At 40.8% G+C, this 72,089-nt stretch overlaps 1 protein-coding gene and 1 long non-coding RNA gene across 2 annotated transcripts; one reads left to right on the forward strand and one right to left on the reverse strand.

The window, feature by feature from the left end:
* Positions 1-7,667: 7,667 nt before the first annotated feature.
* On the reverse strand, positions 7,668-9,497 carry LOC307018866 (zinc finger MYM-type protein 1-like; the record flags this gene model as incomplete). Its single annotated transcript, XM_079649353.1, has 1 exon — positions 7,668-9,497. One exon carries the CDS (start codon positions 9,495-9,497, stop codon positions 7,668-7,670), a length of 1,830 nt encoding a protein of 609 aa, XP_079505479.1.
* A 31,367-nt stretch (positions 9,498-40,864) lies between these two features.
* Positions 40,865-41,974, forward strand: LOC307018186. The gene is made up of 2 exons (XR_013802361.1): positions 40,865-41,062; positions 41,912-41,974. It is a non-coding gene; the product is annotated as an uncharacterized lncRNA (long non-coding RNA).
* Positions 41,975-72,089: the final 30,115 nt, after the last annotated feature.

Genomic DNA, 72,089 nt, shown 5'->3' on the forward strand with positions numbered 1-72,089 from the left:
TTGAAACCTTTCCCACAGTAGCATTTTTAAGTCTAGGTAGAAGTTCACTTTATAGTAGGCGAGTGATTATTTGCACTATTTGGACTCTTCTAGTGTTTAAGTTATTGCAAATTGTTTGGGTTGAAAAAGGCCTGATGAGAGGCATGTTGCTTTTTGTCCTTGTGGAAAATGTGGGGGTGCCATGTTCCAGCTCGTTTAGTTCATTACTAGCTTGATCTGTAATGGCTGGGAGGTCCTACCTCGAGAGCATGGTGCTAGGTCGGTATCTGTCTTGCTATGTGAAAACATGCTGACTGACATCCTGCATAGTGCTGAAGCTTCCTGCTCAAACCCATAACGCAACCTCTCATCCTGTCTGTCTCTCTATACTCTGCATCTGCTCTCTTTTTTACAATACATCTTTCTATTTTATTTCCAATAGACAATCATCTTGTTCTCTCTCTCGACAGTCTATTTGACACAAATATAGTTCTTAATGCAGGCAGACGCACATGTACGTACAAAAACACATACAACCTGTGTTTTCTGATGCCAGATCGTCTCTGGCAGAAAAGATTCTCTGTCCAGGTACAAAATAGCATTAGTGACCAATGCTTTTCTAAATCCAGGTGAAAAATTGTGACAGGCAAAATGTAAGTGTGTGTGTGTGTGTGTGTGTGTGTGTGTGTGTGTGTGTGTGTGTGTGTGTGTGTGTGTGTGTGTGTGTGTGTGTGTGTGTGTGTGTGTGTGTGTGTAGCACTAGCAGCAGCAGTAGTAGTATTTCTTTCTCGTCACTGCATCATTAAAATGTCTTTGTTTTTATCAGCGGCCCCCATTATCCCGCCATTTCACAGTCCACAAAGTGCAATAATCTAGATGCACGCCCGCACGCCTGCACGCACGCACGCACACACGCACGCACACAAACACACACACCTACCTGAATATTATCTTTCCCTCTGGATGTTGTCATAATAACTCATTACATCTGATTAAAGTTATTAAAGATCAGATGTCCGATGTCAGATAGCCTCCAGGACATAGTGGGCAATATCTAAATGTGTGTTTATACGCATTTGACTTTTCGGCCAGGCATACATGAGCGCACTTTGTGTAAGAGCACATGTGCATATGTGGCTACGAGGCTCATTACATCTCTCACATGTATGTAGCAGGTGAGCACACCATGAGCAGCCATCAGAGGTCATAAACATAGTAATTTACTCCAAGCTGAATTTCTCTTCTTTCTCTCTTTATTTAGTGGTTTTCCTAAATATATTCTTAAAAATTCCCACTTACCTGCCAGTGACATATTATATTTCCCCTAGGGGACAAGTATTGTGTTTAACCATGACATTCCTGCTTGTGTAAGGGTAGACAGTCAAATGAAAATGTTTACAAGAGTTTTTCAACGCTATTGAACATGGAATAAGTCTGCATTGAAGTCTAGTTCTTTGAGAGATGGGGAGTTATGGTTAACTCTAATACTTTTATTTTTGCAGATTACTTGGTTATGTTCAGTTCAGAGCTGTTCCTGGTTGTCTGACATCAAATCTAAGGCTTCAAATAAAATAAAATAAAATGACTGTTTCCCCGTCGTAAGGCCGAACAAAATTGTCTTTTTAATTGCTCAATTTCTCGGAACACTAAACACAATTCAAAAAACCACACACCCAAAGTTTATGCCACAATAGGAGAGCAACAAGTTGTCAAGATAGTCAGATTATCTTTGGTTGCTGTTGCATAACTGTGGTCAACCCAGCGAGGGACGTGCACAGACATTTTGGGGGGCGGGTGCTCAAGTGAGAAAAAGGGCACTTCCCATAATCATTTATAAAACAAAGTTTTAAAACAAAAAGTTAAATATAGTTGCACATCTCTGACTTACTGACCCATTTATTTTAATACCCTCACACTCACGCAATTGTTTAATACTCAACAGAAAGAGACAATGGTATTTTTTAGTATTCACTAAGCACAAGAGCAGATAACAAACTAGAACAATTAATAGTTATTAAATGAGCAGCCAACAATCAAAATTATGAAGTCACTGTTTAAGGACATTACAGGAAAAAATATGGTTTTTTCATGTACTTGTTATTTTGGTCTATTTTGCTTCCATGTTTTCTTTCACTCTAATGGAAATAAAACTTCCAAGAAACACATATAAATGGTGTTCCTTTTACTACCATGTCTGAATTCAGATTTAAAGCTAATCTGCCTTTAAACATCTCATTTCAGGGGAAAATACTGACTTGACGTAAGTAACTATCTGGAGAAGTTGTGAGTTGATGTGTTTTCTAGTTTTATCCTTTCCACCTGCAATGCCTTGGTAACTGCATGCAAATTAGCGCATTTTAATTAAGCCTAGTTAACGCCTAATTTGCATATCAATGTGGCGATTTTGATGACGTTATATCTCTCACAGGCTCCGCCCTCTACTGGAATCGATGGGTACTATCTTATCATGCAAGCATTCACCTACTGAGATTTCTATAGACGTAGCCGGCCCAGGGGCGGGCCTACCTGAATGTGCGCGCATCTCACTTCCGTATAAAAGGAGGCCTCGTCTCCTGACCATCATCCTTTACTCTTCAGCGAGCGGAAGTGACACTGAGAACTATCTGACATTTGAAAGAAAAAGAAAGAGTTATCATAACTCCCGGGAGTCACAACTGCTAGAGACCCGGGCCTGTCCTTCGTGCCCTGGCTTAAATAGCGGGCCGGGCGCCGATCCCCACCACCTTTGCTTCGAGTGTTTGGAGGATTTGGGCGGTTCCATTCACGTTCGCCATTCCTTCCGGATCCGGCGTCCATGGAAGTCCACCACCCAGGGCTGTACTCTCCCTGGATGATGATCATGGTGGCGGGTGTGTGGGCTACTCGCTCACTGCTAGAGATGCTCCCGCCTCACCAGGTCAGAGCGATTATTGGGCCGCAAGGCCCAATAAGTAGCTTGGTCCACGGGCCTTGCCCCAGGCCTGGTTACCCCGGGGACCGGTGCTCGGTGGCTACACATGATATAGGGTCGACCCTACTTCATCACAGGCCGACGCCGCTGCCTGCCGTGTGATGTCCCTGGGATATCACGCCGCATGGCACTTTCCAAAGAGGACCGTGTTGATCTCCTGGGAGCCCCCGTCTTTACGGAAGGGCTCTTTGGATCGATCTCCTTGCTCACAGGATAAGGAGTAATCGCAGCGTGGCTGCTTCTTGCCCATCCCCAGAGGAAGAAACACTGTCCTACACTCCCCACCCCCTTCTGTAAACCCCACTATAGGGAGCCAGCAGGTGGGCGTGTGCAAGTGAATGGAATAAACCGAGTGCTGTCAAAGCACTGTGCGGGTTCAAGAGACGCTATTGCCGGTGTGCCGAAAACACACCTTGCCTGGTATAATAGCTCCGATTAATGCATTTCACCGTTGAACGGGAAATACAGCGTTAATACGTGGGCGCGCGGCCCTCGTAAGAGTGGCCGCGTAGCGTACAGGGACCTCCGCAGGAGAACGGTGGTTTACGTTTGTAAACTAGTTCTAGAGTTATGTGTGTGTGGAAAAATGCATTTGGTAAAAACGATTGCATTCATCCCAGAGTAAGAGTCATCTCTCTCCACAATTCCACTTTTCCCCATAATGTCCGTTTCGAAGATACAGCATTGTGACGGGCGCGCGCCACATGAGAGGGATGAATCGCAGGAAGCGCTATCTACAGGAAAGCGCTATGCGGGTACAGGGGCATTATTGCCGGCGTATTACTGTCAAGGATTACACTACGCGTCCATTTGCTAGGGTCACCAGAGAGTATCAGAGCTTCATAGCTGGGGCCCCACAGCTGGGAGCTTCCCTAACACAATGTCAGGGGGAATTGAAACGCAGCTGTGTGTTAACAAAGTGGATGGACAGGACGCTGAAACGGGGTTATTCACTCCGGTTTTGCAGCATCCCACCTCCATTCAAAGGCATGTGAGAGGTAAATCTGTCATCCCAGGAGGAGATGGGTTTCCTCTCAGCAGAGATTCAGGCTCTGGTGCAAAAACAGGCGGTGTCTGTTTGTGCACCCTCAGCACAGAGAAAAGGGTCTTTGTTCCATGTACTTCCTAGTTCTCAAGAAGACAGGTGAATTCAGACCTATTCTAGATCTCAGCAGCCTGAATCGCTACATTGCCTGCAGAAAATGCTGCATGTTAACTATGAAACAGTTAATGGGGAAAGTGCAAACCGGGCAATTGGTTGACCACCATCGACCTGAAAAACGTATACTTTCATGTGAAAATTGCTCCAGAGCACAGAAAGTATCTGCGTTTTGCCTTCCAGGGGATAGCTTACGAGTACAACAGATTACCGTTGGCTACTCCCTATTGCATGTGCAGCGAATGTGTGGCCACTGCGCTTCAACCACTGCGCGCCCACGGCATGAGAGTTTTCTTTTACCTAGACGACTTCATAATCATGGCCGGGTCCAGGGAACAGGCAATGCTTTGCACAGCACAATTGATCACACACCTAACCAAATTAGGCTTTGCAATCAATTGGAAAAAGAGCACCCCCATACCTCACCAACAGACGTTGTAGTTGGGAGTGGTGCTCGATGCAGGCGCGCTACGCGCCACCCTGTTAGAGAGCAGAAGTGCGTCCCTTCTCCGGGCGGTTCACAGGCTGCGACAGGGGGCGACAGTGACAGCTTTAACTGTCATGCAGACTTTGAGTCTCATGGCGGCTGCTCACATTGTGGTCCCGCAGAGGTTACTGCATATGCGCCGCCTGCAGAGGTGGTTCTCCAGCCTGTGTTTGGATCCCAAGAGGCACAAACGGCGGCTGGTGACCACCCAACCCCTCAGTGGAGGGATACCTCCGGTTCCGGGGGTCCCCCGGTCACCTCCGGAGGGGGTCTCCACTGGAACGGGTAACCTCCTACATCACAGTGTTCACGGACCTATCCAGAACAGGATGGAGAGGGACCTGCCTGAAGAGGGCTATAGGTGGGCGCTGGTCTCTAACAGAGACACGACACAGCAACATCCTAGAGCTACGGGCGGTAGTGTTAGTCCTCCAGCATTTCATGCCCCTAATTCAAGGGAGACATGTATTGGTCAGGAGCGACAACAGCACCACAGAGGCTTATATCAACCGGCAGGGCGGAGTCAGCTCCGCCGCCTTGTTGGCCACAGCGGAGAGGCTGTGGTTATGGGCTTCAGAGGTGGTGTTATCTCTGAAAGCCCTCCATATCCCGGGAATGGAGAACAGGGGGGCCGACCTCATGTCGAGGGGCGGCCCCCTGCCAGGCGAATGGACGCTTCACCCGGAGGTGGTGAAGCAGATCTGGGCCCAGTTCGGGGGAGCGGAAGTGGATCTGTTCGCCAGCCGGCGCAACAACCACTGTGCCCTGTGGTTCTCCATGGCCCTGAGCGACGACCCGCCCTTGGGGGTGGACTTGTTTGCACACGAGCCATGGCCAAGGAAGCTGCTATACACCTTTCCACTGCTGCATCTCATTCTCCCTCTCCTGGGGAGAGAGAGGCGAGAACGACTGGCAGTCATCCTAGTAGCACCACATTGCGCCGGGGCTCCGTGGTACTCAGAGATGACACAGATGAAGGTGGGCCAGCCCTGGGCAACCTCCAGTCCTTGTGGGCGATGTCTCAAGAGGCAGGTGCAATCGGGGCGTTACCCACTCTGGGCCGTCCTCTCCAAGCTTGGCTCCTGAGAGGGACAGGCTGAGACAGGGTGGATTGTCTGACAGCGTTATTCAATCTATCCAGGCAGCTAGAGCGGGATCCACCACAGCCTGTTACAGGCCGAAGTGGCTGGGATTCCAGCGATGGTGTGAGGAGCGGAGAATAGAGCCCCTATCTTGTGAGTTGGGCTCTATTTTATCTTTCTTACAGTTATTGATGGACAGAGAGCTTGCTCATTCTACGGTAAAGGTGTATGCAGCAGCCATCTTGTCCTGTCATGAGGGATTTGACGGCAGGTCAGCCTTTTCCCATCCACTGATGTTGAGGTTTTTACAGGGGGTCAGGAGGCTACACCCAGTAGTGCGTGCCTCCGCCCCGCAGTGGGACCTGCCGCTGGTGCTCGAGGCTCTGATCACAGAACCATTTGAGCCTCTGGAGCTCTCCTCCCTGAAAGCACCGTAGTGGAAGACAGCATTGCTACTTGAATGAATGAATTTGCATTTTCTATGAAAAACATGCACAAAAAGGCAGTTATTTTCCATAAAATAAATGTTGGGGGGTTCGTTTTTTTTTATCACAGTCATGGATATGTCAAAGATTAGCAACAACATTTATTTTGGTGGATTATTAGTTTTTGTACAGAATCAGATTAAACAAAAAACTCACACATTAGCCACTCGAGGACAACAATTTCCCATTGTTACGTCCCCAGCTCGCTTAGGGTAAAAGGGAAGCAACACGAAACCAGGTGTTCTTGGTAAGAGGTTGATTTTAATAATAAACTCAAAATAAAGATGATATAACCAAAAATACAGGCTCTTAAGGCTAAAATAGTGAGGCGTCTCGCACAAGTTCGACGCCGTCACCAATCACAGAATATACATAAAACACACGAAAGCACACACCCTACTAAATCCCTACCTCAGAAATCGGGAGCATTTCAAAATGCAAAATGGGGGGGGGGGGGGGGGGGGGGGGTGCTAGTGGATCGCCTGAGCTGTTAGATTAACATTAACATGCTTATATTGTAGTTCTAAGTGCAATGCCTTGCGGCCTCTAGCACCATCCTTGATGGAGCATATGTGTGAGCAGGAAAGGAGTGAGCAGAGAGTAGAGTAGTTGTCAATTTTTGTTCTGTTTTCTGTGACTATCTGCCTCACCCTCTCAGATTTTCAGTTGCGCGCGCTACTAAAGAGACGTGTTACCATGGAAACCAAACAATGGTGTAGCTGTATTAAAGTCCGAGTGGAAACAGTCCTGAGTAAATCTGATTTTGTCAGAAATCGGGAGAAATGCGGGAGAAATATGATCCCGGGAGGCAGGGCCGCTGCTAAGCTTTTGGGGGCCCTAAGCATAAATAGTCAGGGAGGCCCCCCCCCCCCCGCCAAACACACACAAAATCTACTAAGTTCCCACTCAAACATTCACCTTTTATTTTAAAATTGACATGAAATATAAACATATAAACAAAATGTCAAATACAAAAATAAGTTACAGCTACAACAGCAGAACCATCAGTATAAATATATACAAAGTAATATAAATATAAGTAATATATACAAAACTTTCTTAACAGCAGCATTACAATATAATATAATAACAACTGCAGGCTAAAAAGATGAACGAAAGTAATTATGCACATAAATAACGTATAAAAGAAAGCCAGCATCATAAAAAGAAACAAACACACACATGCAACTATTTTTCACACACCCAAAAACTACCTTAAAGTGCAGTATTGTCCTGATCAAAATATTTATAGTGTGCAAATACTAAATTCTCCACAGCTGCAGGAGGCTTTACAAAAGGTGCACGGCGACTTTTCCTGGCAGCAAAATCACAAATCAAGTCATCAACATCAGCTTCACCTTTTTCTGTGAGAGTTTTCGCCACATCGATACAATGTTTGTGCAGGTCCTCCTTGGATATCCCTTGTACTTTTTGAAAATTCGAGTAACAGTCCAAATGTGTCTCTCACCTGGCTCAGGGTCTCGAACCGCTCCTGCAGGAGGTTTTACAAAGGTGCACGGCGACTTTTCCTGGCAGCAAAATCACTGATCAAGTCATCATAAGACACACCATGTGCCACGTCAGCATTGATGCTAATGACAGCAAGGCCACTTAGGCGTTCTTGTCCCATTGTTGACCGTAGATAGGTTTTAATGAGTTTCAGTTTGGAAAAACTGCGCTCAGCTGAGGCAACTGTAACTGGAAGGGTCAAAGAAATTCTTAGAGCAATCCAAAGATTAGGATACACTTCTTGCAGGTTACTGTCATGCAGAAAGGTCAGCATCTCCATGGCAGTTGTCTGTGGTGGCAGTTGAGGGAGGTTGATTATCTCCTGCATCATCTCCAGTCCATCAACATCAGCTTCACCTTTATCTGTGAGAGTTTTCTCCACATTGATACAGTGTTTGTGCAGGTCCTCCTTGGATATCCCTTGTACTTTCTGAAAATCAAGTAACAGTCCAAATGTGTCTCTCACCTGGCTCAGGGTCTCGAACCGCTCCTGCAGCGCCATCAGAGCGGAGTCTACAACTCGGTTGAAAAATTCAACTTCAAGCCTCTTCTCTGCATCACTGAAGGGCTCGTCTGAAGCTTCATAGCCAAACTGCCTTTTTGTGCTTCTCAACCTCTTCTGTTTGAGCTCAGGGTCAATGTTTAGAGCCTCACACAGCTCCTTGGCAGTTGCTATGGCCTCTGAAAACCCAGACTGCCTGTACTTTGTCAGGGAGGCATTTGCAGTCTCAATGAGTCTGGCTGCAACATCAAGCTGCATTGATGATGACTGCAGCAGCTTGTTCACTTGGTTGGTGACTGAAAGAACTTCAGCCCAAACAATGGTGCAGATCAGAAATCTGAATGAGCCAACCTCTTCTGCCAGGCTTTGAGCCTCTGACCTTGCAATAGGTTCAGTGACAGCTTGTCTTGCTTCCAAGAGAGCTTCTCGGACTTCTTTTACTTGACTTCGTACAGCTATGACACTCTGCAGCCTACTTTCCCATCTGACATCACTCCATGATTTCAGTGTCAACTTCACATGTTTGAGTAAGATGTCCCACCGCTGTATGGCTGCTGAGAAAAAACAAAACAGCCTCTGAAGGTATCCAAAATAGCCAATTGCATCCGTAGATGACTTCGCAGCATCTGATATGACCAGATTCATTGTATGTGCAGCACAAGGGACAAACGCTGCCCTTGAATTCAGTTGTAGCAGTCTGGCCTGCACTCCTTGCCTCTTTCCCTTCATATTGGCTCCATTATCGTAGGACTGTCCTCTGCAATCATCGAAGGAAATGCCAAGTTCCCTCAACTTTTCCAGAACAACATTTGACAGATTGAGACCTGTCGTTTCGACCACATTCAAAAACCCAAGGAAGTACTCCTTGATGTCTGGCTTGGGTACCAATTCAACAATGCGGACCACCAGGGACATCTGTTCCTTGTGGCTGATGTCCGGGGTGCAGTCAAGGATGATGGCATAATATTTGACTTCCTGGATTTTTTTCACAATGGTTCGAACTGTTTGGGAGGAGACAATCTCTATTATTTCGTTTTGAGTCTGTTGTCCAAGATAGTGCGTTCTGGAAGCCTCATCTTTAATTTTGGCCACATGTCTTTCTGTAACTGAATCAAATTCAGCCAGCAGCTCCACCTCTTTCAAAAAATTCCCACTGTCTTTTTCATAAAGAGTTTGAGAAGAGCCCCTAAAAGCCAAATTTCTGGTGGCTAGAGACAGAGTTATTGAAAACAGCCGTTTCATGACATCTTGCCATCTTTTCTTCTCTGCCTCCATTAAGGCCAGCTCCTGCTGGTCTATGGCTAAATTCTTCCTCAGACGCATATCCAGTTCCTTCCATTTTCACATGCACTTGGTATGGTCTGGGCTACCTTCATGGCCCCTCAAGCGAATGTTGATGTTAGACCAGTCGCCATAGCCTGTTTGTGTCAGCTTTATGGTTTTTGACCCAAACAGCTTGCATGCAAAACAGAACACAGCATTGGTCTTTGGGGAGTAGACAAGCCAGCTTCTTTTCATTTTTTCTCTATTGGGAAGGGATTTAAATTGGAGGTTTGTGTGAAATGCCCTTCCATCTGGGCACTTTGGAAAAGAGAAATCTGCTGGAACTTTGAATGGTCCTCTTCTTATTATCTCTACCCTGTCTGTGTCTGAAATATTTTTGGGCCAAAGGGCGGGGTCTGTTGGAGATGCCACATTCATCTCTTCGTCATCTGCTTGAAGATGGGTGATGGGTGTGGATAGAACACCTTCTGAGGTGACAGTTGTGTGTTGTGTACCTGAACTTGTGGATGGTACTGAGCTGGAGCTTTCAGACACGTTGGACAGTTGCTGAAGTTGTTCAGGGTGCTGGGGTTGTTGGCTGCTTGCACTGCTTGTGGATGGTTGCTCATCATCTGAATCTTCCTCCTGGCTACGCGTTGGTCCTTGAACATATTTTAGCATTGACCCTGTGAATATTTTTGAAATACAAAAAAAATGTGATTAGCAAAAGCTAAATAAAAATACCAAAACATTAGGGTTTTCTGATTACAAAAATATCATGTCACACTACTCATATTAGAATAAAAAGTCACTCAAAACATCATCATATGCACCATCTTAACTCTGCTGTTAATCAGTGAACCACTTCATTATTTCATAGCTATCTAGTAGCCTGTGTATGTAAATTCTCAAATTATGGGCGGGATTCTATTTATAGCCTATCTGTTGAGTTATGCTACGTTGTCGAGATGGGCTACCATAGCACAAATCAATAGCATTTTTTATGAATATGGCACTGTTCTACAAGCTAAAATGCTTCTGCAAGTCACACACTATCAAATGTATGATAGAGGAATGCCAGGTGGTACATGACAGCACTTAAGAACACATATTTGAAAAAGGAGAGGTGAAATAAACAAACATGAATATGTCCGTTTTTTGCAATATATATATATTTAATTATTCTTAGCTTAGCGATTTTGCTTGACAGACTTGGAATATGAACCATTGTGCGTTGAGGTAGCACACTTTTTTTTATTTATTATTTATGATTATATACTCTTACTTGAGTAAAATTGTTAGCTACTCAGCCCACCTCTGAGTATTATATAGGCCTACACATATATGTATATATATATATATAATACTCAGAGTAGTATTATATATATATACACATACATACATGTATATGTATACATATATGTATATATATATACATATATATATATACACATATATGTATGTATGTATGTATGTATACATATATGTATATATATACACATATATGTATATATATATACATATATGTATATATATATATATATATATATATATATACACACATATATATATATATATATATATATATAAATATATATACATACATAATACTCAGAGGTGGGCTGAGTAGCTAACAATTTTACTTAAGTAAGAGTATTGTTATTTTAGAACAATTACTGAAGTAAAAATAAAAAAAGTCATTAAAATTACTCTTAAAAGTACAATTTATCATTACTACCCACCTCTGTTCCTAACATATATAGATATCTAATGTATTCATACATTGTTTATGTAGGATATACTGTATATGTATATATAACCCTACCTAATCATATATTGTTTCTTCTATTTAAAAATAGCTGACCCTTTCTTTTCCCTCCTCGGGGATTATTTCCCTGTTTTGATCGGGGACGTCTGGTCACTTATAGCATATCAAAATATTATATTACTGTCAAGCCAACTGTGAATCATAAAACACGCCAAAACATGTCCTTTATCATAGCTACACGTATGAAAAAAAAAGCGCGTGAATATCAGTGGTATTCTGTAAGGTATGATTAATTATATGCGCTGACAGTTCATTGCTCCTGTCTAACTAATGACACTGAGTGGAGCGGATAAACCCTGCAAGGGGGCCGCCGTATTTGCCGCCACTGGCGCGAGGAGCGCTCCTCCGCCATGGCAGCAGGAGCCTCACTTTCACCCTCCTCCACCACCTCCTCCGACACAGCATCGGCTGCTGCTGACTCGGACCCGCGACCGGGTGCGCCGGCGGATTAAACCTTTCCAAAATATTCCGGCTGGTGGCGGCATGATCGCTAGATTAGGTTGCTGACGTTAGCTAGCAGCAATATCACTGAAAGTCAGGTTAGCAAAACAATTAGACCAAAAACACGAACTTACCAGCAAGGGATGAACGAGCGTCATCTCTCTGTTTTTTTTTCTTTCTCTTCTCAGCGCCAGATTCATATGGCCTTTTACTTGCCATTCTTCTTCTCTTCACTGTTAAAATCCAGCAATTATCAGGTCTAACTTGGAAAACGTCAGGCAGGAGGGTGCTCCACCACCTGTGTCCACCACCCGTGATGGCGCTGGCGCATCACACCACACCACATATGTCCGATGAAGACTGTACCATTTCAGGAAGGGGGGGGTGTATAGATAAGGTAACACATCTAATTTGCCCAAATTGAGTAATAAAAGGCACACAATTAAGAAAGAAAACGGTGGGCCTGTTCATAACTAATTTATATAATTTATTTAATGTAATAATATAATAACTATCATGACATTTTTTTAACCTTTAACCTTTTAACGCTCTGCGTGCTCTGCGTATGCGGAGCGGCGGGCCTGCCGGGAGGAAACCGGGAGAGGGCAATGAAATCAGGAGTCTCCCGCGAAAATCGGAAGGGTTGACAAGTATGGTGGGCAGGGATTGGATAGTCCCTACACACAATACACATAACGACCAGGGTCGTAACACCATCCACTCCCATTATAACCACATCTTTTGATCTCTCCTTCATACCGATATATAATCATGCATTTTGTAATGTCAGGGTTTTATATTGGAGGAAAATAGTTCAATTTGTCCTTTTTACTGTATATCACCAGATGTGACAATTTACCATTGAATTACATGCTTGTCATTTCTAGATTTCTTTGTCTGCTGTATAGGGCCCTGCCAGCCATTGGAATACATGTATGCAACTAATATGATGTAGTTGTGTTGGTATGGATGTGGAATCAGTGGTATCGGCTGAGAAATGTCCTTTGATAATGTCTCTTTAGCAAACAAACATACACAGCGATACATACACTCCTTGAAGTAAATAAAAACACCTGCTGCAAAGCCAAAGCTTCAAATATATGTAGTTTGGCTGGCTGGTCATTTCATTCCTGTGATACGCAACTAGCAGTAAGATGAAGAGGAGCTTCTCTGTGGGACAAGAGGTCTCATGCAGCCCGTAACTTCAGCTGCAGGACTCATCCTCTGAAACAGAAACACCCTGAGAAAGAAATCTGGTATGGATCTGCCTGAACTGTGCTTGAAAGGAGTCAGCACAAAGATAAAACACTTTTTTTCCCCCTTTTTTTTTGGAAGGGAGTTTGACAGAGTATTACCCTAAAAGTACACAGTAAAAGTAGCCTACTTCACTTTATTGTAGCAATCAAACTAGGACTGAGTCAAAAAGTGTCAGTTGTATTAAGAACTTTTGGTACAAATGACATGTATTGCAAATAAAGCAGAAACAAATATTCATTATTTTACTCTTGTACAGCGATTACCATAAAGGCGCTATTAATTACGCACTCAAAAATGAAGGGCTTCTGATTTGACCAAGCGAACGCGAGAGACTACTGAGTTGACCGCAGTTATGCAACAGCAACCAAAGCTAATTTGACTATGTTGACTACTTGTTGCTATCCTATTGTGGCATGAGCCGTTTTCTACAGGCACATTTGACCTTTTCATTATGATTCTACTTGTGATAGTCAGACATGACAAACTGTGCAGCCCATGTATTGATTCCATCCAATAGCTGCTATAATACAAAACAACACTTCTGCCTGCTCTCCACAATGATCAATAACAGCGAACGGATGGTCAAAGTAAGGCACAGATAAACAGAATCACACGAAGCCAGGTTAGTTTAGTCTGACTTTATAAAGTGTGTTTTTTTTTTGGTTGCGTTCTTGTCACTTTGCTCAGCGCAACTGCTTGTTACAACTTTCATTTTCCGTACTCGCCATTAACTGTTATTATGGCTCAGGTTATTCTCCTCGCCCTCCGATGTGACCGTGGTTCTTGGTTCTTGCCGGGCAGCCAAGTGGGGTCAGCTAAGAACCGGTTTTTGGTGTTTAGAGCTGGCTCCGCTGCGGCTGAAACAGGAAGAACCAGAGCTAAATCAGGCTGTAGCCTGGAACTGGCTCTGGAACCTGTTTGTTGGAAAAGGGGCATAACCAGAGAAGAACCAGTTAAGAGCCAGAAAAGCAAAAGAACGGTTCTTGAATCGAAAACGGTTTGGTTTATTGGCAGTTTGTAAACCACTTAAGAGTACTGGAATGTGAAACAAGAGCTATTGAGTCAGTGTTGTGGTGCTGTTGCTTTGGCCTGGATTTGTGAGCCGTTCATTTGAATATAAGAAATGGAAATGTAATGTGGCATTATGAAATACATGTCCCCTGAAATAAATAAATTTGGCATTATGAAATACAATAAGTCCCCTGAAATAAATAAATGTGGCATTATGAAACAAAAGTCCCCTGAAATAAATAAATGAAGCATTATGAAAAATATGTATTTATTTAATTATTCATTTAATTTTGTCTTGAACGGCATTCCATAATAGTTGCCTCAAAGTGTTTTATACTCTAAAAACGTAAACATATTTTTTTGTGGGAATGCTGACACAGCATTCCAACTATCTGTTATGCTACGCACGAAATTCTTTATTAATTCGCCTGGTTATTTTGCGCCACTTCTCCTCCCACATTGAACATCGCAGAAACTCTGTTCAAACCTCAAAACATTCAGCTGGGCCGGGAATCGATGGCTATTACTTTTATCATTCATAACTTTCATAATTCCAGAGATACATCCCATAATAGCTCACATTTGTATCATGGAAGTCAATGGAAAAACTCTTCAGACTTCAACAGTCTTCATGCAACTTCAACTGCTAACTGCTCCTTCTTCAACTGCTAACTGCTCCTTCATACTTTCACTCAGAAACCTCATTCTAACTTTAAAATGTCACACATCTTTATGACATTATTTGTGCAACGTAACTTTTAAATATGATTCTTACTTTTAGAGATATTAAACATTGTTCAGACCTTGGTAAAGAGACCTTCTTCAGATTTTAGAGTGCGTCACAGCTAGAGTGGAGGACAGATTTAATTTTGCTTTCATATTTTTCTTTTAAACCTGCCATAATTCCCAAACCCTACATTCCTGAGACATAATTTGTCATGACAAACGTAGGAAAACATCTCGTAGCTTGAAAGATAAAAAGAAATTAAGCAAAAATAATTAAACAAAATGCCTCTTGAGGGCATGAAGTGACAAAGACTTTCAACATGTCGCTATTAAAACCCATTGTAAATTCAGCCTCACCTTTCCCCACCACAGCAGCCGCACACCTTTTAGTTAATTTGCCAAAAAGGCCACCTTATTAACCCGAATTTAAACAAAAGGTACACTTCAGAAGCTCAAGTTCCTTGACATGCTTCACACTTTGAAATTTCACCGATATCTGTTACGGTTCTTCAACAATACGTTCACATGTAACAGGTTTATCTCTCATTGAGAACAATGAAAATGCTCTCCTCTCACCGATCACCATGGAAAACTTTGATCTCTGGACACGTGGTTAGCTAAAATATAAACACCTGTGTCATGGAACACGATGATGTCATAACTCCAATTGACATAATTAGAGCAGCGGACGTGCTGGAGTTTAACAGACTGTCTCAGCCTATTGTTTTCTGTCTGATGGAGACTTCATACAGACTTCAACATGTTCCACATATTTTAGACATTATTGGTGACGTATGCTTTTAGTTCTAAAGTTTTCAGTTCAAATATTCAGCTGCTTTTTCATGCATTTAGACTTTATTTTCTTGTTCTTATTTCACATTCAAGTCCCCTCTATTCATTAACCCTTTAAAGTACTCAGCCACACCACTTACCAGGTGCGACTGTTGCTATGTCAGTTAATCATTCAAATACAAGTTGCTTGTTTGATTCAAGCTCTTGTAGTCAATAGGTCAAGGTATTTATCCCTAACATTTTATCAGCTAACTAATGAAACACACTCAGAGGATCTTTATAAAGGTTTTAAGTATTATACATCTTTAAACATGACTCTTATAAATCACTTTTAAAACCAGCGATGTACTACAGTGTCAGCTTTTCTAAAATAGAAACTTCAATGTTTACATCTTTCTAAATGACCTACAAATAATCCTAATAATAATCCCATTTTCAATCTTCCAACTGTTCATATTTTTTGGTCAATTAACAAACCTGTTACAAATGTGTTGTTCAACAAATTTGAGCCTTTGCCACATTTATTTGAACTATTTATATAATTCCTACATAATGGGGAAGCTTCCCACTCAAACTTTTGATCTCTGAACACCTCGTTAGCTCAAATATAAACACCTGTGTCATGGAACAAGATGATGTCATAAATCCAACTGACATGCTCAGAGCAGCAGACTTCAGATAATGGTTAATGGTCCTGCCCTCAGCAGCTCTACGTCAATGATGGGGAGTCATCATATGCCGTTTCCATGGAAAAGCATCCCTCGCCATAAAATATGATGTCGCTATAACTCCTAAGAAAATGTTCAAAAAGTGCTCAAACTTCACATGTGTGCTAACAGTCCAGCCGTGAAGACATCTACGGGACAGTTTTGAGATTTATTCAAATGCCGTTGCCATGGCAACACAATGCTCACCATGAAACACGGTTTTCTCATAACTTCAGTGAAAATGCTCCAAACGGCCCAAAACTTCACAGGTTTGGTAACGATGCAGCCATCAACGCATCTAAGCGTATTATAAGATGTCATCAAATGCCGTTGGCATGGCGACAGATCATTCGCCATCAAGTTAGTTCAAAAGTTTGCAGTTCCAATATTCTTCTGCTTTTCCAAGCCTTTTTACATTTCAGCATAGCAGTTGAGCGTCAGCTTTTCAGCATAAAGCTCTCCCACTAGAAATCTCTTCAGGAATTGCATTCTCTAGTTTAAGATTGTTGTGGTTTTTTTCTGGCATAGCCTGCCTTACTCTCCTCCTAATTCCCTTTCAATTATTATTGAAAGGTTAAAAAATACATTAATTTATATTTCTTTGTGAATTCACTGTGCATATCAAGTTTTCCTGTTTTATATACTTATTTTAATCCTTAACTAAAGTAGTGTTAGAGAGAGAGAGATTAACCTTTATTAAGAGAGAGAGAGAGTCAGTTAGTCATCCGTATGCAAATTGAAATTCATTCAGGATATGTTCTCCAGTGAGACAATTTAGAGAGAAACAATAGAATGGATGAGTTGGGTGTATATTTTACAACTTTACATTTTCTAATTTGTCTTAGTTTCCCATACACTTAATGGTAGCCATGACACTTAGAACGTCTCACTGTAATCACAAAATACATGAACCATGAAGAAATTACCAGACAATCTTATAATTTGTTTTGCGAAAAAAACCAATGACTGTAAACTGTATTTTAAGCAGGTGATACAAATAAGTAAATGTATTTGAGAGGAAATATAAACAAATAATGTGAGCATTAAACGTAACTGCAGAAAAGCGACTGCATTTCAGGTGAAGCATTATGGTCCAGCCTTGAGGTCACTCATTTCTTTCTCTATTCCCGCCCTATTTCCCCCATCTTCTTCTTCTTCCTCACCTCACCTCTCCTCTCTCTCTCTGCCTCTGATGCCACTTTCCTTGTCTTGAGTTTGTGGATGATTAGTTAGACAGCGGTCCTGCTGGTTCTTGTTTTGAATATGCTTGGATCACAGAGGGTGATGTGATCAGTAGAGAGAAACTGTCCTTCTGCGTCGCACTACTGTGTGTGTGTGTGTGTGTGTGTGTGTGTGTGTGTGTGTGTGTGTGTTGTGTAAAGGATACGCATGTGTGTGGGCAGCCAGCGGCAGTGTGAAGCAGGCTGCTGGTAATGAAAGCAGGAGGAAGAGGTTGGAGGTAGAGAGGAGGTCAAGTAGACCACAGTGAGAGATACACACACATATAGACACAGAACAGCAAGATAATGCATAGTAAATCTGCATAGTTCAGTTAACACAGCCCATCCAACCACCCTGCCACCCACAAAGATACACACCTTTATTGCACCACCCTGCTGACTTAGAGGACAATGTAAATTCAGTTGGGGATGAGTAATAACACTGCAGAGACACACACTCCCCTACACATGCAGTTGTGTATGGGCACACACACAATGACATTTTCTTGCTTCTAATTTCTGACAAAGCCTCACCAGCTTGGACCTTGGGCTCATAATAGGCAACATAAAAATAGAAGCACTGGGTATGCACAAAGCCCAGATGCTTGCATTCCAGAAAATGCTAATGATGTTATAGGGCCTCACTGTAATGCATGAGGTACAGCCATTTCCTTGAAAAACAAGAAACCAGAGAAATATAGCTTCGATAAAAAGAAAACATAAGAAATATCAAATTATGCACCAAATAGAGCTTAACACTGCATAAAAGGGACATATGCTAATTTAAATCCAATAAGTAATTTAACATTTTAATGTTTTCTTTCTACACTGACACTGTAATTAATTTTCACATTGAGATCACAGAGAAGATAAAAATGCAGCATGTGTTAAATGTAATTATCATACATGAAGGTTAATTGGATTGTACAATTTCACATCTAGTGTTCACTCTTACTGTGCACACACATTTTTGCTAGCTTGACAGCTCTGAGTTATTTGACAAGACAATAATTAGGAGAGCATTACACGATAATTGTATTGTAAAGACTTAACCAGTGTTCATAAAAAATAAATACTAAACTAACAATTCCATGTGTCACCAATACACACAATTGTTCAACTGAGCAAAATGTATACAATGCTGTTATGAATGAATCTTTTCTTGGCTGGGAAGTAGTCATGTTTGATTTGAGATTTATCATTTTGCAATAAGATTCCCATGCTGTGTCATAGTTTAACCTTGATATTTAGACTTAGCATTGGTGTTGTGTAAAGAAACCATCTATTTTTTAACATGAAGCATTTTTATTTTGTGTATGTACTTGACTAGACTGAAATTGAGTTGAAGTTGGGAACTCATGAATAAAAATGACTTTGCTGTGGCTCGAGAAGAATTCAGAACAATATTACTTGTTAAAGAACCCATGAAATGGAGATTGGAGCTGACTTTATGAAAAGTGGACCTGATGAAAAGGCAACAGGCAGGGGTTTGCAAGCTAATGAGATATGGAGCACATCACATCACAACTTCACAGTACATTTACCATGCAGTTGAGGAAAAATGATTTTGGTCTTTTTTGAGAGCAACTTTCTAACAGGTAAACTTTTATGAAACTTTAATTCTGTATCTTCTCCTTGGTGAACCTCAGGGTGAGGAGCATTGCTTACACCACAATAAGTCATTTTTCACTTCATGGGCTCTCGAGTAGTCAATGCTCATCACATTATAATAACATTAGAGCTGGCTGTTTTCTCTGCCCCAGGTTTGGCTGTGTGGGAGAAAGGGACCATGCAGGGAATGTTGTCAAGGAGAGAGAAGTGCAAACTTCTAACTAAGTTTCTCTCTCACATAATGATGCACCTGTCCATTAAAGCCAAATGAGAACATTAAGTCATACAGAACACTTAAGTAAAAAAAAGCAAATACTCACATGCTCATTTGTATTCTCGTTTTCCCGTCCCTTGTTCCTTCACCTCCCCCAAGCTCTCTCCTCATTGACTTAATTAGTGTGTGCATTAAACACACCTGGTAGAGTGAGGAAAACATTGAGAGAGACCCTGTGTAAATTATGAATAAATGTGGCACAGCATGTGTGACTGTTTGGCATATTTCACCATTCCCAGGATTCACATAACTTCCCAGGGACTCAGATGTTTAGACATCTCCCATCCCTCGGATGGATTGTTCTCAAATGAAAAAAGTTGAGCAAGTTGTGTTAAATCATATTTTACATTTACATAAATGTATCACCATATCATGGTTGTGATGTATAGTTGTTTAAACTCTAATATAGTTACACCAACATAATTTGTGCTTAATTAGGATTGTACCTACGTGGAAAGGAAAATGAGGCTTTAATTAAGAAACCAAAGTGTAATTACACAATAACAAAGATATTACACCGGCTCTCGTTCTAAGAGTGTTGTGTGCACCCATACACTATGCCTAGTTTTCAGCTTGACTGTGAGTTAATGTGACCAACTGCTGAGTGGCTCAAACATAGTGGACATCTGTCCTACATGTTTTTTTCCATGTCCATATTTCTCTCCCTCATTTGCCATTTTCAACTCTCCGACTCTCTGTTGAAAATCCTTGGAGTGTCTTTGATCTCTGTGGGGGAGCTCAGTGTTGTTGCACGTTGTGTCAAACGAAGTACAGTGTCATTACAGGCAATCATTGTGTGAAATCTTCATTTGCCTTTTTTCTGTCATGCAACCTTCCTCTTACAGTACCTGCAGTTTCTGCACTGAACACTAACTTTTACAATGAGGAAGATCACAGGGCTCACTGTTTTGATGATGGTGCCAAAATCCATCGTAGTGATTGCTTTCGTGAGATGTTTGTTCTCTTTGAGACAAGTTGGCAGGATCGTTCTTCACAAGGAAACAAGTATTGACTGGACATTCTTAGACATTCAGCCAAAGTCTTGGTTAAGGCAGTGAGGCCAAACAACTCAGATAATATTTTCCTTGAAACTTTGTTCAACACATCCTCTAATTAGATTTTTCAGAAAACTTGTAAAGATACTGCCCAGGCAGTTATTTCAGCTTTTCCTTCAGTGACTTCTGCTTCTTCTCACATTAAAACAGAGTAAGGCCGGCTACTCAGAGCATTCAAACAGCATTTCTCTGTCCATAGTTCTAACATGCTCGTCATCACAGCTACACACTTTACTCCTGAAGATTCAATGAATCGTATTAACCTATTTGTAGTAAAGATGAACTCTGCTGTCCTTGTTTGGTGATATTATCAATTGGACCGAACTTCACACTTGCAGTCAATGCACAGATATAATGGAATTATGTTTAAATGGATGTCAGCAATAAGTTGTTTGAATGTAATTCAAGCACAAACATTGATTACACCTTTCTCAGAAATGTTTACACTAGCTGTAAATCACAGCGCTTCAGGGGTGGGGAACCTTTTTCCTCAAGGGCCATTTCAATTTTTACAACATCCTTCGAGGGCCGTACAAATGATTGAACTCAACGTCTGCTTAAAAAACTCAAATAACAGCCCATTCATTTTGCGTTTCTTTCATGCTGTGCAAAGAAAAAGCAACCTCTTAATCCAGATATTTGACCATGACCCGCGCATTCATGCACCGTGGCATGACCACCAAAACAGAAAGATATGGACACAAGATGTGTGCAAATGTATTTAGTTTCATATCCATGTGGACATGATTTAAGTGGGGTGGGGGCGGATCTAACCTCATCTAGGGGGGTTTGGGGGCATGCACCACCATGAAGATTTTTTTAAAATGTTGAAGTTAAAAGCATCAATCTGGTGCACTTTGAGAGCAACATGAAGAGATCTATGGATACATCTCTCACCACCCATATGAAACAGAACTGTAAGCAGATTTTTTTCTTTATGGATATTTTACAAATCACTCCCCTTTTAAACTGTATTCTTGTTTATTAATAACAACTTTTTTTTTACTGTCATATTAGTATTGTATACCTGTTTACTTTATTCTCTTCTTTTTCTATAACTATAATGATCATATAAAGATGTGCCTTTACCTCACTGATTGGAGAAAAAGCTTCTTATATTCGTTAGCATAGCTAGCTAACCAGATGCTAATAACAACAACGTTATTGACTGTATGATCAGTATGACAGATGAACAGATCGCCACTGGGCTTTCAACTAAAGACACAGCCACGCAAAAACTGCGGCATGTGTACAGCTCCTTATGGGTATTGCAATTTGTGAAGTTCCGGCCCGGAGCCGCGTTCTGGTGCTCTCCGTTAGAACTACACTCCTGTCAGACGAGACATACCACGTGATGACACGTTAGGCTCGTGTTGTATTCAAGGACCCTGACCTTGGCCAGGAAAAACAAGCTTGTTTAATTATTTTGCGGTCTAGATCTCTTGAATTTTTTTCTTTTTTGCGTGTGTTTACAAATTACCTCGAGGGCCGTACCAAATGGTCTCGCGGGCCGTATACGGCCCGAAGGCCGGACGTTCCCCGCCCCTGCTGTATGACACACTTCTAGTTCATTTAATCTTGTCAGGCATCTGAATAAAAAAAGACAGTTATGTTGATAAACCTATACCCTCTTATTCTATAGCTAAAGCAAGAGTTTCTATTGTTACAAAATGTTCTCTCTCTGAAACCCTTGGTTAATGTCCTCAAATCATAGTCATCTCTAAGGTCTTGACAGGCCAACATTGTTGCAAAGAACTTAGATATTTTTCACAACCGTTCCTAAAATATACTCTATCCCTCATATTTAAATTACATTAAAAACAACTCCAGGTCAAACAATGGTAGATATGACTGGTGAGGGTTTAAATAAACATGCGATACATTTCAAGAATAATAGTGGATAGCCACATGCATGTATGTATGTATGTATGTATGTATGTATGTATGTATGTATGTATGTATGTATGTATGTATGTATGTATGTATGTGTGTGTGTGTGTATGTATGTATGTATGTATGTATGTATGTATGTATGTATGTATGTGTGTGTGTGTGTGTGTATGTATGTATGTATGTATGTATGTATGTATGTATGTATGTATGTATGTATGTATGTATGTATGTATGTGTGTGTGTGTGTGTGTGTATGTATGTATGTATGTATGTATGTATGTATGTATGTATGTATGTATGTATGTGTGTGTGTGTGTGTGTGTGTGTGTATGTATGTATGTATGTATGTATGTATGTATGTATGTATGTGTGTGTGTGTGTGTGTGTGTATGTATGTATGTATGTATGTATGTATGTATGTATGTATGTATGTATGTATGTATGTATGTATGTTGTATGTCTGTCATAGTTTCAAAGAAGGACACTTTATTGTTATTTTTTGTTTGACCTAATGATGGTTTCACTTTGTGCTGGATTGTTGATTTCATGAGATGGTGAGCTGTTTTGTTTCATTTTACTTTGACCCCAGGATGAATAGCCAATGTTCATGCTAATGCTAATTGAGATCCTAATAAAGAAAGAAAGAAAGACAAGAACTGCTACAGCATTATTAGAGATCTTTGCCAATGTGACCCATGAATCAGAATAAGATGTTAATATGCAAACATCTAAAACATATCTAACATTTAAAAGTAATGGTCAGCAACCTCTTCTATCTGTGGTCGTCACACATGCTGTACTCTTAACACAGAGCTTGATTCCATAATGGTGAGGTGCAGCTGCTTTCAGTCAAGCTGTTCATGGCAACAGTTATCCCAGAGATGTCGGTATGCCAGACCACACGCTCATACATCTGCATGCATTCAAGAGCACATCCACATGACTTAATTAAAAGGGGACTTGCTCAGCAGGGATGTATTCACTAGCAGTGCGCTAGCTGTCACATTATGGAGTGACTCAAGCACACACACACACACACACACACACACACACACACACACACACACACACACACACACACACACACACACACACACACACACACACACACACACACACACACAGGAGGTGTGTGGCGCAGTGGATAGGGGCGACTGTGGCTGCGAGGGAGTGCGGTCGTCTTTCAACCAGAAGGTTGTGGGTTCGATCCCAGCCCATGCAGTCAACATGTCGATGTATCCTTGGGCAAGATACTTAACCCTGAGTTGCTCCCGATGGCATGGCCAACGGTGTGTGAATGTTAGGTCCTAGAGTAAGGTACACTGCTCTGTATGAATGGGTGTGAATGGGTGAATGACATGTAGTATGTAAAGCGCTTTGAGGGGTCTTAAAGACTGGATAAAGCGCTATATAAGTACAGTCCATTTACACACACACACACACACACACACACACACACACACACACACACACACCTAGAGGACCTAGTCTTCATAACACTCAGCCTTTGTCATTTATATATTCATGGCAGAGGAACATATTAAAGTAACAGCAAGGCTGCACTCCTGGAATAGTGATTGTGTCAGATGCTTAGAAGAAAAACAAGGGTGAAAGATTAATCGGAAGCACATGTCGCATTTGGTTATCTTGCCAAACTGTGGCCCAAAATCCCAGATTCCCTCCACACAGTAAATGTTTGGAAATTTGATTTGCTTAATAAAAATCTCTTCTCTGCCTCGTTTATAGTTAAGGCAAACAAAGAGTTAGAATGGGCCACCAGATAAAGGTGAAACTCAATGCAAGATATAGCACGCATATCAGCCATTTTGGACTATAAAATGATACCGTCAGTGAGTGAGCTATTCAGGACATTAACATTTTAACGGAATTTTTATTAACACTATTTCCCCCACAAGCCTAGTGTGAACATTCTCTTGGCAACTAATTTTAATCTATTTATGAGAAAATACGTTTTGGGAGTATTTATGCATTTTAATATTAAATGGTGCTCTGTCATTGCTTGGTAGCTATGTTGCAGCTATCACACTTTAATCTTTATTCTGAATAAAGATAATGTTTAGCTTAATCTGCCTACTCGTGAGACAATATAGCAAGGATGCAAAGATATCCTCTTCTTACCAGGAGGCTTTATTTTTAAATGAATGACACTGGTGCCAAGGACCAAGAGTGCTTATTCAATTCATTAAGCTTTATTCCATTTTTTTTTCTTTGTTGTGGGGTTATTGGAGTATTTCTATGCCATTATTGCTCAGCATTAATGGATAGATGGTATGTGGGAGGTGTGTGGCGCAGTGGATAGAGCCTTGGTCTTGGGATCAGGGGGTCACAGGTTCAAACCCCACTGCAGTCAGCATGTCGTTTTGTCCCTGGGCAAGACACTTCACGCCAAATTGCTCCTGTGGGGATTGCCCACAGTATTGAGAATGTAAGTCGCTTTGGATAAAAGCATCTAACAAGTAACATGTAGTGTAATAGATGACAGGAAATGAGGGATTCTAATCATGGGCTCTATCTTATCCCCCTAAGCCACAGGGGCATCGTTTCATCTCAAAGTATGATAGAGAGTAATAACCTTGCAAGGAGAGATGGATTCTAACTATATCACGTGAGAATCAAAGGATCACACATCAGATGAAAATTCATGTTGTCAGGCTTAAAGTGAAGGTGTTTGTGTCCAGCCAGCCAGTGACTGGACAGATCAGAATCCTATGTTGAGCTACTGGCATACATAGACAACATTGAGAGGTATATTCGTTCAAAACAACATTGTCAGCTTCTAAAGAGGTTAATATGGATGCTACATTTTTATAGTTATGATAAACAGATATTGACTTCATCCAATCACCAGCCAAGTACTTTTTTAGAGTGTATTCCTTCTCTGAAATGTTTCCGGAGACGGCATCTTAGATGTTTCTGTGTAAACAACATCAAGAAAGTAAAGCAATTACGTGGTCTGTGTAGACAAGAGGACTGATTATAATGATATATATCTCATCAAAATCTTTGGAGATAGATGTTTGAAGACAAGTTTATTATACAGTAGATGTCATGTTGCTGTATACATTCAATATGAGTGGTTTAAGTCCTGATTGGCTGAACAACTGGCATAATATGCATTTTCCAGGAAGCCGATTCACAAAGAAGAATGCACAGCCTACTATAAGGTGTAACTTTTGTGAAATAGCGCATGGAACTATAAAGTTAATAATAGGAGTATCATTGATTTGTATAGAAGGGCAGGAGCATGTTGCATATCTCTGGCTTTGGAGCAACAGCTTATAGAGAATCCAGTATGAAGGGATAATTTTCTTTAAAGCTGAAGATAAATGATAAGGAACTACAGATCCCCTGCTGGGTCATGTTGCCTTAATGGACTCAACATCTATTCACAGAGCCCACAGGCCATAACATAGATACAATAACATGCAGTAGCAGACATTAATACTCAGAACTGAGCATAGGCTCATCTCCCTCTAATTGTCTTTGAGATCATTCTGCCACTCTGTGCTCAAATCTCAGGGAGGCTGAATGATGATTATGGGTCGGAGCATCACTTTTGAAATGCAACACTCACACGAGCGTATATTTATTCATACACATTCAGCTGCAAATGCCCTATCAAACCCACTGATTTTGGGGGCGTGGCTGCATTTACCTTTCCCTTAAAAGGGTATATAAAATGTAAATTATCAAGAATTTCCATTAACATGTGTATAGTCACAATGATATGGTAGATTTTTGATATTCTAACTATTTGATAAAATCAGATAATGTTTTTGTGTATTTAGTTATCCATTGCTTACAATTGTATTCTTTAGAAAAATCTTCTATGGCAGATCAGGGACACTCAGTGACTTTTGACAAATGGAGTGGGGAACGGTTGACTCTGGTAACATTTCATGGAGGAAAACTATTCATAAAATACCGAGTGTGAAACCTTGGCCTTGAATAACAAAAGTTTGACAAAGTAATCTTGTGAAAAGTGAAGTAAAGAAATGATTAGGTGACATGATGACAGAAAACTCAATTTGCTGATAAGATAAGGCAAGTCGAGCTAGTGTGTTAAGATTGTTTATTTTTTAGGCTTTACAACGACAAATATTTTATCAAGGGCTGCCGTGGCTCAGGAGTGGTTATCCATTGTTGGAAAGGTTAATTAACTTGCCCATGCAAACAACATGTGGAGGTGTCCTTGTGCAAGATAGTGAACCCCAAATTGCTGCAAATGACTGGAGTCAAATGTGAGTGGCACCTGATTAGCCACCCTGATCTCACCAGAATGCGTGACTCCACCACGCAATGCGGTGTTAAGGAGTCGTGGTGGAGTCACGCATTCTGGTGAGTTCAGGTTGGATTAGCAAGTAGCACCTTGTAAGGCTCTGCTACTAGTTTATGAAATTGTGTGAGAATGGGAAAAGCCTGACTGTGTTAAAAGTGCCTTGGGTGATAACAAAGACTAGAAGAAAGGCATATAATATGCAGTTCTCCCATCAAATCAATGGAACAAATCAATGTTATGGTACAAGTGAAAATTCATATTTATTACAAAAACATGGCCTGGCATCAGTACATATTCTTCATAAATGATAGAAATGTGTCACTTCTCACTTCTGAGGGCTATAAATGGATTGCTGCAAGTGGAGGGGGAGGAGATTTCAGAAAGGTAGAATGAAGGGAAAGGAGGTAAAATGATATTTCCTGGTACAAATGATCTGTTTTCTTTACCACTGAAATATCACATTCTCCCCAGTGATTCAGAGCGATCATACTGAACATACCTTTGAAGTATGAGAAAGGTATTTTGATTCAATGTTGCAGTAGCAGTAGTATTTATGACTTCACTTAATTCCAGACGACATCAATTGTCTCACCAAAAGTGACTCATTTAGTTCAACATTGCTTGAACACAAATGAGACTTTCAAACAATTTATATTTGAAAAAAGAAAAACTGGTTTGAAAGATACTCAAAACTACAGATTGAGATAAGTGAGAGAGGGAATGGGGACAGCAAGACCATGGTAAAACATTTTAGAGAGAGTGATTAAACGAAAGGAGTGTGAAATCACAGGTGCAAATGTGATAGGGGAGAGAATGGAGGAGAGATAAGAAGCTGGGATAAGGTAGAATGTGTGCAATGGGGACAGCCCTCATCTATGAGTTTTGATAATAGTCATGGTTTGTGTGTGTGACACAATATATCATTTTTTTTAATTCCGATTGTTCATTTCAGATAAGTATGTGTAACGAAAGTGTGATATTAATATATGTATTCATATAATGGTGACATAAATATTAAACAGAAGTGTTTATGTGTGAGTATGCTGATTAATGCTATTATCTGCTGTATTTGTATCCTCTAATCATCCTCCTCCCTGCTTGTCAACGTTGTCACACACACACACACACACACACACACACACACACACACACACACACACACACACACACACACACACACACACACACACACACACACACACACACACACACACACACACACACACACACACACACACACACACACACACACACACACACACACACACACACACACACACACACACCTGTATGAAATACTGCAGGCCGCGTGTTGCTGTTGCCCTTCCTCATTCTTTTTCATCGTTTCTTTTCTCCACCTTCGCTGTCCTCTGTTTAATGCATTTTCACACCCTGCAAGGTTCAAAAGTGCAGGTGATTTATAATGCATTTTTATCACCTTGCTTATAAGAATTGCACTAGTTTATGGATTCAAAAACTAGAAGAAATTGAGTGAAGAGAGAATATTTAAATGAATAATTTCCCCCAAAACCCTGACACAGACCAGAAATGGAGCACGGTATTTCAAATTTGTCTTTTCAATAATTGAAGGGATAACTTACATTTCTGAAATTACAATTAAAATATAAGATCCATGACATTTAAGCTTCATTACTTTGAGTCCAGTATTTTGTGGAAATTGCCATATATATTACAAAGCAATCTGCATATAATAGCTTTTGAATACATCTTTCTTCATATCAGTGATTTTGCTTTGAATGTTCTTTAGTCCTTGATCAATTTATTTCATATGCATTACATTTTCTCAGTCATGTACTGTATTCAGCAGTTGATAGCAAAGTGGAAAATATCTCAGGCAGTTAGGGCTCTGAAATGATATGGGCCTTGCATTCATTTTTCCAAATTATTAGTTATACACTGGAACAATCGTTAAACGGTTTTTCGATTGACATGCAGAGACTTAATGATAGTCAACCAATTTTAAGAAAGAGGGTTTTAAGTCAAAGTTATTTCGTATATGCTATTCCCCCCAATCCCCCTCAAGCCTATAACTTTGAGTCATGTCAATTACTCTATGCAGCTATTCAAATTAGAAACATTGCTTATTAAAGCACTAAGTCCTTTGTCTCAAGGAATTTGCAAATACAATAATCTTCTGCGTAAAAATGGTCGGTCCACTACAATGTTATGGATTTATTTACTTTCATAAGAGGTGGAAAAAGTACTCAGATCTTGTACTTAACCTGTTAAGCCCCGAGCCTGTTTTCCAGGCTTTTTTCCAGGCTTTTTCCTGTTTTCATTGCTTTTCTCAAAGCAATGATAAACCTGTGAGTTGGATGTAGAAAAGTCAAAATCAATATAGTTTTTTTTTATTTTAAAGTAAATTCATATTGAACATAGTAAAAAAAATGCAATTATAGTGTCCGTCCAAAAAAAACACATTACTTATTATAAAGTAAAAACCACCCTTGAATGATGGGATAGTAGACTAAAAGCTTTAGGAATCCAAACTATAACATATAATAAGTACCCTGTATCAAGATTGATGCAAAACAAGTTAAATTTGACCTTTTTAGAGAGATTTAGCAAAAGAAAACCACTTCTGGGGTCATTTGGGTGGATTTGCTATATCTCTTGGCCCCCTCGGTCGATTTTGATGATTGACATCTCTTTTTAACCGTTAGAGCCAATAGAATCGAGGGGAAGTTCCTAAATCTACCTAAACGTTACCAAATAGAGTGCCACAGTGACGCATTCTAAAACCCGGAAGTAAGTTAGCATTTTACCACTTCCGGTTCCTTAAAAGCAGTGCAATTTCTCCTTAAGATTTTGGAAAATAGCTCGAAATAAGGTCTGTGGTTGACACACATTTAACACTAGAACCGCCAACGGGGTCAATTTGACCCAGAGCTGTTTTATATTGTATGTAACTTTTTTTCAATAAAATATTAAAGTCTCCCAGTCCGTGACTTTTCCTAAAAGTGTGTTATGTAGCACCCTATGTTGTTAAAAATTGTCAATATGAAGTCAGATTGAAGAAATCGCCCAAAAAATTGCCATTTATACCTATTTCCGCCAAGCGGGTCATATTGACCCCACCCCTTTTCGCGCTGTGATTTTGTGTGTAAACAAACATGACGTGTTGCTATAGCAACACCTTTTGTCTACTGCGGTTCCTCATAGATTGAGATATAGATTGAGAGAGAGAGATAGATAGATAGATATATTGAGTCTGTAGTGAAGGAGCGCGCTCCCGCTCACGGGAGACTGCTCGCGCTGTGCTCCCTAGGAAACAGCTGTTTGCTTTTACCCCCAACAACGACAACCGCCTCACTAAACGCTATGTTGTAGTGTTAATAAACGAAACAATTAAAAAAAATTGCTTGTCAAAATACCAATACCACAGGACCATTTTTCTTTTTAAAACAACACTTTTACCTTGAAAATCAATGCATTCTAATGCTGGGTCAATTTGACCCTGGTGGTGGTTTTAGGTATAAAAAATCTCTGGCGGTTCTAGTGTTAAGAGCATAAGGCGCTTTGACACCGCAGAACTTTTCCCACAAAGGTTCATGAGGACTTAGTTCATCAGAATTCTTTAGTTCTGATGGACTAAGTACAGATCACGTTCACACCGGAATACGTCCCTGGGGGTGGATTAGGCAAATGAACCCGCTGACGTCACTTCTTCTTCTTCTGCTTTGGGTTTACTGGCAGGCCACAAACAACTTCACGGCGTATACTGCCGCCCAAAATCCCCGGTCGGAAGTCCCCGGAGTTGGGGACTGGCTTCAGTAGAAGCAGCTTCTACTGCTCTCTAGCAGGGACGGAAAAGGGGGTAAAAAGGTTCTCATGAACTAATTTTAGTTCCGGCTCTTTTTGGTGTGAACGCGACATTTCAGAACTATATCGGAACTAAAGTGGGAAAAGTACGCGGCTATACACTGTATATATAAATGGACGTAGGGTCCGTGACGTCACCCATAGGATTCTGCAGAGTTGCCGAGAAGCCCTTAGTAGGCGGAGTCGGCAACTAACAGCCAGACAGTGGCGTCAGAGTTCAACTCCCGCCTTCTCCAGCCTGCTCCAAATAAGGGCAAAGAGGCGGAGCCGAGGCGGGACCTCCTGCCACCGAGCTGAAAGTTCCAGAGCTAGCTGAAGCTACCAAGCTAAGCTAACATGCTCCCCATCTGCACACTGCCGTGGCATTTTACGTTTCTAAGCAGGGCTCGACATTATAAATGGCCCGCTGGCCCGGAAGCACTATTTAGACACCCCGGGCCAGCATAACGTACTTTCCACTTGCCCGTTCGGCCACTAAAAATATTGCTTTGAAATAAAGAATTGTCCTGTGGTATTGGTATTTTGACTTGCAATTTAGTTAAATTGTTTCGTTTATTAACGCTACAACATAGCGTTTTGTGAGTCGGTTGTCGTTGTTGGGTGAAAAGCAAACAGCTGTTTGCTGCGGAGCGCAGTGCGAGCAGGCTCCCGTGAGCGGGAGCGCGCTCCTTCACTACAGACTATCGCACCACCTAACCATTCGCCATGAATGTTTTTAATACCAGCGGTAACTGGCCAAGCGCTGGGCAAAAAGCAATCTTCAAATAAAAGAAAGTCACCGGAGGAGTTAAAGAAGAGTGACGGGGAGTATGAGAAGAAGAGGGAGAGAACGTTTCAGCCAGCTTGATCGAAGGCGTTGGCGTCCTAAAACCCTTTTATAATCTATAGATTAGATTTATGATTCGAAAATGAGAAAAGTAGGGTAGACATGTGGAGATTATCCGGCTGAACAAAACGTGCATTTGTGACAACCCTGTGGTTGTCCATCAGGTGGTGCTGCTGTAACCTGTGTGTTTCTTGTAATCAGCAGTGATGGGACTCACCTGTGGCCCTTGATTCCAGGATATAAGAGGGCTGCAGAACAGGCTCTCGCTCTCTCTCAGCTGCCCTGCTCGGTGTAGCAGGACACCGCTCTTCTGTTTGTTTTATTGTTGGTTGTAGACACTGTTAGTTAAAATAAATGATTGTTTTGGGCAACTCCTGTGTGGAACTGTTGTCCTTATGTTACAAGCAGAGCCAGCTTGTAACATATGGGGGCTCGTCCGATCCAAGAACCAGGTGATATGTGTTGACTTGATTTGTCTGCCTTGATTATTAGACAGTTTGTTCCTGGTGTAGGGCATTAAGGAGTAGCTTTGGAATTACCTTTCCTGATAGGCATAAGCAACATCTCCTTCAGGGGGGCTTGTTGGTTTGTTATTTTTGTGCATAAACATGATTCGAATTTTTTTTGTCATGGGTACACGTCCGTGGCTGTCTTGGTGAGTAACAGCTTCGCTGGGGCTTTACCGGGTCATTGGGTAAGTATTTAAAACACCTGTCGTGGCATGCATGAAGACTAGGGTGAGACAAGATAGCTAGTATTGGGTAGGCAGTTAGCCAGGGGAGAGGTATTCCAGAGTGAAACAAAAAAAAATATATATTTTTAGTTGTCTCTGCACCAGGTTCAAGGGAGTTCGCATAATCATGGCTACATTGACAGATTTTGTAAAGTGTCCCAGTGTGGAACTGCTGGTAAAATGTACTAAAGACTAACTGTTAAAAATGGCAGAGCATTTTGAAGTAGAAATTCCAAAGCAGGGTCGTAAAGACACCATAGTGACTATGTTACAGGCCCAGTTGGTACTACAAGAGGTTCTGCCAACAGTGGCTGTCGATGATGGTTCCGAGGATGAGTTGGCTGAGAAGGCAGCTATAAATCCAGAGCGGCAGAGAAGTGCAGGTTTTTCTTTGTTTGACTTTGGTGAAATGACATTTGAACAGAGAAAGGAAATAATGCTGCTGCAGTACCAACAAGACAGTGAACGTGAGGAACGAGCAAGTGCTCGTGAGGTCCGGGCTAGAGCTCGTGAACAGGAAACTGAGATGGAGCGTTTAAGGTTAACTACAATGGTGCGGGAAGCTGAATTGCAACAAGAGCGTTACAAGTTGGACCTCATCCAAGAGGGTAAGCTTTCTTCTGGGGTGTCCCCAGCTACTTTTGATGTAGCTTATAACTTGAGGTTGTTACCGAAATTCGAGGAGAAGACTGTAGATTCGTTTTTTGGACTTTTTGAGCGACTTAGCCAAAGACGACAGTGGTCTGATTCGGAGAAAACATTGCTGTTACAGTGTGTGTTAACTGGTAGGGCTCAAGAAGCATTTTCTGCATTAAGTATGGCTGACAGTGAAGATTAATTAAGGGTAAAGACTGCAGTGCTAAAAGCTTATGAGTTGGTGCCTGAGGCCTACCGTCAGCAGTTCAGGAAGCTAAGGAAGTCAGAAGGACAGACCTATGTGGAACTTGTTCGGGAGCTGACGATGAAATTTAATCGATGGGTCACGGCTTCCGAAGTAGTACATCTTAATGATTTGAGGGAACTTTCCCTTCTTGAACAATTCAAAGATATCCTTCCAGAACGCGTTGCTACGTACCTCAATGAGAATAAGGTTAAAAATGTAACAGATGCCGGGGTGTTAGCTGATGAATACACTTTAACACACAAGATTCATTCAGGGGAGAGATTTGACTGGGGGAGCAGAAAGAACTGGTCTGGTGACCCCAGAGGTAGAGTGGGTGAAGTGTTAGGGTCGGAGCAAAGGTCCGTGCATAGCTGGAGGGACAAAGTAGATTCAAATACTTGCAACTTTGGTTTGGGTAATGGTCACTGGAAAAATGAATGCCCGGAATTTAATGCAAAAACCAAGGGACTCCAAAATGGTCAGGTTCCCAGGCCTGTTGCCCTGGCAGCTCCTGCCCACAAGGTTGCTAGGGAGGTGGCTATAGCTGCGGTTAAACTCCATACTGCCCACAAGGTTGCTAGGGATGAGGCTATAGCTGCGGTTAAACTCCATACTGCTCACAAGGTTGCTAGGGATGAGGCTATAGCTGCGGTTAAACTCCATACCACCCCTCCACCAGTTGCTGCTGCGATTTCTAACTTGGGACTAGCCCTGCAGGAGGAGAAGCCTCGCCCCTCCCTGGCAGCAGAGGAATTTGATCCAGGTTATGCCCCTTTCATACGTCAAGGTTATGTGTCTTTGCAAGGAAGTGGCAAGAAACTCCTTGTTAAGATACTGAGAGACACGGGTGCTTTGGATTCGTACATAAGTGAGGGTGTTCTTCCATTTTCCTCGGAAACTGACACTGGAAGTTGTGTATTGTCTAGGGGAATGGGGATGCATTTGCTGTCTGCTCCAAAGCATCGGTTGGTGTTGTCCTGTGATTTGGGGCAGGGCGAGGTTGCCATGGGAGTCCGGCCTTCTTTTCCTGTTCCAGGAGTGGCAGTCATCCTGGGTAATGATTTGGCTGGTGGCAGACTGTGGCCCGATGTGCTTCCTTCCCCAGTGGTATCCTCAAAGCCAGTGGTGAGAGAACTTGCTGACCCTGAGAAAAAACGGACCAAGGTATTTCTAGCATGTAACTAATTTTTTTCACCTTGTGCAGTAACACAAGCCCAGGCCTATAAAGAGCAAGGCCCAAAAGGCAATTTGGGGAATGCTGTTTTTTCGCTGCCTGTTGTTCCATTGTCTGTCTCTCGTAGTGAGTTGGTGAAGCTCTTGTCCCAGGTTCGCCATGCCGAGGAAGTCACCAAACCCAAACCAGCGGTTAATGAGATGGTCCCTGTTTCTACAGCCTTTCCAGTTGGACATCCGACATCTCAAAGGTTCCCAAAATGTGATGGCTGATGCTTTGTTAAGAGCAGTACCTTAAGGGGGTTTTGTTCCTGTTTTCACTTCTTTTTTCCAGTGTATTCCTGCTCTTTAGTTGCTTCCAGGTTGCCAGGGTTGCTGAGTTTCTGAGTTGGTGAATATGGAATGTAGGCAGTGATAAAATAGGGTAACATGTATGTTTCATGTATAAGCTCTGTTATTGGGTTGGATGTTTCAGTGTCTTGGGGACACTTCTTTTATGGGGGGGGGGGGGGGGTGGGGTGTGTGTGACACCCGTGTGGTTGTCCATCAGGTGGTGCTGCTGTAACCTGTGTGTTTCTTGTAATCAGCAGTGATGGGACTCACCTGTCGCCCTTGATTCCAGGATATAAGAGGTCTGCAGAACAGGCTCTCACTCTCTCTCAGCTGCCCTGCTCGGTGCAGCAGGACACCGCTCTTCTGTTTGTTTTATTGTTGGTTGTAGACACTGTTAGTTAAAATAAATGATTGTTTTTGGCAACTCCTGTGTGGAACTGTTGTCCTTATGTTACAAGCAGAGCCAGCTTGTAACAATTTATCAAACAGGTTCGTTTTCCACAGACCTTATTTCCAGCTATTTTCCAAAACCCTGTGGAGAAATCCCATTGTTTTTTGTCGAGGTAACCAGCAGCTTACTTCCTGGTTTTAGGACACGTCACTGCACCTCTCAATCATTATACATCCATGCTCTCAATATGATGCCAATATAAACAAGGTCTTCTGTCGGCTCTGTACATCAATGCCGACCTATGCTGACAAGTAAGTGAAGAGTAGAACATATAAAGGTATTGGCTATAGGGAAATGTCCCAGCAGTTTAGGAGAATGAAGGTTCTAATATAATCTACTACATAGCCATTACATTTCTAACTCCTAATGACAGGAAGGCAGAAAGCGCATTATACAAATAATAATACTCATAATAATAGCAGAATTTTTTTAACAATGACCACAATATCATTATTTTTAATAAACCAAATATGAACAATTGAGGAAAATCCGGAAGAACTGATGATTCAAATGTTGTAGTACAAGTAGTAATGTAGTTAGTGCATAAATTACTATTGCAACAAATGTGTTAATTTTCTTCATTATTAGTCGATTTTTTTTTTTGGACGAATGCTCCGGGCCAGTGGTTACAATGGTGGGGCCAGTGATAATACAATTCCACCGGCTCGGAGGTCCACTGGCATTTTACCCTTAATGTCTACCCCTGCTAAGGTAAGCGGACATGAAACTATTCAGCAAAACTATAAATAATAATCTAAGTTATTGAGTTTTTAGCATAATACTTCAGAATCTTAAAATCCCTTAACGTTTGTATGCAATTGTGGTAAATTCAACACCGGAATCAAGCAAATATTAATGTTTGCATGACATTAGTTATTTATATTTTGATATCACTTAACTATGTTTAATACATTTAAGTCAAGCTAAGGTACATGTGATGGTAGCTAGTTAGTGCTCTTACCTGTGAGGCCTCCTCCAAACAGCATAATAACCAGACTGTATCATTAAAACTAAGTACCAGTTCTAGATCCTTGACTTTCGACAAACAATTCAAAAGACAACATGTATTTAAAGACCAATCTTTATTTGAATGTGCCTCTTAACCTGATATATTAGTTATACAGTAATAGTATTGACAATCTAAAAAAACTGAGCAACTCAACAGTCAACTTTATGTTTCTTATTGTCTAAAGCATTTGTTATTTTTATTTTCCCCCTCTCATATTCAGTGTGGACGGATTGAGACAGCGTGGTGTCCAGAAAGCTGCAGAGACTTCAGGGAGAAACCTCTGTGTGATGGACGTCCTGTCTGTTGGTTTGGAGAGGACTGAGGGTCTTTCCTCAGAATGGAGGACCAGGCCTGATGGAGGAGCCCATGCTGGGCAATGCTGATACCAACTGCACAGGCCTAGTCTGTCACTTTATTTGACTAAATGTGTTTACTTATACATTTAATAGGTTTACACCTTCTGTCCATATGTGCGTTTTATTTAAAACATTTGATTAACTTTTGGTTCACATTTCAATAAATTGTATTTGTATTTGCACTCCCTTTGTCCATTATTCTTACTGAAAATGTTAGATTACACATTCACATCTCGCTGAAGATTTGCCCCATTTATTTGTGACGTTGCAAACTCTGCGGTACAAGGCACAAGTGATGTGAAGCTCATAAAGCGAGGAAAATAGAAATAATCAGCTGATCGAGTGTAGATGTGGAAATAGGTGCATTCGATCAGCTGACTGTTTTTACAATAAAAGTAGTTTCTTAGTGTACTGGTCTTAAAATCTCATAACATCAGCTTTTAAATGTCCTCTTGGATGTTCTTCTTGACCCTCAGAGAAGGAGAAAATGTCGTGTCTTTCAGGCATGTCCTTTCCTAACAAAAATGACAGGAAACATAAAACATATTATTGCAGAACAAGTGTGTTATTTATGAAAGCGGTGTGTTTGTGTGTTTAGGGGCTGTAGATATAATTATTTTGTAATTGTAATGTTTTTTTTTTATTTCAACAGTGAGCTACAAAGACAATCAGATTATGAATGAACAGTATGAAGTTCATCAACATTGAAATATATGTTATTATCAAAATAATATTTAACTGTTATCAAAACGTAGTGCAACTGTAGAAGCTTGCTCTGTTGTCTCACTGAAAGAATAACTTTTACCACGTTTTTTACAGACAATATTGAGAGATAAATAGTCGCAGTTCTCACTATGTGTTAAATATCTTTGCCTTCAATACATTAAATTAGAAAGCTGACATCTAAATGTAACTTTTTGCATGGAAAAAACCCTCAACTTCACTGATGTGTAGGTGATCTAGTATTGTTTAATGGAATGTATATCAGTGTATTGAAGTCAATACTTCATTTATTTAAACTAGGGATGCACCGAATATTCGGCCACCGAAAATGATCGGCCGAAAATGGTTAAAAAGGCCCTTTCGGCTTTCGGTGAAAAAATATCACCGAATTTCAGGGAACAGGGTTACGTTGATCATACTCCGCATATTTGTCCGGGTGTTTTGATTTCAAGTGGTGGAGTAATCCCGAAGTGGTCAAAGTCTTTGCAGTTACACCCCCTCAAGAAATGTCAGCTGAACACGTTTTACAAATCTCAATCCGCGCCTCTCTGTCTGATATTTTTAAATATCTCCAAGCGGCAGACATGTTGGCTGTGAGCCAGCCGCGAGCATGGTCACGCGCCGTGCTTGTCACTGCGTTTTGATTACGTCATCACAACAACACGTTAGGTGCATTTGTTGTTGTTGAAGGCCTGGCTGTTACAGTCTTTATTTACACTATTTTGTTGCAGGCCTACTGGCCTAGATGTTTATGCAGTTTTAGAGCACCTTGGCTTTGTTCTGAATGCACTTTGTTGTAGTTATCCTAGAGAGAAAAGAAAATGCACTTGACTTGGAATTAATGTACTGTATGCATTCAAAGTGCTGAATAAATGTTTTATGGACCCATAATAGTGATTATTATTTAAGTTAAGTTTTGCCATAATCATGTATTTTTCCATAATCAGGTAGCTGAACAACATTGGTAAAACATATATACATTTTATATATATATTTCTATATATATATATATATATTTCTATATATATATATATGTATATATTTCTATATATATATATTTCTATTAATCATTTTCGGCCTTTCGGCATTCGGCCAACTGTTTCCTATTTTCGGTATCGGTTTCGGCCAAGAATTTCCCATTCGGTGCACCCCTAATTTAAACCAATATCTTTCTTGATTCTTTGTACAGTATGAAAAAAAGAGTCTTTGTTCCTGAGCTGAAGTTCACTGCTGTGAGGACTTCAGTTCTGTCTCTCACTCTCTGGTCCAGCCTGTCTGCATCACCTGGACACCTTAAACAAACAGATATATATGTAAAATACCATGTGTACAAACAATATAACTGATTCTCTTCTGTTGAACATGTTGGATTGTTATTGTCCGAGTCAGGGTCCTGTTTATTCTACTGTAACTTTGGAAGTTGTGTTACCAATGCTTACTGTTTATTTGATACCAATTTGGTAATGCAATTCATAAAAACAACAAGGTTTGGGTTTGTTCTTCAGATGACTGATGTTAACGTGTAAGCTCAATAATGAACTCCAGCTCAACCAACCATATTGTAATATCTAACTTTAACGGGTCACAACCGTAAGCGTTATTGATCAGGAAACACAGCGAAGCATCTAGGTGTCTTTTCTGGCGTTTATTCTGAGGACTGAGAACAAAACACAATATTCTCCTTAAATCCACGCTGCACATCCTCCGCAGCACTCACTTCAAAGTCCTCTTTAGTATTTATAGATTAAGAAATGCACAAGAAAATCTTATCAAGTAATCACACAAAAATACAAACACAAACATACCTGAGAACAAAACACAATATTCTCCTTAAATCCACGCTGCACATCTTTACAAAAGAAAAGAAAGGAAGGGTTAACATGTAAACAAAGAAAATGACGCAGATTGCTACCACTCGCTTACACGCTAACCCAAGCCTTAACATTAATTACGCAGCTGATTAAAATCATTAACACATAAATAAGTACTCAAATTTCACTTACCGCAAAACCGCATTCATGCACTGTCTGTTTCAACCGCAGAGCGAGTCACAATATTCCGATATTGATGAAGAACAAACAAACATGGCCGGGAGCAAGTTGTGTTCCCTGGATGAGCTGAACAGACAGAGTGCCTGTAGCTTCACGGAGCAGCTAGCAGAGACTTCCACAGAGTTTGCCGCTTGGTTAAGAGACGGATCACGCTTTGTTCTACGACATTAAATACATCAGCACTGACCCAACTGGTGAATTTTGAAGAGTTTATGTGTCTGAAAAAAAATGGTTGTTAACAAGTGCCTGAATAGGACTTCAGAAGTTGTCAAGGCCGTTTTACCCCGTGTTCTGCTTAAAGCAAGTACTTGCCTTCTGCAAACTGTTAAAACAAACGCTTCAACTTTTACAATTTTGAATCTGTAGTTTTGAATATGGATCTTAAGTTGGTATAACGTTTATAGCATAACGTTAGCATTTTGCTTCTGGCGACTAGATTTATGATTCGAACATTATAAAAGTAGGGTAGACATGTGGAGATTATCCGGCTAAACAAAACGTGATCCGTCTCTTAAATGTGTGTCAACCACAGACCTTATTTCGAGCTATGTTCCAAAATCCTATGGAGAAATTGCATTGCGTTTTTGTCGAAGGAACCGGAAGGAGTTTAGTTCCGGGTTTTAGGACGCGTCACTGTGGCACTCTATAAAGAGTGAGAGTGATGCGTAGCCAGAATACTAGGGGTGTAATGATTCATAAACATTTCGGTTCGGTACGTACCTCGGTTTTTAGGTCACGGTTCGGTACGTTTTCGGTACAGCAGGAAATATTATCACAAAACATAAAATATGTTTTTTTTTTTTTAAATTATTATTAAACTGTGAATAATGTATTCACTCAAATAAATACAAAATATAATAAAATAAACATTAAGGTGCAGCATTTCAATGAACTGAAATAATCTGTATTTGAACTGTACTGTACTAGTACCTAAGCAGCCAGTTTGACATTATGACTGGCTTGTCATTGTATTTTCATGTCTTTTTAAAGAAAAATAACTTGTCGACATTGCTTGCCGAAAGGGCAGATCTGCTGGCACTAACAATGTCTCCTGCTGTTGAGAACACCCTCTCGCTAGGAACAGAGGTAGCAGATACAGCCAGGTAGCGCTTTGCTAACATGGCAAAATAAGGATATTTGGCGTTTTTAATAGCTTTGGCTCGGTCTGAACTTTTTGCGAGTGTTGGACGCTTAAATGCTAGTGGGAGTTGGGTTTGCACTTCAGTTTTTTTTCTTTTGGTACCGGTGATATTCACGTTCGGGTGATGCCTTTTCAAATGAGTGTGCAAGTTTGATGTATTGCCAGCCGCGTAACCAATTTTAGTTGAACAATGCCGACACCTGTCTTTGTCCGTCATCCTTGTACGTAACTGCGAAACGAAAATGTTCCGAAACCGGAGACTTCAATGATGCCGGAGGATTTTCGAGCTCAACTTTATCTGTGTTCGCCATTTTGACAGTTCCTCAAATGACTGACTACATTTGAACGCATCCCTGTGACCAGCTCTCATAGTATGCCTCTTGTCCAATGAAATGACTTGGTCGCTCTATGACGCGTTGAACCCAATGTGAGCAAATTACTCTGAATGCTGAGATGCAGCACCTGAGATTACTTCCAAAAAGTTGTTCACGTTCTCAATTTTTTACGTTTAACGTTATATTCGTTCGATACACTTCGGTACACATGTGTACCGAACCGAAGGGCCAGTACCGAATAATTTCGGTACGGTTACGTATACCGTTACACCCAGTAGTCGAGTTGAGGGGGGATGGGGGGGGATGGCATCCCCCTTAGGTATTAAAATGGTCAAAACCATCCCCCTTATGAAACGGCAATCCCCCCTTCCCATCCCCTGTTATTTGATCAATTAATGTGGAAATATTGCCAATGTTTAATTTTCAACATTTTATATGTGCACGTCACGTGCCCCTCGTCCACATTATTTTAGCCGCTAAAATACTGTGGACGAGGGGCTCGTGCACATATCACGATCACGAAATTGATGTCAAGTCAGTCAGCGTCAACGATAGCAGCGCAGCCTGTGCAAGCATCATGGCCAGTAAGCGACAAGGACAGCTTGACCTGAGGGACTACTTCGGCTTTAAGAGGACAAAAAGTACCACTGAAGGTAAGTCAAGAATACTTTTGATATGTCACCAAATGTGTAATCTCTGGACAGAGGCGATAACAACAGAGTTATAGTTTGGGAGCTTACGTTTTTTTTCTTGTTAACTAGCCTAACGCCAGGCAGCTAGTACTAGCTGCTATAGTAACCAACGTCAGGTTAGACCTTTCTTATATTCACAAAGTTAATGTCAGATTTGATTTCTTTTTCACATGGAATATCTCGCAGGGTTTCCCACAGCTCTTTACTGCTTAGGCGACCGCATAAGCAACACACTTAACTAGCCTAGACATGTTCAGTCGGGGAAAACAATTAAATGTAATTTAGGATGAGGCAGAGCAAGCTAGTGTACAAGCAGAGACGACAGGGGCAGAAGAACACAGAGAAGAACAGGTGTCGTTGACGGTTCCTGAAACAGCCGGTGAAGTTCAGTTAAGGATGGTAGATAGTCCAAGTTTGGGATTCTTCAGTATGAAAACTGGTTCCGAAAGAACCCATTTGAATTAAAGTTCCTGGAGGATCTTTAGGCTGATTTTGTGTATCAATTCGATGATCATGTATCCACTAGTGATTTAAGCACTTTGTTTGATAAGCTTTCCATTCATTTTAGTGAGATCATATAATATAAATTAAGTGTGAAAATTGCACCTTTAGTCACTGTGAGCGACCAAAATGTATTACTTAAAAAGCTTTAAATGTGATGCATGCCTCCGAATCGTGTGATAGCGGCTTCTGGTGGTTGAATGTCATCGCTCTTATTTTATATGAAAAAAAAACACAACTTGACAGTAGGCCTACTTCACTGTCTGCTCATTCTAACAAAACCATAATGCCGTTGTTTTCTTCATATAGAGGATAATCATGGCGAGGAAGCAGGAAGGAGAGCAGAGGAGACTAGAGCTGGAGAAGGAACAGGTTTGATATTTCTAAATAGACACTTTTCTTTTTCGAAGAGGGGGAAATGTAGCTAATCCTACCAAGGGGGGGTTTTAACAGATTTTATGTTTTTGTGGTAGAAAAAAGAAGAGAGGAGGAGGCAGAAGCAGAGGAGCCTAGAGCTGCAGAAGGAACAGGTTTGATAATTCTAAATAGACACTTTTCTTTTTCAAAGAGGGGAAATGTATCTTACCAAGTGGGGTTTTAACATAGATTTTATGTTTTTGTGGTAGAAAAAAGAAGAGAGGAGGAGGCAGAAGCAGAGGAGCCTAGAGCTGCAGAAGGAACAGGTTTGATAATTCTAAATAGACACTTTTCTTTTTCGAAGAGGGGAAATGTATCTTACCAAGTGGGGTTTTAACATAGATTTTATGTTTTTGTGGTAGAAAAAAGAAGAGAGGAGGAGGCAGAAGCAGGGCGAGATAGTGTCGATGATTCTGACCAAAATAACCAGGGAGATAATGAGCAAGATATCCCTGAATGCTGGACATCTACCAAGTTCAGGGAGAAAAAAAAGTATTATCCATGGCTAATATGTCAAAGCAAAAAACTTGGCTGCCTAACCTGCCAGAAAATGAAAGTGGTTGGGCCAAGTACAGGTGGGAGCAGCCAGTTGCATATTGCTGAGGAGTGGTCCAACGTTAAGGTTACAGCCTATGGTACAAACCGAGCAGCACAGCTGCAGTCTCTTCGTAAGAAAATACACAAGCATAAAATGTCAGACTATCACCAAGCAGCTGAGAAAACCATGGAAAAAGCAAAAGAAAAGACATTGGAAACATTGACTTCTGAAATGCAAAGGGATCACTTCTTAACTACTGATAGGGTATTTCGTACAGTTTACAAGATTGTGAAATCTGGAAGGCCTTTCACAGATCTACCGTCCGATATTGATCTGCAAGTCTTGAATGGACTAGACATGGGAAGAACTTTACATTCAGACTATTCCTGTGCAACAATCAGCCAACACATAGCAAATGAAATGCGAAAGAGAGTAGTTGGAAAGGTCCTTCAAAGTGGAACAAAACTTTCTGTTATGATAGATGAAGCTACAACTGACAGTAAAAAATCAGTATTGATCATTTATATTAGAGCGAGCTTAGGGATGAGTGAAGAGCCCCTAACATTCTTCTTGGATCTAGTTGAGCTTTCTGCTACCAATGCAGGTGAAATCTATCAAGCTCTAATGAAAAATCTGTCACATCATGGCTTCTCTGAAGCTATTCTGAGTGAACGCTTTGTTTGCTTTGCATCAGATGGAGCTTCTGTAATGCTTGGAAGTAAAGCAGGTGTTGCAACCAAAATCGTAGAAAAGTTTCCAAACGTAATGGTGTGGCACTGCATGAACCACCGTCTTGAGCTGAGTGTTGGAGATGCTGTTGAAGAAACTGTAGGGATGAATGACTTCCAGTTTTTCTTTGACAAAGTGTACAGTCTCTATCATTCATCGGCCAAAAACCGCCGTGAGCTCACTGAATGTTGTGAGGAACTTGCTTTACAGTGTCTGAACATAGGGAGAATTCTCAGCACTAGATGGGTGGCATCCAGTTACAGGACCATTAAAGCTGTATGGCAGCAGTACCCTGCAATCCACAAGCACTTTTCCAATGCCTCAGTTGATCCTAAAAGAAGTTCAACAGAGAAATGCATGTTCAGTGGTTTAATAGATCGCCTTTCTAATGTCACCTTTGTGCACAATCTTGGAATCATGTATGATGCTTTAGAAGAGTTGTCTGAATTCTCTCTCTCTCTTCAAGACAGAAACATGACGCTCCCCAAGGCTGTAGCAATACTCAGTCGGCAGGTCCGTGTGTTGAAGTCCATGGCAGAGCAGCCTGGACCAGCGGCAGAAGTGGCTCAGACTGCAATCGGTTTGAAGCTATTCAAAGGGGTGCCACTAACAAATAATTTAAGACACAGCAGAGAAATAAACCACCAACATTTTTTTCATGCTTTGGCTGCTAAAATTGAGACAAGAATGGGATCACTGCCTGGAAAACAGAGAAGCAAAGAAGAGTACCAGAGCTTTCTTGACAATGTCAAAGTGCTGCAGCCATCAAACTGGCCAGATGTGTGTGGTGTTCGTTATGCCGAAAAGGAAATACAGGAACTCTGCTCCTTTTTCAAGCTTGATGATGGCAGACAAATTCAGAGAGGAATGAGGGAATATTTTGATATGGTGAAACTCAAAACTGTTGATGAAATGACACCACAAGCACCAGAAGAGCTAAAACCCCTCCTTCATGCAGTGAACACACTGGTCATCTCCACAGCTGAGTGTGAGCGTGGGTTCAGTCAGATGAACATTTTAACCACAACTAGAAGCACGCTAGAGGTAAAAAGTATGTCAGCCTTGCTTTTCATCAAGTGTGTTGGCCCTCCACTACAAATGTTCAAACCAGAAGTTTATGTCAAGTCTTGGCTTCAAAGTCATAGCTTGGCTAATGATCTGAGAGCAAGAGCCCGGAAAGTTGTCATTAAAAAACATGATTATGAAACTCTTTGGAAGATCCTATGAGATACTACAGTATAGGGGAGAATTGGGTTGGTAGCCATTGAATAAAACTGTTTATTTGTATTTGTATATCATATTATATGTATTATTTTCAGATTTTGTAAATAGTATATTTGTTTAATCCATGTTCTTGCACTTGAATTAAAATGGACTTGACTAGAGAGGATTCATGTTCGATGTTTTGTGAGGTTTTGTTTCAACATTTAATGGATGAATTCCCAGTAGATTTATAGGTATTGTGAGTGTGAAGTTGAAGTTGAAGTTGCACTTGCACCCAGTGGGAAAATGTGTCCTCTGCATTTACCCTAACTATGTAGGAGCAGTGGTAGCCATGGGACCAACTCTAATTCTGAGGTGCCTTGGTCAAGATCAATGACAGGAGTATCTGACACGTAATATATCCATAGCATGCAAGTTGTTTTACAGTAATAGAATATAATAATTATCTTTGTGCTTAAACACTAATCAAAACGGTACAACGTTGGTCTCCCACCAAATGCGCTGTCATCAGATCAAATTAAGGGCCCTTAAGGCAGTCAGCACCAAACATATATCCAGTCTACTCAACTACCCTGAATTGCAGGTTAGTTTTTGTTTTTAATCTCCGGGGGGGGGGGGGGGGGGGGGCATGCAGATCCACCATCCCCCCTGGCTTTTTTTTACAACTTGACCACTGGTTACACCCCTACAGAATACCCAAAACCGGAAGCTGTCATACACTCTGCTTGTTTGTACTTACACAATAGGTGTACTGTTCTCTCTATGTGTTGTACTGTCTAAGTGTGAACATAGATTAAACAGCCAGCCAAACTCTTTTGAGAGCCAGGGAATGAGCAGCCATGCTCCTTTATTGACTTATTTGCAGTCCACTGACATTCAAACGGAGTGAAACTATAAAAAAAGGAGTTACAAGGCACTTAATGATCTCATACATGCAAGGGTAACATACACAGATTAACACATGGGACCGCTAAGTGTAAACAAGGTAAATATAGCTAATGCTAGCTGTGCAATAAGCATGTATACAGGCTAGTATGGCCAACGCTAGCATGTATGCTAACGCTGGCGCGAATGCTAATGCATTTTCTCTGTGTTTAAACATTTCTAAATGTCATCACATAAACACAATACATGTTACTAATCCTTACATTGTAAGTGTAAGGCTTACACTTACCCCTAGATTCCACTGGGTCCGTCTGCGTCGCATTACGGCTGCGCCACGGTTTTGGCCCGGCCTCCTCCGGCGTCATACTCTACCGGGCGCGTTTCAGAAGCATTTCAGAAGCGGAGCGTCTTGCCTGCCGGCTCACAGTTTTGGTTGATTTGGGCCTATTTCTGGACAGGCTACTTTGTGCAGACAAAGTTAATAATAATTGTAATATTCCAGTTATAAACGACATGAATCAAAGATATGTTGCTGTATTTTAGTGGTAAAAAAATGCATTCATCATCATAATTATTCTATATATATAATTTACACAGTGCCTGTAAACCGGAGGAGAACGCTTTTTTTCCCTCCTACTTGAAAGACTACGGAGGGATAGGGTCTGCAAAATGTGTGTTTGTGTGTGTATATATATATATATATATTTTTTCCTTCTAATTTGTTATTCTTTTCAAAATAACACACTGTTATTTACTCACCAATAACACACAATTATCCTTGCTTTTATTTATTGCTTTAATTCCATAATCTCTGGCTTTTTTGGCGTCCGTCAGGAACTGAATTTCAAAATAAAAATAACCGGAAACAGACGTAGGCCTCTAGGAGTTTAGGATGGCCGAAGACACTACACTACCCATAATCCCCAGCTATTGTTTAGGACTACAGTCCCCGTGATTTATCTTCAAGCTCTGGGATTGGACGTTGGAGTGGCAGTGCGCCAAGGTTACGCCGAGCGTCAAACAGCTGTTTGAAATGGAACGAAACCACGCCAGACTATCCAAAACTGGAATCGAACGCCCCCCAGAACTATACATGCTGGCTATTGTGTTTTGCAAAATGTTCTTTGGGACGTCTCTACTGAACGTTTTCGTTTTTCCCACAATTAGAAGTTGCCTGTATTAAACACATTGGTGTTATCAAATGTAAAACATATAATTAATAAACGGGTGAAAATCGCTTGTGTCCATAAAGCGCCCTATTAATATATACCCACATGACAGCTCATTGTTACTTTGTAATTCTACTCCACTACAATTCAGTGGTTAACCTGGTATTTTTACTCCACTACACTTATTTGAGTTACTTTGCAGATTCGGATTAATGATGTGAAATATAAACAACCCTTAAATCAGACTTTAGTTACACCTGAGTAAAATTCAGGTAAGGTGATTGTCAAGTGCCAACAATCAGGAGAGATATTTGATAGTTGGTGGTCGAGAAGACTAAACATTTATCTGCAATTGACGTGAATGGAAACGAGTAATAAAGTATATTCATTACTCGTTATTCTCTACTAATAGTTAATTAAAGACTGTATATTATGGCTATTTTGCACATCCCTTTCAAGATTTCAAGATTTTCAAAGGTTTATTGACATATCATATACACAACTACGGTGTATGCAATGCATGAAATTCTTGGGTCACAGGTTCCTCAACAGCGCATTACAAGACATCTATCAATATGTGTGCACCTCCACCATTAAACTGTCATATTCTGCACATTTCTTATACTATCTACAAACATAAGAGTATAATTTATATGTATAATATCAGTTAAAATAAGTGCTTCAACATAGTTAACATTGCAGGAAAGCAATATATTAGACGTTAAGTACTTTGTCAGGCTTAATATTTATCTGTAGATAGATACCCCCAAAGTTTTTTTCTTATTTAAAAGAAGACCTTAAATCTAAAGTATTATTTAATGTTTAAATTAAAGGTTAATTCGTTTTTCTGTTTCGCGCCTCTTCCTGGGCCATTCTACCGAATTGGACCAAAGTAAGGTTGGAAATATTTTGACATTTTGTATGTTTTTTTCCCAAAACTTTTTCTATATATATTTTGTCTCATATCGAAATTACACATATCTAGTAAAAGAACCGTACATGTTCATATCGTATTTTCAGACTGTATTGGAATGTTCTTTCTCTCCCAAAAATGGTCACTAGCGAAACATAGTACATACACTGTAGTAAAAAGGTATTATATAAACCTGTTAAGATTGTTTTACCTTCCTTTCTCTAAATAGTATTTTAACATATATTTCTTGAAGGTTTTCACAATTAAATCAATAAAAGTGAATTTTTAATCAAATTTCAAAGTTCAATTTATACAATTCATAAAAATCTTAATGCAATCTTTCTTTGTAAAATTCATAATACTGATCATATTGATTCCAGAGTTGATGATTGTTGAAATTGAACATACATTAAACCAATCAGTATCATATCATTTTAGTTGATAACTCAATATACTTTATTTTTTACAAAACATCCAGTGTTTCGGTAGTGACTGCACTGTTTCGGTAGTGACTGCACTGTTTCGGTAGTGACCACAGTATTTTGTTCTCAAAGTTGTATCATATTCCCTCAACCTTATTGCTTAATCTGAACTCATTACTGCCTTATGTTGGAAATATTACAAACACAAATGTTTTGGGGTCAACAGAATCATTTTATTTTTTGAAGACATAACAATTGTTCACCCATAACCATTTAAAGTACACAGAAAATAATTACCCAGGTGGGTTCAGGAGAAAACATTGACATAATTGATATTATGCTGTTGCTGTCAGGCTTCTGAATGCTAACCAATGTATCCCTGAAAGGTTTGTAACAAATAGATTCAACATCTAAAAGAAAAATACACAAGAAAGTGATATGCACTAGAATCTGAACTGATCATGAACACACATTTCACCACTTGCACGCGCACAATTGTAACAGATCAGTTGGTTTTTGTACAAGTGCAGTGAACACACAGTAATACCCTTTCTACAGTAAATACTTATGTTTCCCAACACAAAGCTGACTCATGAGCCCCTTTAAACACCATATCTGAATACCTGTGATATCGCCGTATCACAGTTAATCTGTCATTGACCTTAAAGAGAGAGCCGCATTTGTGGTTGAAATCCGACCGCAAGTTAATTCTCTTTGCACTTTAATTATCTTCTTACCTGTTCTTTCCTTTGTTCACTTGAACACCCTCTAATCCAGTAACACTTGCCCACATGTGCCCAAACAAGCACAAACACACACATACACCAGCTTTACAGACAGGCGACATCTATTGAAAATCACTGCAGTACACTTTGGATGCTACCTAGCATGCATGGAAGACAGCAGTTCCATCTGCTAAATCTATAGTTTGAAACGGATCTTGGTGACACACAAATGAAATAAAAACACACCAACACACTGAAGTCATTACCTGAAAGTTTGTTTTTGTTCTAAACCCAAAGAAAACAACACCCTGCAGAGAATTCTGAGAGGATTCCCACATGACAGCCACCCAATAACACACACACACACACACACACACACACACACACACACACACACACACACACACACACACACACACACACACACACACACACACACACACACACACACACACACACACACACACACACACACACACACACACACACACACACACACACACACACACACACACACACACACACACACACACACACAGTACTGTATGTTTAAGGGGGTTTGTCAGACACCATCAGACACCATCACAAATCAATTTACAAATTGAGTTTTTTACATACTGCGGCGAACACTCTTGGGCTGATGTTGGAGATTTGGAGGATGTTTAAAACCAACCTCGTCTCCGCGTGTCGTTTGATAAGCTGGGTGAATTCGTGAAAAGGAAGGGATTAAGAAACACCAGAATACAAGTTAAACAATAATCTTGCTTTAATGATAAACAGTAACAATACAAAATACAAATACAAACACAAAGACAAAGGAAGTACTTCCTGCTCTCTCTCCCGTCCTACCCTCCTGGTCAGCCTGAAGAAAAAGAGGTCGAACCCCTGGAAAACACAGTGTTTCATACTAAAAACACAGGAGGGGGTGTGTGCGGGCTTTCCCCCCGAGGTCATCTTATTGGCAGAGACCAACACATGGCCTGTCGCACCCAATCAGTGCGACACAGCAGAAGAAACCTGGTTCACATCTTGTAGCCAGCACACACCTCCTTTATGGCCCTTTGTCCCTGAGTCCATCTTCCCCCCTTCAGGTTACCACACACAAGTTAAAAGTATGTTTTAAGATATAGTTGTTATAGTTGGCTAAATATACGTAATACATGTTAATTACTTTCATATCAATAACAACGAGGAACACATTACCTATGCTCTTAAGCAGTATTAGAGATGCTTTTCAAATAGTCAAACTTCACACAGGCCTAATATAGAGAACACACTCATTTGTCTTACAGCCTTTCCATTTGTTTGAGCTATTGTTCACATCTTTACTTCAATTAAAAGGTTTCACATTGCATATTTCCAGCTTCCTTTACACATACTGTTATTATTAATACAAAGTAACTAACCACACACATCTATTGAAACCAAGTCGATTTCCCTGATAATTGACATGCTGAAACTCTTCGGAATGTGTCCCCTCCCCCAACTCTCTCGTCCCTGTCATAAAAAACTGCTTCCATTTCATATAGAGTAATAAAAGATGTTTAAGCTAATTTCTCCACAATGTGTGTAGCCATTTAGTACCCACACATGAAAGAATAAGAACAGAGGTATAGTTGACCAGTAATCATGTAGCACTTATATTTACTGCAATGAAAACACACACACATCTGCTACAAGAATGTGTAACGCACACCCTTCTTTTACGAGGGAAACATTCCAGCGTCTTGGGACTATCTCCAAATAAGGATGTCCCCTGCTCACATCTCTTCTCTAAACACAAGGACTTCACCTCAATATATTGGGGGAGGGAAAAGATACTTTGTCCCTTCTAATTTAACACACATGAATATATATAAGGTGACATTAAAAGGAATATACCAGATTGAACTTTCCTGCCATAACACGTTACTTTAATCCTTCAAATAATTCAAATAATCCTTCACTGATCAGAGGCCTGTACTACGAAGCCGGTTCAACCTAACCTGGATATGTTTGAGTTAGCCGGTTGGCATAATCCAAAACATACGCGCTCTTGCTAAACGGTACTACGACGCGGGTTATCAAGTGGATCGCTCAAGCCAGCCGTGTCCTATCTAGTTAGGTGCACGTTCACATGAAAGGGGTGCTATTTGGAGTATTCAACCAATCACAAACATGGAGAAGCATACTGACAGCGCAGCGTCTTACTTCCTGAATGAAAAGTGAACTATAATATTAGTCAAATATGAAGAAGTTAAACTTTAAACATCCATTACTTAAACACTTTATTCAGGATCAAAGCCACATAGCTGCACCTGCAAGGTGAATACAGCTGGTAAAAGAAAAAGTGTTTGAATGCGTACATTAACAGGTTTATGATATGCCCCGTCTAAGACACGAGTGGATCTGACTTTACATTTGACTCGAGTGTTTCGTCAACTTAATGTGTTGCTTAAAATAATACTTCTGCATACAGTATGTGACACTGTGAGTGTTGCACGGCCGGATACGGCTCAGCTGACTCAGATAAGGAAATATATGATACATTATGATGTGATATGCCGCGGACTGTACTTAATGTTACTCTGATCCGGTTACTTACATTATGTTGTGGCAGATATTTAATTAAGCTTTCTTAACGCTAATGTTATAACAGTCAGATTGCTCTGAAGATGGAAGGTGATATTCTATTAATGTTCACGTTCACACAGTCGGTGATTTTTGCCGGCCGTCTTTCCTGCAACGGCAGCTTTTCTGTATTTCCTTTCTCCTGTAATATGACTTGATCGCTTTAAACTCTGCACACTGAGCTCTGATTGGTCAGCAGGCAGTGCTTTCACTGAGTTGAGCTCTTAGCCTGCAACCTAACCTGCTCCGGAAAAGGTTAGCTGCTCAGCATAAGTTACCATGGAGATCTAGCCCGCTAAGAAGAGAACCAGCGTCGTAGGACCGGAAACCCAGAGTTTTCCCTGAAGTTAGCCCGCTAAGCAAAAATCCTGCTTCGTAGTACAGGCCTCTGAACATGCCTCTGTGTTACGTTTTCTGGTGGAGGGATTAAGGTGACAACCTTGTCCACTGTGTACCAGATCTTGTCCTCTAGTCGCGGCCCAAAAAAAAAGGTTTCGCCCAATGTAGTGCATAACTTTGACCTCAAGGCCACCTGCAGACAGATAACGGACAAAAAAGGACATTGAGCGAGACATAAGTTTTGCTTGTATTAAAATCTTATAATACTATGAAATTAAGTTTGATTAAAAGGGAATGGGAATATGAGAATAGAAGATGGCCAAGTGAGAATAAATTGAAAGAGAGAAATATCATGCATGTAGCTAAATGTTGAAATATGTGAGACAAACAAGAAAAGATGTACAAATCACCTTCTGATATTTCTGCAATGATTCCCGGATATGGGTTATCGTTAGGGATGCACCGAATATTCGGCCGCCGAAAATTATCGGCCGAAAATGGTTAAAAAGGCCTTTTTAACCATTTTTTTTAACATTCAAAAAAATATCACCGAATGTCAGGGAACAGGGTTACGTTGGTAAGCTAACGTGTTGTTGTGATGACGTAATCAAAACGCGGCGACAAGCACGGCGCGCGACCATGCTCGCGGCTGGCTCACAGCCAACATGTCTGGCGCTTGGAGATATTTAAAAATATCAGCGAAAGAGGCGCGGATTGCGATTTGTAAAACGTGTTCAGCTGACATTTCTCGAGGGGGTGTAACTGCAAAGACTTTTACCACTTCGGGATTACTCCACCACTTGAAATCAAAACACCTGGACAAATATGCGGAGTAAGATCAAAACACAAGCACTGACAGCGAGAGACTGTTCAGCGCTGCCTCTCATGTGCTTGATGAGAAGAGGAACAGACTTATGGCTGATAAAGCATAGAAGCTACTGTTCATTAAAAAGAACCTCCCACTTTTCCTTAATAAGTAGACAAGGCTGGCTTATCATAAGCTTATCTAGTTCTACATGTCTACTCTATACCCACTTTCCTGAACAATTTTCATTGTGAGTTATAATTCACCATCTCAGGTTATCATTAGTGGGAAATGACAGCAGCACAGTGTTCAATATATTGTACTTTCGGTATCTAAATGATACAATGTTGTTTACATTGCTCATGAGGACAGACCTATGGGACAGACCACCTTATTTGCAGATTCTTGAAATTGTAATTTCATTTGTAATTGATTGTGGATTTTGTATCCAGTTTTTACTTTATGTATCTTTATACAATGTTTACTACTTTGCTTATGAGGACAGACAGCCTTATTTACAGATTCTTGAAATTCTATTGTAATTTCATTTGTAAATAGTTACATTCATGTGGATTTATCCAGTTTGCATATTTGTATGCATGCACTTATAGGTGCATTTGTTGTTGTTGAAGGCCTGGCTGTTACAGTCTTTATTTACACTATTTTGTTGTAGGCCCACTGGCCTAGATGTTTATGCAGTTTTAAAGCACCTTGGCTTTGTTCTGAATGCACTTTGTTGTAGTTATCCAACAGAGAAAAGAAAATGCACTTGATTTGGAATTAATGTACTGTATGCATTCAAAAGTGCTGAATAAATGTTTTATGGACCCATAATAGTGATTATTATTTAAGTTAAGTTTTGCCATAATCATGTCTTTTTCCATAATCAGGCAGCTGAACAACATTGGTACAAAATGTATACATTATATATATATATATATTTCTATTAATCATTTTCGGCCTTTCGGCATTCGGCCAACTGTTTCCTATTTTCGGTATCGGTTTCGGCCAAGAATTTCCCATTCGGTGCACCCCTAGTTATCGTCATATGTGACGACACACCACTTTCCAAGAAGGTCTTTAGTGATGTCATCAACTGGAGAGAGAGTCCCTTCATACTCTGAGCTTGGGGTGGAATGGCTTCCATTTTCTGGGGCTGTTGGTTCAGATGTTCTCACATCTCTTCCAGGTTGTACTTGAGGTGCAATGTTGGTGGACAATGGGTGTAAACAGGGACAGATGGCCTCTCTGTTGCAGAAGCAGCTCATCACTCTATAGTGGATCGTGCCAAGCGTAGTGCAGATAACCTGATGAATGCTCAGTGTACCTTTGATGGTGGTCAGCTCTTTTGGAAGGAGTGTGATTACTCTGTTCATCTCATCTTCCTCCACGTAGAAGAGCTTGACTTTTGTGAGAGGAAAGAGTGTGTCATAGAGGGCTTTTGCTGTGGGTATGTTAGTACCCCTGGCTACCTGTGAATCCGCAGTTCTCTTCATGGTGGCTCCAACGCCATCGGCAGGCCCTTTCCTGTGACCAGCTTCCAGGAAACTCCAGTTTACTGCGGTAAATCCCATCCGGAAAGGAATGGTGCTCAAGAGAAAGAAGTTCTTCTTTCCTCTATATTGCATGGTCGGCCCATCGCTGATGAAGAAGAGCTTTTTGATCCTTGCATGGTTCTCTTTCAGGAACTGAAGAACTGGTTCAAGTTGAACCCAAATGGCGGGAGGATCATGTTTCATGGATGGGGACAAGGCACAGAATGTCAGTGTACCATCTGTGGTGTACACAACAGCATTGTGCAGTGCAGTCTGCCTGTGGGATGCTCCAAAATGGACTTGCTGCACCTCCTTTGCATATTTGCACTGCCAGTTTTCTGCATAGTCAATGTGAATGGTAGCTTCGTCTTCTTTCAGAGATTTGTGCAGGAATTGGAACTGTGTGTACTGGTGAAACTGATTGAAAAGGTGCTTGCACACTTTGGCTTTCATCTCTCTCTCAAAATGCAAGTACAACAGTCCACAAAACATAGCCTAGCTAATGTTAGCCTACATAGTTACTTACATCAGAAGACATAGACTAAACTGTGGTCACACTACTTAGGTATGTAGCCCTAGCTAGCACTTTAGTAACAGGGCTGAAATATAGGGGGATGAGGCTAGAATGGGTAATCTGCTTAGTATTTTGAGCAAAACACTTAATTGACTTGTTTTTTATATATCCGAGACCTATAATATATGCTTAAAAATACTATAATAGGAGAACTTTAAAACATTTATTCCAAAATAACCTGCTTACAATTCATTTTTGTCACTACCAAAATAATCATGTCAATACCGAAACGTAACCATATGTTTCGGCATAGTGACTGTTTTGGTAGTGACGATTCTAGCTAAATTTGAGCATAACTAAAGAATGCTAGCAACTACATGGCTAGCATACACGTTTTTGAAGAGGTTTACACACAGAAAAACCTAATACTTTGCATAAAACCCTACAAAAAGTGTACTTAATAGAAGAGAATATGTGTTCGGTAGTGACAATTCTTAAGGTTACACGCCGATTTTCTGATTTTGGAACAGATTTATATAAAAAGTATGGGATATAGCTACTTACCATTCAGCCATGAGGGACAGGGTTGCAGTGTCACTGCCTTGTCAAAAATGCAGGGGTGTGGCTAAAAACCAGGCTCAGCCATTGGACTAAAACCCCTTGTGTTTCGGTAGTGACATGAAAACTGGGGACATGATTTTTTGAGCAGGCTATAGTTTTTTTATTAAAAAATTAAACCCACAATAAATCTAAATATTCCGACTTCTGTTTGAATGTAATCATAAAGATCTTCTAAATACACCATCGAACAAAATAAAAAAAAATGTTTTAAGTGTTATTCGCAGAACATGAAATTGAGATGTCAGGGTTGGGGACAGCTACTTCCCAATAGAAAGTACCCTATAAATCAGGGGTGTCAAACTCATTTTAGCTCAGGGGCCACATGGAGGAAAATCTATTCCCAAGTGGGCCGGAGCGGTAAAATCATAGCATAATAACAAAAAAATGACGACAACTTCAGATTGTTTTCTTTGTTTAAGTTTAGTGAACTTTAGTGCAATAACAGTACAAGCACATTTAGACTTGGCGTATCAACAAAAAGCCATACAACAACATTAAGTCATATACTGGGAATGAACAAAATACAAAAACTCTTCTCAAATAACTAATTTGTCATTTTAACATATTAATCCTGTACTAACTCACCAAATGATTGAGACAAATTGAGGTAGAAACTTTTCAAGAAGGTTGAGTTACTTACTTCCTGCCTTGTAGGCTACATTACTTATTGATAAATAAAAGCTGTGCAATGCATGAACAATTTCAACAAACCTAACTTATGAACTGAAGTTACTGTCATTATTACAGTAAATCACACACTGTTCACTTTCTTTCAATCTGCACAGAAGACAATCATTTTTTAGATAACTATATCAGGGTGCAGTGTCTTATGCAGCATTTTAAGTTGGGTTACCCACTGTTGTTTTTGCTCCTGAAACCTGGCATCTTTTAGCTTTCACAAGTGCATCAATATCAGGGGTCAAAGCCTGAGTGGCAGCCAATTTCAGGATGTCATTTAAGTGCTTGTGCGTGAGCCTTGAGCGCAGCTTTGTTTTATTGATGCTCATTACAGAGAAAACTTGCTCACAAATATACGTGGTTCCAAACATGCACAACACTTTTGCAGCAAGGGCTGTCAAGTTGGGGTAACCTGGCAAAAGATACTGATAAAATGTGTCTAAGCCAGCTGCAGCAAATTTCCCCTTCAAATCTGAGTCACACTGCAAGTCTATTATTTCAAGTTGAATGTTGACGGGCAGATCAGAGGCATTCGCGGTGAATGGCGAGCAGAAAACTTTGAAGTCTTTCTCCAGTTCACCAAAAATCTGAAAGCGTTGCTCAAACTCCCGCAATAGTCCTATTAGTTTATCTTTGAACCGCTTCATGTCTGCGACATGTTGGGTATCGCACACATTTTTCAGACAAGGAAAGTGCGCTGCATCACCTCCCGCGAGCTGCGTCTCCCACAATGACAGCTTCAACTTGAACGCACATACGCTGTCATAATACTGCGTTACAACTTTGTTGCGCCCCTGCAGCATTGTGTTCAAGTTATTCAAGTGCTCTGTAACATCCACCATGAACGCAAGATCCTGCATCCATTCTTTGGACTTAAATTCTAACACTGGTCTGCCTTTTTGTTTCATGAATTGTTCAATTTCCTCTCGTAAATCAAAGAAACGCCTCAGCACAATGCCTCGGCTTAACCATCTTACCTCGGTGTGGTAAGGCAGGCCGTAGTTGTGGTCTTTATCTCTGAGAAGGTTGTCAAACTGACGGTGATTCAAGCCTCTTGATCGGATGGAATTAACAGTTTGGACGACCACCTTCATGACGTTATCCATCTTTAATGACTTGCAACACAATGCCTCCTGGTGCAAAATACAGTGAAAAGTCCAAAAATCACGTCCTCCATTTGCAGTCTGCACTTTTTCCCTGAATTTCGTCACAACACCTGCTTTTTTCCCGATCATTGAAGGCGCACCGTCTGTAGCCACGCTGACAGCGCGTGACCAGTCCACTCCGACTCTGTCCAGGGCACCCTCGAGTGTGTTGAAAATATCAGCCGCTGTCGTGGTATCCGTCATCGGCACCAACTCCACAAACTCCTCGGTTACGGTCAAAGTATCATCAACTCCGCGGATGAATATGGCCAGTTGCGCAACATCTGTAATGTCCGTGCTTTCATCAATTGCAACTGAAAACGCAATAAACGACTTAACTTTGCGCTTCAATTGGCTGTCCAAATCCTCCGAAAGATCAGAAATCCTGTGTGCAACTGTGTTTCTTGTCAGGCTGATATTTTCAAAAGCTTGACGCTTTTCAGGGCACACAATCTCTGCAGCTGTCAGCATGCATGTCTTCACAAATTCACCCTCGCTAAATGGTTTTGAAGCCACTGCAATTTCATTAGCAATAAGGTAGCTGGCTTTCACTGCAGCATCGCCGATTTCTCGGCTATGAGTAAACACAGACTGCTGTTTTTTCAGACCCGCCAGCAATTCCTTCACCTTTTCGCTTCTCTGTTTTCCTTTCAAGTTATCATATTTGTCGGCATGTTGAGTCTCATAGTGGCGACGAAGGTTATATTCTTTCAGCACTGAAACATGCTGCGAACAAACCAAACACACGGGTTTCCCATTCACTTCCGTGAATAAATAGGAGGATGACCATTTTTCTTGGAAAACTCTGCACTCTGTGTCCACTTTTCTCTTTTTTGATAGCGACATTTTGGGGAGTGAGGAAGCCAAGCACGATAGACTGTAAACACAGGATTACTTCCTCAGCCCCGTTATACATAGTTTGCTCGCTTCACATAATTGCTATTGCGACACCCAGTGGACACATTTAGAACAGCAGTTTCTTTCATTGAAAAATTGCAGCTCTTTTTATTTTTTATACTTTCCAAAATCATCTCGCGGGCCGGATTAAACTTGTTCACGGGCCTGATCCGGCCCGCGGGCCGTACGTTTGACACCCCTGCTATAAATGATGTTTTTGTATATATTAAGCGTATCACTATCTAATTTAATGCCTTGTGTTTAATAGAACATAACATATTCTTAGTAAATATCTATGTCTGAATACTTAATTGTTTTGTTAAATAGTTTTTCTTGTTGTGGGACTGCACTTTGCACAAATTCGGTAGAATGGCCCATTAATATATTTTATTCATCTGGCACTAAACTGTTTTATTGTAGAGATCACTTATAGTATCTTCTTGATTTTTTATATTCCATATTTCTATCACAGGCATTCTACTTTCCCCCTATGAAAGTATGTACTCTTAATATGTTTTTAATATCACATGTAACCAGGTTGAAAATAACCCTTACAGTGAAATTAAAACAAGATAATTATGTCATTCAGTTATAAGCGTTGTTAAAATATCTAGTTCATGCAAAGATAACGATTAAAAGATATTTCACAACGGTTTAAAAAGGGAAAGTGTAATACATTAGACCCTCCAGAAAAACGCGATTCTGCGATCGCAGAATTTAACGCATAATCAGCAAAATGGCGCAGATTTTTAAAAGGCCGCATATTTATCAAAAGGCCGCATAATCCCCGCATTTTTCCACACAAAGTTGAGGAAAAAAAAAGTTGACTCGTCTTGACGTGACGTCATCAGCTCGCGCATCACAGAATGTAAACAACACTGTATAGCAGGGGTATTCAACTAGATTAGGAAGGGGGCCACAATTGTAAAATGTCTTGAAGGCGAGGGCCACAAGACTGACAATGAAAATGAACAAATGCCATTGTTATTGTACAACCAACCATGCAATAATAAATTATTATTATTATTATTATTGATATTGTTATTATTATTGTAGTAGTAGTAAAATAGGCAACCAAAATAGTAATGTAGGCTACTGTGGCAGATTTGTGGTCTGCTGCGGAATATAAGGAGGGAGAGCGAGATGCAGTCGGGTAAACGGATATTTATTTCACACAAGGTTCCCGAGGTGGCTAAAACAGAACAATCCCTCAACGGGCAAATGATAACTGGCAGGGGTCTGGATTCTCGTCCTGGCGTAACGTTCGTCTTTCCGTCTGTCCGCCAGTCTCCTACTGAGAGAACAAAAACACACGTGGTTAAATACCACCGCATTCCTATCATTCTAATCCACTTGACAGCTACGTCAATCCCAGGCAATTAGCCGCTCCTCCCCCTGCTTTACAACCTGCCGCTAAACCACGCCCGCCCCCCCATACCACAGCAACTTTATTCTAATGAATCCATATAGATTTGTGTATTATAACACCAAAATGCTGGGTGGCAACAAATACCAGAAAACAATGCTAGGCCTAGGATAGCAAATGCGATCAGTAAGAGGCAGAGGAGGCCTAGAAGTCCGAGATTAACAAAGATGCAAGCATAGGCAGCGTCCCATCATTACAAAATAAATGAAAATAGAAGCTACCTGACAAATCAGTGTGAGAAGTTGCATTTCCGAGCCATAGCCAGTTTGCTGAATTCAGGTCGGTGCGAGGTCAGAGCAAGCTGCATGCACTGGTTGAGATGTTCATCCGTGAGTCGATTGCAATGTTGATTCTTTATCAAGTTCATTGTCGAAAATCCGGACTCGCATATGTAAGTAGATCCAAACATGGTTAACAGGTAGATAGCCAGTCTCCGGCAGTGATGAAACTGATGAGTAGAATGAGCCCAAAACTCGCACAGTCCCTCTTCTCCGAATTTTGCTTTCAGCACATCAGAGCTCTGAATTTGCACCAACTCCAGCTGGAATGCAGCCCCGTCAATACCGGGCATCACGGCTTTCGCCTCGGCTGGACAGGAGCCGGAAACATCGACCGCAAATGGATTGCGCACAAATAAAAGAACCTGTTTTGGAATCTTGAAGTCGTTGAATCGCTCTGTGAAGTTTTCAGCCAAGCTTTTCAAAAGTCCCTTCATTCCAGCCATTGCTGCGCTGCTCACGGGGACGTTGCGTAGTGTTGGGAAGTGGATCTTCCTCCCCATTACGTCAGGTAGAAAGAGGTCCAGGTTCACCCGAAACGCACTAACCTTCTCAATGATCTCAGCCACACTTGACCCTCCCCCCTGTAGCTGCAGGTTGAGTGTGTTTAGGTGGCCGATGATGTCGCACAAAAAGGCAATCTGTGCAATGAAATCCGGCTTTTGCATGCGTGCAAGTAGGTCTTTAGCTTTGCTTGATTTCTGGCTTGAGAGGAATTCACTCACCTCCTTTCGCAGTGCAAAGAAACGTTCGAGAACACGTCCTCGGCTCAACCAGCGGACATCGTTATGTTGCAATAGGTCTGAGTATGCGGCTTCCTGCTCTTGAAGCAGCATTTTGAACAGTCGGTGCTGCAGACCTGACGTCGAGCAAATATGATTCACAATTTTTACGACAGTCTCCATTGTGTCTTTCAACTCCCCTGACAATTTCGCACACAGAACTGATTGATGTATGATGCAATGCAGTGTGTTCACTGTGGGATGCTCTGCACATAAGCGAGATGCAAAGCCCCTTTCTTTCCCAATCATGGACGGGCAGCCATCGGTAACGAGAAGGTTGATCTTACCTAGATCCAAACCTTTCTCTTCAAAAAAACTCCAAACTGCAGCGAAAATCACTTCACCTGTAGTGCTGGTTGTCAGTGGTAAAAGGCATAACAACTCCTCTTTAAAAACGTCACCATCGAAGTACCTCACAAACAGCGAGAGCTGTGCCGTATCTGTTGCATCGGTCGATTCATCGACAGCGAGTGACATGTACTCTGTCGATTTGAGATCGGCAATTAATGCTGAAAAACAGTCCTCAAACAGTACCTCTACTCTTCGTCTTCCCGATGTGTCAGAGAGCGGTACTTGCTTCAAACGGTTCATTATATATTCCTTGTTTTTATCTCCTGCAAAAAGTTCATCCACCATCTCAAGAGTACACTCCTTCACAACTTCAGCGTCAGTGAATGGCTTTCTCTTTTTGGCTAAAGCGAACATCCCTCGTAGGGAAGCAGCAGTGGCCTTTTCCTGGGCTGTAGAAGCAGTTGTAAGAATAGTGGTTGATGCAGTGTAAGAAGATTTAAGTATTTCTATTTTACCACGTCTAGCTGTGCTACCAGGCGGGTAAGCAGCATTGAAGTTAGCAGCATGCTTGGTCTCATAGTGGCGCCTCACATTAGCAACCTTGCAGACTGAAACAGTTATTTGACATATTAAACATAAAGGTCTAGGATTGGCGTGCGATGGTAAAAATAAATACAAAATCATCAGTCCATTTGGGGTTGAAGTGTCGGTTTTCACCGTCAATTTTCCGCCATTTCTCTCCGCTCATTTTGGATCAGTAACGAGAGTAACGAAATTGACACGATATCGCGATAATTACACGCTGATCAGTCCAATGCAAGATTGCCTTTTAAGAGCTATTGAAGGAGAAATAATTTGGACTCATTTAATTCGGATAACATAATAGCGAACATATATTTACATTTATTTAAATGATTATAAAAATAAATTCTGTAATTACAATTTTTTTTTTATATTGGAATATGGAGTGCGTTCCAGGGGCCACGAGAAAGCTCCCCGGCCCGCGGGCCGCCAGTTGAATATCCCTGCTGTATAGAGTGAATGTGTGGAGCTCACACGATAGAGAAAACACCAAGATGAAAAAATTGAATCCATCTCATTTACCGACGAACATTTCTACTAAAGACCGGGCAAAAAGTTGTGTGAAATTATTCTGCACCCCGTTCAACTGTGTGTTGGATCATAAGAGAAAATCGACGGTGACGACCCACTTTGATTCATTCAAACATTCGAAAATGCTTTCTGCTGCTGCGGACAAGAAAGCCAAACAACTCACATTCACCGAGGCATCAACCTCCAAAACCCTTTCGAGGGCTACAAGAAGCGAAGTGAGTAGCCTACAAGATTGAAGCTGGTCAGATAACGAACGAGTAAATGAAAACGGAATGAGGCGGAGAAGTGTGTGTGTGTGCGTGTGTGTGTGTGTGTGTGCGTGAGATTAAAAAAGCCCAATTGCTTTTACAATAAATAAACATTGAATGTGTTTAATTGAATAGTAAAGGGGTTTAACGTTAGTGGCAGGTTGTGTGTGAGAGAGAATAAATAAGAAATAAAAAAATTGTTTTTCTTTTTCCCCGCATATTTAGCATATTTCGCAACTTTCCGCATATTTCGCAACTTCCCGCAATTTCACCGCATAAAATCACATAAAAACCCCGCATTTTTAATCGCATAATCAAGGATTTTAGCCCGCATAATCAAGGAATTTAGCCCGCTTAGTCAAGGATTTTTGCCCGCGTTTTTCTGGAGGGTCTAATACATATGTTTAAAAGACTAAAATGTATAATTATAAATATTGTGTTTTATTTTGAAAGTCAAGGGTTGAAGTTGGCAGGAAGTGAAGGCGGAGGGAGTGTGCGTCAGAGTGGTGGCTGGCTTGACTGACAAAGTCGCGGCACAGAGAGTGAATTAAAGTTGACAGTTTATAGCAAATAAGTATGTAGTTAGTGTCTCAAGATTATCAACTCGACAGTCTTCATATGGATTATTTTCTATAACGCTGTCTGCAAGGAACTAATTACCTTTCTACTCCAAGTTTGTCCCAGAATGATCCACGTGTGTGTATTAGCTTGTTAGCAACTGAGTGTTTGCCTTCATTAATACAGTGAATGGACTCTTAGCCACGTTATAGCTAACTCAGTGGGCGTTATTGGCTTCAGTTCGGGGTTTTTCGGCATGAAAACCCTGAAGATCTTAATCAGTTTTGCTGCAAATTGGTAACAGTGAGGAGTTTTGGACAATACGAGAGAGCACGCCGTCGCTGGACACCTTCCCGCCACCGTTGATCGCCATCTGAGACTGAGGGATCGGTACAGCTGCAGTTTGGAGTTGAATATGTAAGGTATCGCTCTGGTTTTATTGCTCATTTGAGTGAAGAAAACAAATAGTTTTGACTTTCAACGCTCTCAAGCATCACATCAGGCCTGCAACGTGAGGGGTTTTATTTCATTTTATTTGCCGGCTTGTGTGTGTGTGTGCTGAGTGAGTGTGGGCCCACTGAGTTAAGTGTGAAATTGTATTCAAAGGTGACCTTATATTATTTTGATATGATTAATCATTTCCAGTTAAAGGGATTATTAATCAGACATTATTGAAGGTACATTCTGACTGTGTATTTCCTGTTTGTTCACAAGTATACAGTAAATAATTGAGATCTCTATTTCTAAAACTGATTCCAGTGTGATATTTGGTGATTTCTATCAATAGAGGTATTTAAACTAATGTGTTTAAGGTAAAGTGTCATTGTGCTCAACACATTTAAATATACATTTATTTTATATGTCACTCGGCTAAATTGTTCAGTGTGTATGTTATAGTAGAGTAGACATAATCTAATACTAGCAAAGTTACAATACTTAAAGGTGCTTAAAGGGACTCAAGATAACACAAAGGGTACATTGGTAAAATATAAACAGGATAATTTAAGAGAAATAAGACAACATTACCTTATGTATTCTTCATTGTAAATTAGATTTATTGAGTTAACACTAGGACCGCCAGAGGTCGCTGTATACCTAAAACCGCCAACGGGTAAAATTTACCCGCTATAGATTTTCAAGGTACAATGTTCTTTTATTTATCATACAGAACAGTGAGTTTTGATCGCACAGGGATGAAACTTATACCAATAGAATATGTGGACTCTCAGCTTTTCATATGATATAGGTTGTGCAGATAGCATGAAGTTTAAAATATCGCTAAGAGTGCTGATTTAAACGCTTGGTGTTAGACTTGTGTTTTGTTTAGGTACAAATCTCTCTATCTATCGATATATCTGTAATGTTCTGTTCAATGAACATATAATTATCTACATAAATAGACGACGCAGACTACATGCATTACGTCCTCAACTTGAGCTCAGTCATCCAAGATCTTCTATTCTCCAAGATGTTACACTATCTATAACTATATATCTGTCTATATCTCTCTCTCTATCCATCTATCAATATATCTATCTATCTATCTCTCTCTCTCTCTCAATCTATCTCTATCTATAAGGAACCGCAGTAGACAAAAGGCGTTGCTATAGCAACACGTCATGTTTACGCTGCATTTTCTATGAGGTAAATATTACCCGCTGGCGGATATAGGTATAAATGGCTTTTTTTTTGGCTATTTTTTCAATCTGACTTCGTATTGACAATTGTTAACAACAGAGGGTGCTATATAACACACTTTCAGGAAAAGTCACAGACTGGGAGACTTTAATATGTTATTGAACAAAAGTTACATCCAATAAAAAAACAGCTGCGGGTAAAATCTACCCGTTGGGGGTTCTAGTGTTAACGAACTCTTAAATACTTTAAAAAAAATGTTTTATTCAATGTTACAAAACAAAAATGACCATGTTCAAGTCTTAAAGTCATCCTGAGGCCTTAGTTTTGGTTTCAAATTACACATCATCATGTATGTGTTGCTTCTTTGGGGCTTGTTTTCATAGACCTGGTTGCTTATTTCTCTCGAATCTGGCAACAGAGTGGGCAGGGCGCAGTGTCTAATTGTAGCAGTAAGCTAACGAGTACTGATAAGCTTTATTTTGTTTTGATCCAATGCTGCACAACTGAACTGATCCAATGCTGCTGTGAAAAAAAGAAGCTATATCCATGTTGGATAGAATATCCAATTTAAATAAAAAAATAACCTTAAGGGACAACTTGAATGCTTTTTTTTCTCTTAATGCATTGCATAACGATCGGATCGGGAAAAATCGGGATCGGCAAATTGTCAAAATCAAAAGATCGGAATCGGAACGGGAGCAAAAAAAGGTGATCGGGACATCCCTACCATCTATGGAGAGCGGGGGATATCGCCGTCTGCGTATCTTTTCAGGTACTATGCCTACTCCAGCAGGGGAAGAACAATTTGACCATTGGTTAGAGCAAGCTTACCTGATGGTTGAAGAGAGTGACTGCTCCCCAAAAGAAAAGAGGAGAAGAATAATGGAAAGCTTAAAGGGGCCAGCACTAGAGGTGATAAAAGCAGTGCGCTTCTCTGACCCTGATCTTACTCCAGGAAAAAGCTTGGAGGCTCTTGAAAGTGCATTTGGACTGGCAGAGTCGGGGGACGATATGTATTTTGCTTTTAGACTGCAGCAGCAACAATCTGGGGAGAAACTGTCTGATTTCTTGAGGAGATTAGAGCGATGCTTGTCAAAAGTAGTACAAAGAGGGGGTCTTCCAGCCAGTGGTATGGATAGAGCACGGCTCGAGCAACTACTTAAAGGTGCAGTAGCTGCTGACTTGATGTTAATTCAACTAAGACTGAGAGAGAGGAGGGCAAACCCTCCAACATTTCTTGAACTACTGCGTGAAATTCACACAGAAGATGAGTATGAAGCTTCCAGAGCGAAACTGAACCAATCAGTACTGTTACGCCCAGGTCTAGGGGAACCTAGGCGCAGCACAAAATTTGCACTCTCCCCATTCTTCCCACTCCCAAGAACACAGACACTGAGTCAGAGAATGCCGTTTGGTCAATTTAATTACCAAAAAAATATTACAAACAGGAGTAACAAAACAATAAAACAAAACAAACCTTTAAACACAAAAATCTTACCTAACGAAAGAGAAAATAAACATACAGGCTTCTTACCTACTCTACTGTAAAAACAGGAGAAAACGAATATTCAAAAGAAAAGGGTTTTGCACTCCTAAGAAAAAAGTAAAGCGTGTCTACAAAGACAGGTTCAGTAGCTTTTCTTTCAACAGTCTCACGACACAAGAGAAGGACCGGTATACGGTATAAATAAGTATTAGCACAACAAAACAAAACAAAATATATATTCTAAAGACGGACACTTTAAGGACTCTAAAGGACTCCAACAGACTCCAACGGACTCTAACGGACCCCAACGGAATCGAAGGACCCTAACGGACACTGAAGGACTCTGAAAGAATCTGAAGGAATCTGAAGGACTGTGAAGGACTCCGAAGGACTGTGACGGATGCTGAAGGCATGGTGGCCTGAACGCCTCATCAATTGCGCTATCCTCCACGTTCGTTGCAATGTTTCTTAAGGAGCGCGGCTTGGTTTGGATAAAATCTATAGGGGACGATGTTTCTCTACCCGTCTTTTGCTCCTTCCTTTTTAGACTAGGACGGGTGACGATGAGGTGTCCTTGCTCACGGCAGTAATAGCACTCCCTGTTCTCAGCTGTTTTGGCGTTACCACGGGGAGGAAATTGTACCCTTCCGTCACCTGCCCCAGGATCACGGTGAACTGGAAGATAACAAACATTTCTATGAGTTATTACAAATTCATCTGCCAGTACTGCGGCAGCAGCAAGCGACGCAACTTTCTGCTCATTCAGATAGGTGACAATTTGATCTGACAGCTGATTTTAATTTTTTTTCCAAAAGAATGAGCTCGCGCATGTCCTCTATTAGAGCCATATGAAATCCGTTTTATTATTTTCCAAATTCCATTTTATTTTTTGCCAAATTCCGTTTTTTCCGTTTTAATATTTCAGAATTCTGTATTTTGCTTTTTACGCTAATTTTACCATCAGAAATAGTGTCTAATAAGTGGAAATGAATAAATTTCCACAATTCAATAAGATATAACAGTCTTTTTTAATGTTTAAGTGCTACAGTTCAATTTTAAAGTGCTTATAAGCTTCAAGTAAAGAAAAAACTCTAAACAAAACATTCCCTTGGCTTCTGGCTTCTGAGTTAACACATTTTAAGCAAACTTTTCTCTCTGTGCTTCAAGTAAAAAAGATAAATAACTGTAAACAAAACACTCAATACAATAACTGTAAACACAATAACTGTAAACTGTTACGCTTTTCATTATAAATGAAAAAATGCATCAGAAAATATGCAACAACTTACTTAGTAACCTGAATTTAGTTGAAAACTTGAAACTAAAACAATAAAACGTGTTTCTGTTTCCCTGTAGTAGTATGACTAGTACTACTACTCCTTATTAGCTCCTGTCTGTCCATTTAAGTCTTCCATCTATCAGAGACATCTCCATTGAAGTACATGATGGTCAGCCTCTTTGTGTTGAGCTCGGTGAGTGCCTCTCGCTTGTCTGTAAGGAGAGTCTTGTACTTGCTAAAACTCCTCTCACAGTCAACTGAGCTGACTGGGAAGTAGATGTAGGACATTGCCATTTCTGCAACTTTTGGGAATCTCACACTCATGCCCCTCCAGTAATCAGCAAGAGTGACATCAGCTGCCAAGGGCTCCCTGGAGTGCTGGTAGGCAATCCATTGCTCACTGAGCTCTTGTGATGGGTTTGCCATGGGTATCAGTCTTGTGTAGGCTTCCATCCGCTTCTCCATGGCTGGTGCCTGCCTTGGATCGAACACTCTTATCAGCTTGTAGATCTCTCTGGCTGGGTGCGTGTCCCAGTGCTTGGAGAACTTTGTGAAGGCCAAGTGGAAGGCATCATGGAGATCGTCAAGAACCTGCTTCCTCTCTCGAACACCCGTCTTTCTCAGAAGCTCATCTGTCTTGGCACCAAACCCGCATGTTTTTGCTGTTCCATTCACTAGGTAAGAGCCCAGGTCCTCCATGATGTTGTATGCAGACACTGCTGTGGTACGATGGGTTCCTTCTAGGATAGTCAGAGCTGTCATCAGTTTGGAGCAGCCTTCTGCGATGAAGGTTAGCTTCACAGTGAGGGCCTGCATCTTTTCCTCTGTTTCTAGCAGGCTGAGGATGTTTGTGACTGCTTGGGCTGATGAATTTTCTTCCAACAAAAAATCTCTGTACAGATGAACATGCTCTGCGTGGTACTGCACTGCCTCAAACCAGCTATTCCATCTGGAGCCCACTGATTCAGGAGGAGCCTTGGTGTGCACAAACTCCTTGTTGTTGAGGAAGCTCACCCATCTTCTCTTTCTAGCAGGCTTCCTGCAGAAGACAGATCTCATCGCTGCCACAAGTGATGCAGCATCAGAGAAGTATCTGTAGTGCTGCCAGGTCTCACCCACCAGATTTATGATATGGCAGAGGCACGTTACATGGACACTGTTGGGCATCACTCCTTTTAGAATCTCCCTGTATGCCTTCAGACAGTAGGAGGCATTATCTGTGACCACTGCCCAGACATCATTCAGTTCCAGATTATTGCTGTGGAAGGAGCGTATGATGGCTTGGGCAACTGTTGAGTGGTTGCATCGATCCATGAAAATTACATCCACCAGATAGTACTGGTTTTCAACACCTGCAATGAAAGATAACACAAGCAAAAGATTATTATATTTTTAAGCCAAATAATATTGTGACAAAATAAAAATGCACAAAATAAAAATAAACATTTCAAGTGTAAACAATAGATACAGCTAGCTACTGACATTATCACAATGTCAGTAGCCTAGCTATAGTATCTATTCTATTGTGATGAAATACAGTAATGCATAATTTATGCACCTTTAGTTTATTTTGTTTATAAAGGACAGTGTGCACTGACAATCATTTGCATTAAAAAAATAGACTGGTGCACCAGATTTAGCAAGGAGCTATAATTTCCATCTATAGTCCTAAATGTAGGACTACTGTACATAGCTATTTAATCACAATAGTGTCATTGATTAGCCTCGCCCTCTAGCTGTATCTATTGTGATCACCAGGCAGAGATCATCGTCATCACACTTTGCATGCTGACAATGCACACTGCAGCATGTAAAAACAATTAGGATATTTAAACGACATGTTAATAGGCTGTTCATTAGCTCACCAATGACAATGTTTAGAACACTGCAGTCCCTGGTATCGGTCGTCTCGTCAACAACCACCGACAACTTCTTCCCACGGATTTTCTCCAAAACAGCCGTTATATGTTGGTCAAACACACGGGGCAGATGGATTTGACGAAGGGCTGTTTCGTTCTCGGGCAGCGCTCCTCCCTGCTTGCAGTGCTTAACTAGAAATGGTCGCAGCGTCTTCAGCTTTGCTAAAGGGATGTCTGACTCGGCGCAAACAGCTACAAAGTCCTGCACAAACTCTCGTCTTGAATCTGCTGACGAGGTACTTGCTGTAATTGTAGTTTGAAGTGCAGGTGTGTTTTGGGAAGCACAGTGTTTTCCCTTGTTTCTGACATGGCTTTTCGAGACTAAATGATCGTCGCACGTATTTTTGCGGGTCCAATCCACGGTATGTTGACAATATTTACAAAATAACTTATCGCCGGAGGCATAAAAATCATTCGGATACTGCTGTGCTCTGAATTGAGGGTTTAGTGTGGAATTTCGTAGCTTTTTAGATGATGATGTTGATACCGAAGCAGCTACACGCTTGGACATTGCTGTGTTGTTGTGAAGCAGTGTGGAAGTGACGTGTGCGTTGTAACACGTGTTAGCGTCCCGGTCATTTTTGCTTTGCACCAAACGTTCCATCGTTCTCCCGAAAACGGAATTTCAGTCCAAATTATGGCAAATTCTGCAATATTCCACGTTTTACAGTTGATTCCATTTTTATTGGTCAATTCCGCGATTCCGTCCGCGATTCCGTGAACGCGGATTTCATATGGCTCTATCCTCTATGGATGTGATTTTGCTGGCTTGACACCACCTATCAAAAAGGCCACCTTTTCCTCTCGCAAACTCTACATAGGTCTGGTTGACATTTTTCTTACCATTCCTAAATTTTTGTCTGTATGCCTCTGGTACCAATTGATACGCTCGAAGGACCGTGGCTTTCACAACATCATAATCAAGGCTCTTCTCAATAGTCAGGGCATTACAGACTTCCTGAGCTTTACCCACCAATTTGCAATGCAACAACAGAGGCCACACTCTCTTTGGCCACTGCAGCATAATAGCGATGCGTTCAAAAGCATTAAAGTACGTATCCACCTCTGACTCCCTGAAAGGTGGAACTAATGTTATCTGCCTACTCACATCAAAACTTTCATGGGGATTTGTGTGTGATCTATGGGTAGGTGTTGGACTGGATGGTAGAGCGACTCTCCACTCTATCTCCAGAACTTTTACCCTTAGGTGCATGGCTTCTACCTCCGACTCCTTGTGTCTCAGCTCTACCTCCCTGATGCGCAGAGTCAGCTGTAGCTCCTCTACAGACATCACAGCTTTGAAAGGCAGGCCTTGGAGTGGGGCGGAGAAACCTGCGAGATCAACCACTTCATGTTTTTCCTCAAATACACCCTTCTCCACTAGTTCTGCACACAAGAGGTCTTTTAACTCTTGTTTTTTTGTTTTTGTAGGCACAAACACATCATAAAACTGTGCAATTAACACTAAATCTGCTACTGTGCAGTCATCTAGTCTCTCAATGGAAGGGTCCGTAGTAAACAATTCCAACTGACTCTCCATTGTGAATTCCAAAAAGAAAAACTGTCAACCAGAGACCTAGAATGTGCGAGAAGAGGAAATAGCCATGCTTACCCGACACGATGAAAAGAACGGAAGGACCGGACGGACAAGACCCCAATTTATGTTACGCCCAGGTCTAGGGGAACCTAGGCGCAGCACAAAATGTGCACTCTCCCCACTCTTCCCACTCCCAAGAACACAGACACCGAGTCAGAGAATGGCGTTTGGTAAATTTAATTACCAAAAACGTATTACAAACAGGAGTAACACAACCATAAAACAAAACAGACCTTCAAACACAAAAATCTTACATAACGAAAGAGAAAATAAACATACAGGCTTCTTACCTACTCTACTGTAAAAACAGGAGAAAATGAATATTCAAAAGAAAAGGGTTTTGCACTCCTAAGAAAAAAGTAAAGCGTGTCTACAAAGACAGGTTCAGTAGCTTTTCTTTCAACAGTCTCACGACACAAGAGAAGGACCGGTATACGGTATAAATAAGTATTAGCACAACAGGACAGATATCGTAACGCAAATTTGTGTTGGGAGTAGGAGAAGTCAAGTCAGGGAGAGCGGCCGAGGAACTGCAAGGCTGTAGCTTAATATGCTCCCGTCTCCTCAGGTGGACCAATCAGCATGCAGGAGGTAGCTAATCAGCTAACGGGCACCACCTGCTTGCTCACACAGACACTCACAGGAGGAGGGAAAAATGCACACACAAATGACCTAACGACCCAGGGTCGTAACAGTACGTACAGTCAATGCTAAGCTTCAAGTGGAAAACAAACAGTCAGAAATACAAAGTTTGAGAGCTGAAATTAAGGAAGTAAAATCAATGTTTGCAGCACTCTCCACACATTCCCATCAAGACAAAGATGAGAGAAATGAAAAACTGCCAGTTAGCGTAGAACCAGCTACAGAGACTAATTTGGATCCAGAAGTAGTAGCTCTGAAAAAACAAATGCAACAGCTAGAACAAAAAGTGAACAAAAAAATGTCCCTTCATGTTGGAACTACAGCTACTGCAATGACTGTTAATATTCCAAACCGACCCTTAACTGATTCAGAGGAACGCTTCTGTTACCATTGTGGGGGAAACGGACACATGGCAGGAAAATGCAGAAACCCTGAAAATCAAAACAAAGTGATTCAGAGACTTATTCAAGCTCTCAAAAAGGAGCAATACATCCTGTACAGCAGGGCTATTCCACTACACATTCAGTTGGGCCAGATTTTATAACTACAAAATTCAGCTGGGCCAGACATTCAGCGGCCTGTAAAAAGCGGGTAGTGACACATTTTAAACCAACACATATTACTGCGATGAAAAACATGCAATTTTTATTCATTGTTCTTCTAACAAAATTAGCATTAATTTAACAGAATCTGAAAAAAAAGTGCACAGTTGTAGCATTACATTTGTTTGCTTTAGAAGGCAAATATTCAGGTTATTTTTTTTGAACCAGGCACATCACAAAGTGCATTTACTGAATACAATAATAGCAGTCTTAATAAATGCGCTCACATACAAAAAAAACAGCTAAAGAGCTCCAATGCAACACAAAGAGGTAGTACTGTAGCAATATTTGTTCACCTTTCAAGTAATAACAAAAAGATCATACGTTTTGGTCACATTTGTCCCAGACACATTACAAAGTGCATTTAAATGAATACAGAAAGAACTGTCAAACACTTCAGTGCACAAACCCATAACAAGGGATACGGGTAACTATATGAATGAATACTACACTACACGTCTA

The sequence above is a fragment of the Notothenia rossii genome, assembly GCF_949606895.1.
Source record: "Notothenia rossii genome assembly, chromosome: 1".
Classification (NCBI taxonomy): domain Eukaryota; kingdom Metazoa; phylum Chordata; class Actinopteri; order Perciformes; family Nototheniidae; genus Notothenia; species Notothenia rossii.